General features: G+C 53.2%; 1 protein-coding gene, 1 long non-coding RNA gene and 1 pseudogene across 7 annotated transcripts; 2 read left to right on the top strand and 1 right to left on the bottom strand.

The window, feature by feature from the left end:
• Positions 1-22,880: 22,880 nt before the first annotated feature.
• LOC101441525 (zinc finger protein 135) lies at positions 22,881-35,127 on the bottom strand. Of its 6 annotated transcripts, none has more exons than XM_012522040.3 (4): positions 35,053-35,127; positions 33,724-33,808; positions 30,305-30,431; positions 22,881-26,188 (listed from the first exon to the last, which is right to left on the bottom strand). In XM_012522040.3, exons 2-4 carry the CDS (start codon positions 33,754-33,756, stop codon positions 24,504-24,506), a joined length of 1,845 nt encoding a protein of 614 aa, XP_012377494.3. In that variant the 5' UTR covers positions 33,757-33,808; positions 35,053-35,127; the 3' UTR covers positions 22,881-24,503. The 6 variants fall into 6 exon arrangements, with proteins under 6 accessions (XP_012377494.3, XP_058135443.1, XP_071065758.1 ...); XM_058279460.2 differs by having other exon boundaries at positions 34,847-35,100; XM_071209657.1 differs by lacking the exon at positions 33,724-33,808 and adding an exon at positions 34,153-34,259 and having other exon boundaries at positions 34,847-35,082.
• Positions 34,988-43,847, top strand: LOC131274233 (uncharacterized). Its single transcript, XR_009181442.1, has 2 exons — positions 34,988-35,759; positions 37,525-43,847. It is a non-coding gene; the product is annotated as an uncharacterized lncRNA (long non-coding RNA).
• Positions 43,848-53,400: 9,553 nt separating this feature from the next.
• On the top strand, positions 53,401-55,713 carry LOC105745356 (centriole and centriolar satellite protein OFD1-like; annotated as a pseudogene).
• The last annotated feature ends 12,656 nt before the right edge of the window (positions 55,714-68,369 follow it).

The following is a 68,369-nucleotide window of genomic DNA, read 5'->3' as shown; positions in this document are numbered from 1 at the left end:
AGAAAATTATGCAAATCACATCCGATGAAGGACAGCATCCTGAATATATAAGAACCACTGAAAACTCAAAAATGAGAAAAACAGAGAACCCAGTATTAAGTATGAGTAAAATATTTCAACAGACACTTCACCAAATAAGATTTGTACATGGCATATAGGCACATGATTTTTAAAATCTCAACATTATTAGCCAATAGGGAATGTAAATTAAAGCCATGATAAGATAGCACTACACACCTCTTGGAAAGGTTAAAATGAAAAGTACTGATAATACCAAGTGCTGACATGAATGTAGAGCACCTGGAATTTTCATACACTGCTGGTGGGGATGTAAAATGGCACAGCCACTTTAGAGATATTTGGTATTTTATAATAAAGTTGAACATACACTTACCATATGAGCCAGTAATCCCACTCCTGAGTGTTTATTCCAAGATAAATGAAAACTAATGTTCACATGAATGAAACCTGTACATTAATGTTTATAGTGGAAATGAAAACTAAAGTTCACATGAATGTTCACCTATACATTAATGTTTATAGCAGGTATTCAGAAACCCAAATAATGGGATTAACCCAAGTGCCCTTCAACAGGTGAAGGAGAAGCAAACTGTTGCATACATATTACAGAACAGAATTCATCAATAAAAAGTAACAAACTATAGATACACGCAACACTTGAATGGACCACTAGGTAATCATGCTAAGTGGAAAAACACCAATCACAATAGGCTACATACTATGCAAGTGCCTTTATATGATATTCTGGGAAAAGCAAAACAGCCACAGAACAGATTAGTGGTTACCAGGAGCCAGGGTGGGGGGAGGGTGTAACTATAAAGGGGCAGCATAAGGGTTTGTTTTTTGTGGCAATGGAAGTATTCTGTGTCCTGACTGGGTGAGTGGTTATCAAGAGTTCCTATAGGTGTAAAAATTCAAAGAAGTGTACACCAAAAATGAGTGAGTGTTGCTCTATACAAATACAAGAAAAATATTTTTAAAATAAGCTGTTTAAATAAAAATAGGGAGGCAGATTTGGCTCAACTGATAGAGCATCCACCTACCATATGGGAGGTCCAGGGTTCAAACCCAGGGCCTCCTCACCCATATGGAGCTGGCCCATGCACAGTGCTGATGCACGCAAGGAGTGCTGTGCCATGCAGGGGTGTCCCCTGTGTAGGGGAGCCCCACATGCAAAGAGTGTGCCCCATAAAGAGAGCCGCCTGCTCCGAACCCGCAGGGGCGAGTTCTAGGACCTGTGGGAAGGAGCAGGGGTAGGGGACGAGAAGAATGGAGGCAAGACAGGATTCTGATCAAGCCTCGTTTATTGGGGGTAGGGCAATACAATTTATACTGAGGGAAGGGAACGTGTCCACAGGTGATAGGTTGGTCTTGCGTGTGGCAGACGTCCAGGAAGGGAATTGGCTGAAAGTTCACGCCGGGTCTGCAGAGTTTCGCGCCTTGCGCATGCGTATCGCTATGGTCACCAGAGTTTGTGGCAGGAAAGGGAGAACAAAGAAACAGAGGAAGAAGAAGAAGGAAATGGTGGGGCAGGGTTGTGAAATCCGCCATGTTGTTGGAGGCAATAAATAGGTTTTACAGCGGGTGGCTCCCCACCGCCGCCCAGTGCAAAAAAAGTGCAGCCTGCCCAGGAGGGGCACCACACACACGGAGAGCTGATGCATCAAGATGACGCAACAAAAAAGAGATGCAGGCAGCAGACTTGGCCCAGTGTTTAGGGCATCTGTCTACCACATGGGAGGTCTGCAGTTCAAACCCCAGGTCTCCTTGACCCGTGTGGAGCTGGCCCACGCGCAGTGCTGCTGCGGGAAAGGAGTGCCGTGCCATGCAGGGGTGTCCCCCACATAGGGGAGCCCCACGCGCAAGGAGTGCGCCCCGTAAGGAGAGCCGCCCAGCATGAAAGAAAGTGCAGCCTGCCCAGGAATGGCGCCGCACATGCAAGAGCTGACACAACAAGATGACACAACAAAAAAAAAAAAAAACAGATTTCCGTGCCGCTGACAACAACAGAAAGAGACAAAGAAGATGTAGCAAATAGACACAGAGAACAGACAACCGGGGTTGGGGGGAAGGGGAGAGAAATAAATAAATCTTTAAAAAAAAAAAAAAAGATGCTGTTTCCCAGTGTCGCTGACAAAAATACAAGAGGACACAGAAGAACACAAAGCAAATGGATACAGAGAGCAGACAACTGGGGGGAGGGGGAAAAGGGGAGAGAAATAAATATAATCTTTTTAAAAATTAATAAAAATAAACTTTAAAAATTCATTTCACACCAAAGCACCAAAATGATAACCTAATAAGGTCTGCTCTCTAGAAGATTCTGAAATGGGAAGCAGTGCCATGGTTTTGTCCTGTTGAAGCAGCCATAACCTGGATTCTCTGCACACCCCTCAACCCAGCTGCCTCTTTCTTATATTTTTCTTCCATTTTAGCAGCCCCTGAAATCCCCAGGCATGGCTAGTCTTGGAATTCCATGATTTCCTGGATCTGCGGAATCGAGCTACTTCACACACCCTCACCAACTTGTTTTCCTTTGCAGCCAATTGGAGTCTCTGGGTCTCCCCCATATCTGTCTCTCTCCGGGTTTCTCATCCTTGTCTTCCCATCTCAGGTCTCCCCGTCTCGGCTCTGCGTCCCCATCGCTGGGTCTGCCTCCGTCGTTCGTGGCGTTCGTCATCGAGTCGTTGCTCCGTACCTCTCCCTCAGCTCCTCCGTGTCTCTGTCTCGGGCACGTGCCCAGCTCAGTGCTGCTGGGCCGGCGTCTGCGCGTCTCTAGGCCCCACGTCTGGGCCGTGTCTCCCCTCGGTTCAGGTTTCTGGTTCCCTCGTCTGAGGCTTTCTGCCCTGGTCTCCCCGTCTCCCCGTTTCTGTCTGACCCTCCTCTCCCCAACTCCGCATCTCCGCCACCTCCCCTCTGCTCACTTTCTCCCTGGTTCCCGGCTCTGCGCCGGGTCTCGCCTCAGCTGGCACCTGTTGCCATGGCACCGAGAGGCGCGCCTGCGCGGAGGGCGAGTTCCGCCCGCGGCATTCTGGGAGCGGTGCCGGTGGGCCCAGTGCGCACGCGCAGCCCGGCCTGCCGGCGCCGTGGGCCGGGGCGCTGCCCTAGGGTTTGGGGCTCTGGGGAAGGAAAGAAGGGGTTCACGCTTGCCATCGTGGGACTGCGGTCCGGGGCAGCCCCCGAGCCGCCGTCTGCAGAACCGGAGGCCCGTCCTGCGGGCGTGCGCGAGGCCGCGGCCCCAGGCGAACGCGAGCTGGAAACGCGGTGGAAGCAGCCCGGGAGCAGGAGGCCGCGCCGGGCTGCCAGCGCCGTGGAGAGGGTTGAGGACACACAGCCCCGCCGGCCTGCGCGGGCTCCAGTGCTCTGGCTGCCTTCCTGCCCCGAGGCAGAGCTGTTGGCCCGACAAAGGTCCGAAAGAAGTGAGCTACCCGGCCCTCCAGGGAGGCTTCCCAGTCCTGCCCTAGAGCAATAGCTGCCACGAGACAGGAAAACCCTTTCTAAGCAGCTTCTAAACTGGGAATACCAAAGGGGAAAAAAGGTGAACTTGACAACAATACCAGAACCTCATGTGCAGCAAAAAGACAGCATGAAGTGAAGAGGTGAATCAAGATGGGCAGGGTCAGTGGGAAGACGAGTCAGGCGGAGAGCATATTACCTCACAGAGCGCAGGAGAAGCGCCGCGGAAAAGCCAGGCAGTTCACAGAGAAAGAAACCCTGAGAAAGTGCCGAGGAGCGGGATGGGCTGGGGCTGTGCCCAAGGGGCCCAGTGCTGCTGGGGAGGCGGCGCTGCCCCAGGTGGGGTTGAGGTTGCCCCTCTGACCGACCCAGCAAGCGCCCCGTGGCCCCAGAATCCCACTTCTCCGTTTAGTTTGCGAACACGACACATCATCAGGGTCTATAAGGAGGGCCTGTTTGACAAAAAATTATGCACAGCTGGGGTGCCCCTCAAAAAGAACCCGGTTAAATGGGTTAGGGGGACAGGGTCCACAAATACAGAGGCAGGCACTGCCAGACCCCAGGCCCCACCTGTGTGAAGCCACTGCCCTGAGTTATCCAGTCAGGAGCCAGGTAAAGAGAGGTGTGAGAAGGTATGGAGGGGGGGAGGGAGACAGGGAGCATAGAGGGAGGACCTGAGGAGTGAGAAAAGAGCAATTCTGGGAGATTGGAGGGGCAGAGCCAGAAGAGTAGGAGAGTGGGAGAGCTGAGGAAGAGGCTGGACCCTCCAGGACCAGGAGAGGAGGGGGGTGAGGAAGATGGGGAGTGCAGCTGGTGGAGGAGGGAGTGAGGGAGATGGGGAAGTGCAGCTGGGGGAGAAGGGGGTGAGGGAGATGGGGTTGGGGGAGCAGTTTAGTCCTCCTAGGACAGGACAGGTAGGGACAGTTGGAGAGATGGCGGCTGATGATGGCACAAGTCTTTTTCCTTTGATAGTGGGACCCTGCCTTTTATCTCTTGGGAGCACTTAGCCTTCTTCAGTTATTTATTTTTAAGATTTATTTTATTTCTCTGCATCCTCTCTTTTTTTGCACTTGCTGTGTCTGTTCATCATCTTTGTTTCTTTAGGAGGCACTGGGAACTGAGCCCAGGCTCCAATGTGGGAGGGTGGCACCTAATTACTTGAGCCACTTCCACTCTCTGCTTTGTTGTTCACTCATTATGTTTTTCCTCCCCGTGTCTCTTGTTGCATCATCTTGTTGCACCAGTTCACTGTTTTCTTTAGGAGGCACCAGGAACCTTCTGTTCTCTGCTCTTTTGTGTCTCTCATTATGTTCTTCTTCTTGTGTCTCTTGTTGCGTCAGCTTGCTGCACCTGCCCATTGCTCCAGCTCACTGTCTTCTTTAGGAGGCACTGGGCACCAAACGAGGGACCTCCCGTGTGGTAGGCAGGAGCCCAGTTGCCTGAGCCACATCCACTTCCTTTTCAGTTATCTTTAAACCCTGCTTTACTAGCCAAGGAAGAAGAGAGAAGTAGTAGCCCCCTGAGCCTCTACCACATTTCTTTCTTTTTAAAACAGCTTTATTGAGATTAATTTATGTGCCATAAACCTCACCTGTATGAAAGTGTAAAATTCAGTGCTTTTTAGTGTGTTCACTGAGTTGTGCAACCATCACACAGTGAACTTTAGAATATGTTCATCACCCCAAAAAGAAACTGTACCCATTGGCAGTCACTCCCATCCCCTCCTCCAGCCCCTGGGCCCACTGACCTACCTTCTGTCTTGGATTCACCTGTTCTGGGTGTTTCAAATCAACGGATCAAGGAAATAAATGGTGTCTCATGGTCCTGACACCCCCAGCCCCAGCCATGAGGCTGGAGAAGTGTCAGAGCCAACCCGGTTTTACTGAGGCCAGCAGTGCCTGGCTATTTCCCAGAAAGCATTCCAGTCACAGCTGTGGCCACACACACGTGACTGGTCTAAAACGTGGCTGCTCACTGTGCTTGGCCAAGTGCGGTGGCTGCCTGGGCTGGGGCTCAGCTTCTTGTCGGCCCCTGCTCTCGCAGTGTCATTCTGGGGTGGCTCCCTGCCCGCTGGGGATTGGCCGGTTCTGTGGAGAGAGGTGTAGACAGCAGGACCCGAACCATCAGGCCCGCATCCCTCTGTGTTAACAGACAGTAAGGACGCTGTAGCCCCAAGGCCAGCTGTCATGTTTGGCTTGCTCAGTGCTTGCCAGCAATTATAGTCAAGAGATTTCAGACCCACGTCATTCGTTTTTTCCGTTTCATCAGCAATCGGCTAGAAGGGCTGGGGCCTGAGCACTGACATTTGCCACAGTCTCTGCCACTCCCCACTGTCTCCCACTGCTGGCCAACTGTGAACCTCCTGCCTGGTGCAGTAGATGGCTCTGTGTGCAACCTAGTTCTGTGCCATTTCCAGAATCAGGGAGGGGGGGTGCCTCATTCTCCAGTGTGGGCTGCCTTCTCCCCACTTTTATGTCACATTTTATTTACACAAGTACAGACATGGAGCATTGCTGATATCTGATGTACAGGTCAGGGACAACTGTGCATGTACCCGGGGTGTGGTGAGTGAGTGCATGGTTGATAAGCAGAGACCCCCACTTGGTTTCAGCTGGTGTGGGTGCCCCATGGCCTGTTCTCACCATGTGGGTCTGTCTGTCTCATCGCTGTCCTCTGCGGGCTCTAGAGTCCTGGCACTGAGGTCGCTGGGGCTTCCCACTGTCCCTGGCATGTCTCCTCCAGGCCAAAGTCACAGGAACATGCCCTGCAGGGGTGCGAGCCAGTGCCCTCTTACTGGTGAGACAGAGCTGCCTTTTCAGGTGCAGGTTTGGAAAGATGCTTCCTTCGGTAAAAGGTGTCCCCAAGCCCCCGGGACTGCCCACACCAGGCCTGGCAGCTGGGTACCTGGAGGGACCCAAGACCGCCCCTGGGAGGGCCCCTGTCGACCTGGAGTTCTCCCCCCTCTGCTTCTGGGGTTTTGTCTGCCAGGAAGTGGCTGCACCCCAGCAGACCCTGGCTGGCTGCCCAAGCTGCGCCTCCAGCGGCCAAGGCCAGAGTCTGCACCAAGGAGCAGGTGCTGGAGCTGTGGTGCTGCAGCCGTTCCTGGGCGTCCTGCCTGGGAAGCCCTGGCCCTGGGTGGTAGCACAGTATCCTGGTAGAGGCGCTCACTTAGATCCCGGAGGAGCCAGGTGATTCTGTGGCCCCAGAAGAGAGCACGCTCTAAGATAAACAGAGGAGGGGTAGGGGAGGACTTATGAAAGGACTGGGATCAACAACATAGTGCCCAAACCCCGACGAGTGGCTTACCTGAGAGTTTATTTCCCTCATGGGTGAGAAGCACAGAGCAATTCGGTCAGCAGGGACCCAGGCCCTCACCACCCTGCCCTTGGCACCCCCAGGTCACCTCATGGGCTAGCATAGCTGCTTGGGCCTCCTGCCCTCACACCTGCTGTTCAGGCAGGAAACAGGAACAGGCCAGCCCCATAAAAACCCCTTAATGTTGTGGGCACATTTCCACCTCCACATCCTGGGAAGCAGGAGAGCACTGGGGCTGACAGGTACTGACCAGAAGTCACCACCACATTCCAGGGCATGGGAAAGGGACTCACAGTGTCGGCATTGGAGAGCCCTGGGCTGAGGGCCAGAGCTTGGGTCCGTGTCTGCCCTTGCAGTTTACCATGTAGCTGTTAGCAGGTGCCCTGCCTCTCAGAGCCCCGTCTCCTCTGCTGGGAACGCGCATGCCTTCCCCTGTAGGGGCTCCCACAGCCTGGAATGAGGAGGTTCATGGGAAGCACCCTGAACTGGGCCCTGCCTGCTACCCCTGGGCAGCCTGGTGAGTGCCAGCAAAGCCCAGAGCCCAGCAAGACCTGGGCACCCCCCGAGACCCCCGAGTGGCCGGCCAGCCTGCAGCCTCTCTGGCCAGGCCACTGGCAGCTGAGGCAGTGTGCACCTGTGAGAGGGAGAGAGCGGGAGGGTGGCGCCATGGAGGGACGCCCAGTCACAGAGGCCTTGAAGTCCATCTGCAAATTGAGATTTCTTCCTGTAAGTTCTGGGAAGCGTGCAAGCATTGCTTTTTGTTTTAATCAAAATTCCTCTTCCAATATTGTACAGATCACATGTGTCTACCACAAGCAGTGAAAAACAGTTCTACACGAAGGAAAAAGTATTAATAATAAGATCCCTACCCCTTGCTCCCACTAAAATAAGCCCAATTGGCATGGCCTGGTGTGTGCCTTTGTCTTTCTGCACATGCTCTCTCTCTCTTTCACACTCACACCTGTGCAGAGGGCTTATGGTTGGTTTCCAAGGGAGCACAATGTACTTGTGCTGCTCATACCCAGCAGCCCTCAAGGACCCTTCCAGGCTGGTGGCTGGAGATCCAGTGCTGTCTCTTCCATAGCTGTGTGCCATTCCATGGTCCTGGAGCTGGAATTTACTCTCCTTCAAATGAAGCTCAGTAGAACACTCTTACGTAGGTGTCTGCATGTGGGAGCTTATTCTGTGTAGATTGAGTTGGACAAAAGGCAAGTGAATGTTACAGTCTATGTGCAATAGAAATTTCCATGATTTTCCAAAAGTTTTGTAACAATTTACAGTGCCAATCTACAGAGGTGCCTGTTTCTCCCCATCTGTGTCAGCACTGTGTGGTGTTGCTTTTTAAAATCTTCACCGATTTGATGGGTAAGCACCGTCCTGACCTTCACACTGTACTTAACCTTTCTGGCGCCACCAGTGAGCTTGAGTTTCCTTTTTCTTCTTGGTCGCTCAGCTCCATAAATTGAGAACAGCTCTCATGTGACCTGGACCCCAATTCCCAGGCCCTTCCTACCTCTGGGACTCTCATTTTCTCCCTGGAACCTGTGCAGGACAGACGGCTGGGGCCCCCTGGCTGGGAAAGCGGCTGGTCTCAGCTGTGCTTTCCCTTCTCCCCAGCCTGGCACGCCCCGACCCTGCCTCTTCAACAGAGGACAGCCCGGGAGAAGACGGAGGCAGCCCAGGCTGCAAGCGTCGAGCCCCAGGTCGGTGGGCCCTCCCTGGCTCCGCGTCCCGGGTCCCGTGCGCGGGGGCCACTGCTGGCCCAGGCCGGGCTGACCGCAGCTGTCCTGGAGGATGGCGTGGCCCACCCCAGGTTTATCCTCTCCCTCACCCCGTCCTTGAGGGCCGCGGGAGGAAGCCGGGGGGGTCGGCCAGGGAGGCCAGAGGGGAGGGCGCCCGAGCAGCCCGTGTCCAGCGCAGCGTGTCCACAGGCCGGTCCAGGGCCTGCAAACCCCGAGGGCGTCAGTGGGCCCGGGGCTGGAGCGGGGCGGGCTCTCCCAGGCGCCGGGAACGAAGGGGCCGCGCCCAGGCCCCTCGCTCTCCGGGACCACCCGAGGTTCTGGGAGTCCGGGAGGGGACGCGGGCCTCCGCTCCCCTGTCCCCTCCTGCCGCTGGTCGGGGGCCCTGCTGCGAGCGCCCGCCTGCCCGCTTGAAAGAGGCGCCACGCCGCGTGCCCCTCGGCCCTGCCAGGCCCGGCCTCCGCACGCGCCAGGCGCCGCCGGAACCTCGGTCGGCCTCTGCCCGGCCCGCCCAGGCCGCCAGCTCCTCGCCCAACCCCTGGCCCCGCCCCCGGCCCGCCCCCGGCCCACCCCCGGCCCAGACCCTGGTCCCGCCCCCGGCCCGCCCCTGGCCCACCCCCGGCCCAGACCCTGGCCCCGCCCCGGCCCCGCCCAGCGCCTCACCTTTCCGCGTCCCCGCGTCGCCCCTCAGGGCCGGCTCCGCCCACTGGCAGGGCCCCGCACGCCCCCGGCCTCGCAGGTGCTGCTCCCTCCGCCGGGAGCGCGCCCCGCGCCCCGCGCCCCGCGCCCCGCGCCGCCCCATGCCCCGCCCGGCTTACTCGGGCTTCCCCCGGAGCCCAACCCGGAGCCCCGCGCGGCGTGGGACGCGTGAAGGGGGCTTTCGGGTCCTCAGCCAGAGGCGGTTTAGGCAGCATCTGGCCGCTGTTTTGGGTGTCAATTCCGGGTGGCTGTACTGGCCCCTGCTGGCCCCGCAGTGAGCCGGACGGACCCGAACCCAGAGACGCGCCGCCCGCCCCGGCCGGTGCCCCGCGGGCGGCCGGGGACCCCCAGGGCGGGCGAGGCAGCGCCCCCGGGCTCCCTGGCCAGCGCTGCCCTTTCAGGAGCGGAGGCCGTTTCCGCGCGGGCCTCGGCACTGGGGAGCGTGGGGTCCCCGACCGCGGGGAGACCCGGAGAGCTGCGGGAGCTGCTCCGGGGGCGCGCGCCTCTGCAGCGGCCCTCCGCCTCCCCCACAGCCGGCCTGGGGAGCGCGGGCCCGGGCGCGGCCGCACGCTGCCCAGGGTCCTGGGCTGGCGCAGCAGCGATCCAGGGCTCTGAGGAGCAGGGGCCCGGGGAGCGCTGCTTCCCACGCGCGAGGCCCCCGGCCGTTCTGGGGCCTCCTAGACAGCAAAACAAAAACCAGAAACCGGCAGGAGCGAGGAAGGAGCCAGCTCCGCTCTTGGTGAGCGCCGGCTTCCCACCGCCGGGTCCCAGGTCAGTCCCTGGCCCCGGAACCTCGAAACAGAAAGGCGGAGTCCTGCCCGCCCCCCAGGGGCTGCCGCATACCTAGTTCAGGAAGGGCCGGGACGGGGGTACCGCCGACCCCCCGCCAGGCACTGTCCTGCCCGCAGCCCCGCGGGGCGGGGCGCCCCCCGGGCGCAGCTTGGCTTCCCAGCCCGCCCGGTGGCCCTTCTGGCCTTTCCCAGGTGGAGCCCCTCGGCCCTGTCTGTCCCTGTTGTCAGGACCCCGGGGTCTGGGAGGGCTGCGAGGGTGGCAGCCTTGGCCGTGGTGGGGAGACCTCCGGGCTAGAAGCCCGGCCTGGCCGGCAGTGGACCCGAGGCCCGAGGCTCCTGGCTGTCGTGGTGTCAGCGCCTCTTTTGTGGTTTTTCTTCTTAAATTATCAGCCTCCCGCTGGAGACGAGGGGGCCAAAGCAGAGGTCAGCGGGCAGGAGGCCTTCCTCCAGGGCTGCCCGGGCCCCTCAGTACCCGGCCCCCCCGCCCCCACCGCCTGGGAACGACCTCGCCCTACTCAACCTCTGCCACCTGTCCCCCAAAGGAGGCAGAGCACCTCGCTCTTCTGTGGAACAAACCGCTCCTGCAGGGGGCTGCTCTGCTCTGGGGTGCTGGGAGCTCAGCCTGGCCGCCCCCTCCACGCAGCCTCTCCAAGTGGCCAGCTGGGCTTCCTTGGAGAGAGGGCTGCGGAGTCCCAAGGGAGCGTGCCTGCGGTAAGGGTCACCCTCATTGTGTGTGGAAAGGTCCTGCTGGCCCCCGCAGGCCGCACAGGCAAGCCAGGTGGGGGCAGGTTCCTGGGTGGCCCCCAGGCAGCCAGGTGTACTCCACACAAGGGCTGCGCTGGGGACTCCAAGTCACCCCTAATGCATGCTCTTGGCACCTGCCATGGCTTACACACCTGCCTACATGCCACTGGCCAGGACGCAGTCCTGCAGCCACCTCCCCAGCAAGGCACCTTCCTTCAGCAGCCTTGAGTCCAGCCAACCTTCAGGGACCACTTTCAAGAAAAAATGGGTAAGGGGAACTGGGCAGTCTTCTGAGACTGCTTGAGGCCTTGCCCCTGGGGTGCTGGAAGAGGGTCTGAGATCTCCCACCCACCCTGTGTTGCAGCCGCCCCCCCATCTCCCCGCCCCAGGGCCACGTTTTTCCCGCTGTCACCCGGCTCACTCCTCCACTCACGAGGGGCCCCTCTGTGCCCTGGGAGCCCCGGCTGCGCGCTCTGTTTCCAGCAGCAAGAAAGTGGGAAGGTGCGCAGGGGCCTACTGAGGCGCTGATGGGCTGGCCCACGAGGACACTCTTGTGGACCCCGTGCCAGATCCCCAGGAGGGTGAGCCAGGCCAGGTCCTCAGCCCACAGGGAGTCGTCATCAGTATTCAGTCATCCGGACAGGGGCTCAGCAGGGGAGAGCCTCACGGTGCCCGCAGAGCCAGCCACTCCTCACCAGTGCCTTGGCAGAAGAGGGCCCCAAGCGTGGCTTCAGCGGGAGCAACAGCCAGCAAGAGATGCATGGTGGGAGCTGCTGCAGGCGCCTGGTGAGCCCACGGGAAGCCTGCACTGTGTAAGTGAGGGGGGCCTCTGCGTGGCTCTCCCATTTCCACCAGCTTCACAGGAGCCACACCGGCAGGCAGCTTCTTGACTTCAGCCTGGCCCTGGCTGGGCGCTGGAAGACCTACAAGGAAAAGGACTAAGCTTGGGGACTGGCCCTGGGTCCCCACCTCGCCTCCCGCGGATCCCACGTGGGAGGATAGGGCGCTCCCAGAGTGCATGGAAGGTGATCCAAGGTGATCCACGGCATGGAGAGCACTGCAAGACGAGCCACTTTGCTTTGAGCATCCCAGAAGGACACCTTCACCTGGCTGGGATCACCAGTAAGTTCCCAGGCTCATCTGAACCCCTTAGTTGGTTTCCAGCCATGTCTGTGTGGAGATAAAGCAGCTACTGCCCTGGGAAGCCCTCACCTCCTGCCGAGACACCAGCAGCAGATGCTCACATTAAGAAGACTGCTTTCTTCTGCAGCCATTTTAGCACCACCGGAATATTAAGGTGCCTTAAGGTGCCTCAAACTGCGCGATTCACCAGCAATTTCTTGAATCAGCCTTTCCTTGATTCCTCCTGCTGAACTCCCAGGGCCCTTGTTCTAGCAGAAATCTTGGCAGATGTTTTGGTCTTTTCAGAAATAGATGGTGTTAAGTTCACTTCTGATTCCTCAAAAGCAAAGCTGTTTCCTGGTTTAACTGGTGTCTTTGTAAGGAATGTCTTAGAAAGATCACATGCTGGAAGCCTAATGATGCAGGGTTTTTGAATTGCGGTTCTCAGCCCATTAGTGAATTGTGAAATCAAATTAGCAGGTGGCCACTGGCATTACAAAGCAATTAAATAGAATGAAATGGGTTGGAATGCATCAGGGAGGCACAGTAAAGATTGTTTGTTAAACTTTTCAGCCCCGTGTCTAAATGTGGGAACCGGATTGCAACATGAAACGTATTATTTCTTGCTGGGGCTTGTGATCAAAACAGTTTGAAAACACTAATAAAGGTTGGTGAGAAGGAGATCTGCATGAGTACAGGAGACCCTAACTCTGTGGACTACAAAAGGTGATCTTGGGATTTTTATATTTGATCTCACATTATAGCATTTTTTCCATTGCCCAAACTTAAAGTTAATTGCTCCCTGTAGATTCAGAAGCTGGTAACTCTTTCTGTCGCTGTGCTTGAGTGGGCAGTCCGCTGTAACAGCCCCCAAGTCAAGCGGCTCATCACAATAAAGAGTTTTTATGTCCTCCCTCACCCTATAGCCTAATGTCTTGCAATCACGGTTTATTTGTTGGTGGGAGGGACACTCTGCTTCACGTGGTGATTAAGGGATACAGACTGTCCTCGTTGTGGCTTCACAACGGTAAGGTGGGGAGGGCCCCACCCCACTCTTTGCTGCTCAGCTGGGAGACATAGGCGTCACTTCCAATCACATTTCCTTGGAGAGAAATGACCCCCCTCCACCCTGATCACTTGTAGGGGCTAAGAATTGTCTACCTGGGTGCCTGTCTCTGCCACAGTCACCGAGCTGTTTCTCTCTTAGCCTGCCCACACCCTGCACTCTCAGCCCTTGTTGCAAGCCTGTCTCATGAGCTTCCCTTCTCCCACTGCCCCTGGAGTTTCTCCCCCCTTGTGTCCTGCTCTCAGCTTTCCTGGTCCTTGCAGAGTCCTTCACTGTCATAAAGCGAACCACAGCATTGCAGCATTCTCCCATCTGATGCCTCACCCAGACCCACTATGATTAACATTTTACCATCATCTGCACATCCCCCTTACTCTATAAATACATAAATTCATCCATGCATGCATAATCATACATATACATCTGTGCATACTTACACACACATATATAATTGAAAGGAAGTTGCATAAATCATGACCGTTCATCCATATACACCTCCATGTATGGACCCACTAACAGTGGTTCTGAACAGGGGTTTTTTGTGCCTCCCCCAAGAGACACCTGGCAATGTCTGGAGGCATTTTTTGATCATCAACTAGTGGGAAGGGGCCAGGATGCTGTGCAGCATCCTCCCAAGCACAGGACAGACCTCACAGCTACAAGGTAGCCAGCCCCACATGTTGATAGTGCTAAGGTCGAGAAGCACTGTCCTAAGATGGGATATGCTCTTCCATAACCTCAAGACAGTGATCAAAGTTAACATTTGATTCAATACTGTAATCTTCCTATGGATTCCAGTTTTGCCAATCAACCCAATAATGCACTTTATAATTCCCCCTCCAATACAGGATGCAGTCCAGGATCATGTATTTCATTTAGTTTTTCTTTTGCTTTAGTCTTCTTGATTTAATCTGGAACTCGTAATTTATGATGTAGACATTTTTTAAAGAATCTTGATATTTCTACCCCCTTCCCTTTTTAAAAGCGTCATTATTGGCTTTGCCTGTTTCCTTAGGACTAGATTTCAGCCTGTATCTTTCTGGCAGGAATTCTGCATAGGTGAAGTTGTGTCCCTCATACCCCGAGGTGCACCATATCCACATGCCCCCTGTTGGTGATGCTACTTTTTGCTCACCTGGTCAGGTGTTGCTCAATTTTCCACTATATGGTTACAGTTTTCCCCCTTTTAACTAATACTTGAAGACAACACAAATATCTCATTTCTCATCAAAGTTCCTTGGATAGCCTCTGTGGATGATTCTTGCCTTATTCAGTCTTTACCATGGTCACAAAATTATGATTCTTCAAGTCTGGCCCTCACTCTGTGGTCACCAGCTAGCCTTTGACATTCCCTGGTAAGCAAGCACCCTGACTTCTTCCCATTTTTTTCATTTATCTTTATTACCAGGATGGACTTGTGGATTCTTAGTTTTTTAATGGTTTATAATTTATTGCTGTTCTTAGTCATTTGGGTGCTAGAATTGTCCAAGATGTGGCCAGTGAGAGTCCCTTCAGGGTGACTCCTCCATTCCTGTGACTTGTTTCCATCAGTTTTTGAACATTTCTCTACTTTCTGGCCCAATAAGATGTCCCAGGCTCATCTTGTCCTTACCCTTTCCAAGCCTTAAAACCAGCCATTTCTCTGAAAAGCCCTGCTCCTTTTAGTGGAGGTGGGTATTACAGACCACATGCTAGGCAGAACGCTGCTGCACCCTGAAGGAGCCCTTGCAAGGAGGGATCCTGGAGCTCCAGTTCCATTAACTTCGTGGCCAATCAACCCCGACCTGGAACGTCAGAACACGACGCGGCCCACGCTTCTCTCACGCCCAGTCTGTAGAAAGGACAGTCCTGGAAGCCTGGGCAACATGACTAGCTGTTCACCTCCAGCCTGTGGCCGAGCAAAGGTAGCTCTAGAGAGCTGGGCGCCTGAGACGGACCACATACAACCAAGATGGCTGCCAGAACACCCCTCCTGAAGGAAGGACACACTTCCCGGAAGTGTAAAGGGGTGGGGCTTCCGGGGCACTGGAGCCCGGTTTCCGGTCCTATGGGCGCTGCTCTTGGAGAAAGACTCGTATCTCCCCAGTTCCTCTCCAAGGCCCAGGACCTTGGAGGACTCTCTCTACCTGTCCCTGCTTCAGAGTGTTCTTGCCGTTTCCTCCGCCTTTTCAGAAAGGCTGCCACTGGGGCTCTAGCTTTTAGGTAAGTTCAGCCACACTCCCTACCCCCCAATAATGCGGATGTTATTATTACCCCTGCACAACCCACTGGCAAGCAGCACCTACGAGGGCCTTTTCTGTGGTTTGCACCTGTTTACTGGAGCTGGACTCTCAATACCTGCTTGTCAAAGGAAGAATAAATATATGAATTCTCTTGACAGCACAGACCAGGGCCTTCAAATAAAGCCTTCAAGCTCTGAAAACAAGAATGGCATGGAAGTAAGTGGGCGAAAGAAACGTGTGGACCAGCCTTGGAAGGCAGGAAGTCTTCCCAACAGAAATCTATTTCACTGGGTGCCGTTGTGAGTCAGAAAAAGGATGTGTGGTTTGATGAGCTCACCATTGGTTAGTCTTAAAAACAACTTAAAGCTGTAAGCTTTTTCCCTATGAATATGTAAGATATGTAAAATGCAAATATATACTTCTGTGTACTGATATAAAAATGTGTGTGTATTAGAACCCACGGCTTGCTTCAGAAGAGTCTCTTTTGCTTAAGCTGAGGATATTGTGGAGGGCTGGGATGGGGTGGTTTTTCCACATGTGGAATATCCAGGCCCCTCCTAGGTGATGTGATCTGAAATCCAGAGTCTCTTGTTTTGGCCAATTTCTTGGGTAGGGGTTAATTTTGTGAACAGACTATCAACCAACAGAAGAGGAGAGGAGGTTGAAGGTTCCCTTCAGGGTTAAATTGAAAAACATTCGTCTGAATTCATTTTATTTAGTCATTGCATTTTTTCTTCTTTAAATTTTTTATTTACTTCTCTCCCCTTCCCCCCACCCCAGTTGTCTGCTCTCTGTGTCCATTCACTGTATGTCTTCTGTGACCGCTTCTATCCTTATCAGCAGCACCGGGAATCTGTGTTTCTTTTTGTTGTGTCATCTTGTTGTGTCAGCTCTCTGTGTGCATGGCACCATTCTTGGGCTGGCTGTACTTTCTTTCGCACTGGGCAGCTCTCCTTATGGGGCGCACTCCTTGCACATGGGGCTCCCCTACGTGGGGGACACCCCTGCATGGCATGGCACTCCTTGAGCACATCAGCACTGCACATAGGCCAGCTCCACATGGGTCAGGGAGACCCAGGGTTTGAACCACGGACCTCCCATGTGGTAGGCAGATGCCCTATCCATTAGGCCTAGTTTGCTTCCCTAGTCATTGCATTTTACAGAATATAAAATGTTATGGAAGAATGCGTAAATTCAATCATTAAAAAATTAACCCTTAGCTGTTTAAAATTGTGGTTATTAAGGTCTCATTAACATGCAATAAAATGCAGCTATTTTATGTGTTCATAACTAAGAGTTCTGACAGCTGTACACTCTGTAACTACCACCACAATGAAGACATGAAGCATTTCCATCACCCTAGAAAGTTCCTTTGCTCTCCTTGCCATTCAAACTCCTCACCCTACTCCAGGGAACCACTGGTCTGCTTTTGTCACTGTAAATTAGTTTCACCTTTTCTAAAATCTCATAAAAATGGGATAGATGGTATGTACTCATTTCTGCCTAACTTCTCTCAGCATAATGTCTTTGAGATTCATGTTTTGTATCAATAGTTTATCCTCTATCAAATAAATAGGTGAACTTCTAAATAGGATTTTTTTTCTTCTTTAGAAAGTAAGTCCAGCCATAATTATAATTTCCAATCCTGTATGCCTTAGCAAATCTACCTCTTGGGCACGATCACATGTAGATGTATAGATATAGCTTTGCAAATTTCATCCCAGCTCTATCCAACAAGCATGAGCATTCATATTTCAGGGACTGTTTAATATGGGATTTTTACAGTAAACACCACAAAGCAGTCAGAAATGAGACAAGTGATACGCAACAACAGCCACACTATATTGAGTGCAAGAAAGCAAGTTATGAAGCAGCATGTGCTGTGTGATCCCATTCCCATTCCAGTGAAAAAGAATGCATACCAATAGAGGAAAATGGGTAAATTAGTACACTCCAATGCCTCAATTCAGATACTCTGAAGTAGTTCCCTGGCCCATCCTCGGTTACTCACATCTGAACCTGGGCCAGGCAGCTACTCTAAGGCCTTTTCAAGTGCCCTTGCTTTCTCCTTCCTTCTTTTCCTATACTTCTGTTTTCAGAATTTCTTCAGTAAATTTATGTTTTATCAGTTGTAACAAATGTACCACACCAATAGAAGCTGTTCATAATGCAATGGTATGTGAGAATCCTGTATTTTATGCATGATAGTTCTGTAAACCCACAACTTCTCTAATTATCAAAGATTTTGGAGATCAGCACCTGGAAGAAAATTTATATTGTTGTAGTATTACATGTTTCTTGAAGAAAATTTGGAAAATACAAAAAGTATTCAGGGGTTACCTACCACACTCTTAAAATGGTTGTCATGCATCTGGTTGATCTTTTTGCAGTTCACTGTGCTATATGTGTATATACATTTACACACATATTCACACATATGTGGATATATGTGTATCTATCTGTGGAGAAAGGTTTATACCATATGTAGAATTTCTGCATTCTGCATTTTAGCACTTCCCTATGTCATTAATAATCTCAGATCATAAACCCTGTGCATCCTGGAACAGCACCCAGTGGTGTTACTCACTGGCTGTGATTATCTTATTTATTTATTGCTTAGTTTATAGTTTATCTTGCCATGCTAGAATCAAAGTTCTGTAAATGGCTTGTCTTTCATGTCCACCACTATATCCCCAGTAAATGGACTAGAAACTGGCATGTGCTAGGTGCTCAAGAAATATTTAGAAATTAGTGGATGATTGTGGCTTTGCTAGTTGTATGACCTTGCGCTGGTTTCTTAACCACTCCAAATCATAGAAAAGGAAGTTATAAAATGACAAGAAAAACAGCCTCTATTCAACAGGGTAACCATTGTGCAGGCTCTGCATCATGCCAGACACATCAGTGCTTGCTCAATAATTATGTATGATGAGGAGGCTGACCATGATGGGACAAATCATAAGAAGCCAACTACACAGAGGTCTGGGTATCAGCTCCAGAAAGAACCTATCTTAACTCCTCACCTAAATATCTATGGAGAATCAGTACCCTGAAAATCAAGACTAAGCAACAACCTACTCCTAGATTCTGGGAAGAATTTTTGCTTTGCAGGCCTGGGAATTGAGCTACAGAGAAATGACACAACTTAGAATCACAGAAGTGCTGAGATTGACAGGTGATTTCCATGGGAAACTGAGGTACAGAGAGAAGTTGCCTGAGTAAACCAGAGGCTGAACTATTTCAAGACCTGGCCCTACTGCCCTTTCCCTTAATGTCCTTGTCAGCTTCCTCTGTTGGACTAATTTATTTTCCTTTAAAATTTAAAAGTGCCGTGTCCTCAGAGGACTCCATAGATCTTTCCAGACTTGCTTATTTGCCTTCATGCCGGTCTTCAGATACAGATACTTCTATGTACTGGATGCAGTACATTTGTGCCACTGTTTGTTAAGAGTTCAGTATCACATCTTCCCTTCTAGTCTACCTTCTATATACAGCTGATAGCTATCAAACTACATTTCCCAGACTCATTTGCCAGCTGGGATCTGATTAGGATCTTCCAATAGGAAGAACTCATGCAAAATGAGAAGCAGGAAGAATGGAGAAACTTATTTTTTCGCTTGCATTTAGCTTGCATTTAGCATTAATGCTCTGAGGTTTTTTGAGAGACAATGGGAGTGTGGACTTTTGGTCCTCCTGCACTGTGTTGTAGTGACCTCCTGCTTTTTCTCTCTCTCAGTAACACAACTTTAGCTTTTCCAACCATTCCAATTCCCTGTATTAAATCCCCATGATTTGACATGCCTGATACCACCAGAGAATGTCTTGTTTTCCATTGGTGCAGCCAAAGCAGCGCCAAAGAGGACAAGGTCCTCTTTGAGATTTTACTGCATGGAAAAGTAAGGAGGGCTTGACTTTGGTGGCATTTTATGGGGATGGAAATTTCATGAGTGATGCAAATAAGTGGGTGTTTTGTGCATGATGTTTTGAGATTCCATTAGTTCATTTAATCATCATTACACCCTGAGGAACAGGTAATTTATCAGTTGTGTTTCTTTAATTGTGGTTGTATTTTCTGTTACTTGCAATGGGGCTAACCCAAAAGGGGATTTGTTGGCTCATGTAGCTTAAAAGTTGAGGGGACAGGCAGGTTGTTAAAAGGATTTGATACAGGCCTCATGTGGCCCCAACCAGAACCAAGGCTCTCTCTAGGGCACTCCTCCACACATGCTCCATTCGCAGATGGGCTATCCCGTTGGGCTTCCAAATGGCATCAACTCCAGACCTTACATACAGAGTCTGGTTCCCAGAAGTCCTGGGAAATATTGTGTTGTGTCTCATTGGCTCATCTTGAGGCATCTCCTTTCTCTGAACCAGTCACTGGCTGGGGGGATGCATTACAGGGATTGGCTCAGCCTGGATCATGTGCTCCATCCCTGCTATCTCCAGAGGAGCTCACATGGATCACAGGTGAGCATGGAGAAGGGGTAGCTTTCCAGATGTAAAACAAGGTCTGGTGATTAAAGGAATAGGGAACCATTACCAGGCAGGAAAATTATCCATGACAGGTGTTATCATGTCTTCCTGGCACCCTCATGGTTAATCTTCCCAGCACAGTCCATCACTGCTTAGCACCATCGCTCACCTGGACCACTGCAACACACTGCTTACTGGCCTCACTGCCTCCACCCTGTGGTCCCACAATCTTTTCTCTGTACAGAGGCCAGAGGGATCCTGTTAAAGATAATCAGATCACATCCCTCCTTTACTTCTCACCTCATTCCCAGTAAAAGGAAATGCCCTGGCAATGACCTTCAAAGCCATGCATAGTGTGGCCCTCCATCATCTCTTTTGATGTCTTCTCCTACCTTCTCACCATTGCTAACTAGCTCCCCCCCTCCCCATTCAAGGGACCTTTGCATTGGCTGTTCCTTTTTCCACCTTTCCATCAGATGGCCACATGGCTTAGTCCTAAATCCCCTTCAAGTTATTGCTTTATCACCTCACTGAAGTTTTCCCTCACCACGCTGCTTGAAATTTCAGTAACTCATCTCTTCAACACTTGGTATTTTTCTTCTTTGCTTTATTTTTCTCCATGGCATTTGTTGTCTAATGTGTCAAATAACTTACTTATCTTTATTTTCCATCTCCCCAACCAAAATATAAGCTCTGGAGGTCAGGGAGTTCTGACAGTTTTGCTCTTTGGTGTATCCCAGGGCCTGGAATTGCATCTGGCCAATAGTTGGTGCTCGATATATAGTTGACTGAAAAGAATCCGCCTGTACACCCGTGGAAACTGAATCTTGGGAGAGACATGACTGATATATGCTGTCAGTCCTAACCACAGTTTCCATATAATGCCCAAAGACTCCAGCTTTCCCAATTTTATGAGGAACACAATGGGAAGCTAACGGTCAGTTAACTCTTCTTTCTCTTCCTACATCTTCTTGCCAAAAGTGCATGTATTTGGCTGCCAGCCACCAAAAATCCAACTCAAAATGGCATGCGCCTTGAGGATACTTTTTATTTCCCTTGTCAGGAAGACCAGAGGGCAGTAAGCTCCAGGGCAGGAGTAATGGGGCTCTGCTTGAATTCCCTGGGCTTCGCTAGCTTTGTCCTTAGGATGGCTCCCCTCATATTGCAGGATGGCAGACATTGTGCTTCCTCATTTATAGCCACAGAGACAGAACATTTCCTTGACAAAGAATGAACCACTTCTTTTCGTCTGTTTGAACAAACTTAAGTCACAGGTTCATGCACTGGATACCACAGTCACCAAGGGAATGCCTTTTTCTGACTGGATATAGCCTGGGCCTCTTAACCAATCACTCACCAGAGGGCTGCTTTGCCATGACCAAGTTGACCAATAAGGAGGGAGCTCTTTAAGCGGGTAGTTGTTTTCACAGTCACACAGACTGCATGGAAGGTCAGAGAGGGTGCCTCCCACTTTCAGAGTCTTCTGAGAGAGATGACCATAAACCAATAAGAAAATAATGACTGTCATCCATGCAAGAGAGGAGCAGTGGTTCCCTGAGGAAGGGCTCATGGGTCTGAGATGGGAGGATGCATAAATGTTAACCAGCTGAAGGTGGAAGGAGTGGTACAGAAAGCAGAAAGGACCTCCCCACAGGCCAAGAAGGCAGGCACGTCTGCATATAGAGCAGGGATCCTCATACTACGGTGGATGCAAGTTGACCTCATCACCCCACATCCTCAAAGATTCAGACTCATTTGTCCTTGTGCAGGACCCATGAATCTGTGTTTATAACCAACACCCTGGTGCTTCTAATGACAAAAGTCATGGATCTTACTGTGAGACCCTGGGTCGGAACAACAAACGAGGTTCATGTGGCTGGAACACAGAGGGCTGGGGCAGATGGAGACCAGAAGGTGGGCAGATGCCCAGGCTTGCAGGACCTTATCTACCTGGGTAAGGATTTTCTTTTCACCCACAGTAAGAAGCCACTGGAGGGTGAGTTAGGAGTGACCCCAGTGTATTTTTATTTTAAAAAGATTCTCTCCTTTAAAGAGTGTTCTAGGTACTATTTCTTTGTAACAAACCGCCCTAAAGTTTAGTGGCATGAACACCACCATTTTCCCATGCTGATGGTTTCTGTGGGTCAGGAATTTGGAAAGGGCACAACAGGGATGGCTCGTCTCTGCTTCACGATGTTGGAGGTCTCAGCTGGGAATACCTGAAGGCTGAAGTGCCTCGAGGGCTGGGGGTAGGGTGGAGGGTGGGATGGAATCACCTGAAGACTTGTTGAGGTTGGGAGGACTCAAGAGACCTTCTGTGGCTTGGGCATCCTCACTGCATGGCAGGTTCTGGGTAGTCGGACTTCTTTCATGGCATCTCACAGCTTCAGGACCAAGTATTTGGGACAACAGGTGGAAGCTGCATGTTTCTGACTTAGCCTCAGGAATGGTCTCCATTTGTCATTTTAACTTGAGGCGCAGAAATGTGTTCCCCACTTTCAGTTTTCCTTGCTGATCTTTTACTTTTGTGCCAATAATCAAGAAATCAGCACATATACCATGTAAACCACTCCTCTGAAGTCAGGAGTTCATCTGACCCTGCAGTTTTTCTGATACCCTAGAGGTAACTTCCTCAACTCCCCTCCACTGACTGGGCACCAGCGGGGGAGGCTCATCCCCTCCCCCCCTCCCCCCCCCCACTCCCCCCCCCGTTTAGGAGAGAAAGGTGTTTTCCCAACTCCATGCTGGGATTCCCATGGGTAGCACTGGGAGGGTCTGTGTGAGGAAGGGCTGAGCGGGAAGGTCCGTTTCTTGGATACGACCCTGATCTAGTATTTTTCTAAAAGACTGTGGAAGAGCACAAATCCACTGGCTCAGTAAGGTTCTATTTTGACTGAGTTGAACTGGAATAGAGGAGGCTTTCCAGATGGAATGTTGTATGGTAAGAATAATATCCCCAGAGAGCCTGAAATATGCACAACCAGTTCCTTTGGGGTAGGAGCCTGTCCTACCATTGACTTAAAGAAGCCGTTATCCCAGACATCCGGTTCCTTAAAGGCAAGAAGCAACACAAAGGCAAAGGCACAGAGAAAGGGAGAAGGTTGGATGTACTAAAGGGAGGGAGGACCAAAGAGCAGACCAAAGGACCAAGGCTTCTAAGCTGTACCCCCTAGAAATGTGCTCTAAGTGTAAAATACACACTAGATTTCAAAGACTCAATGCACAAAAAATGGAAAGTATCTTGTTAATTTTTTTATACTGATTACATGTAGAGATGATAATGTTTTGGATATATAGGGATGAACATCATTAATTTCACCTTTTTCTTTAGATTGCTACTAGAAAATTTAAAGTTACTTATGTGCTTGCTATACTTATGTGCACTGCTATACACGATTTACCCTGATTTTGTTAAGTGGCGTTTAAATGGACTCTGAAACTAAGGAAGCATTCCACAAGCATACTAAGGAACAGTATTCAAAGACTATTTGCAAAATGGTACTCTCAAGAGAAATTTCAAGTTCATTGTGAATTTAAATCCTGACATTTTGATTAGGAAAACCAAATTAAGATAATCACAACTCATGGTTGATGATCAAAAGGAGCCAATGCAATTTAACTATGGGTTCTAATGAAGGTGTGAGTCACTGTTTATAGGTCCTGGTTGGCAGGAATGGGGGGACAGGTCAGGAAGCCTATGGAGATGGATTAGTAATGGGGGTCCCAGTGAGTACTTAACGTGTATATGCACACATCTGTCCACATGTGTTTCTGTATATGGATTCAGGGTTCAGTTAAATACTATGGGCTGTCAAGTTAAATTGTGTGAAATCAAAAGCTTACTAAAACACCAGGATGAAGAATTGATGGAAAAAATAGTTCAGTAGAAGATTAACTTGTACATTTCCTAGAACAGATAAATGTGAAATAAGGTTCCAACATGGAGATGCTATTGCATCTGGATGAGATGGTGGGTTAACAAAGGAAACATCTACCCCTTTTTGTAAAACAGCAACATCTGCATTGCTAATGCCCATACATCCTGTGGAGAAATTTATAAAACAGGGCAGCAAAAGTCATCCCAGAATCTGTGAGACTCCATGGAAATATCTCTACATTTCCTCAAGTCTTCCCATACAGATCTTTTCAATTGCATTGTATATAAAGATTTATTGCAAAAATAATGCAGATGACAAACTTGAAATCTCTTTACTGTACTTATCATATGGGATTCAAATCTCTGAGTATGGTTGCCATGTGCCCTGACCAAACAATTTACACACAAATCAGAAAACTTTGTACTGAGACAGCTGAATTTTGGTGGCGATTCCCTATGCACTCTTGGTGCTAGAACATACCCTGCCATATTGATTTCTGGGAAAATTAGAATCAGCTTGCACTATTTTTAAGCACTGCCCCCACCCCCACCCCTGAATGTAATATGCAGTAATGATAATTCTGACTTCTTTTGGATCTTTGTATGAAAGGCATTTTTGGGGTTCCTCACCAATCTGAAAGGTCTGGTTTGGAATATGGTGGACCCTTGGACAGAAGCCATTCCCATTGGTTCTGGTTCTCTCTTTTATAGGTTCTATTAGTTGGAACTCATGGCTGAAGGATCTCAACATTGATTATCTCCACATTTCCCCACTGTCTGGACAATCTGTAATCACTGGCAATCCCACAACTGTTCCCATCAATGTGAACTCTGAGGGTGACTGAAGGGTGTACAGTATGTGAAGGTTTGTATATAAATGTGTTTGTGTTGTTTCTCACCATTATGACTAGGTCAAGTTCAGTCATGGAGGAGCTTTGGCTTAAGGCTTTCCCATGTCCCCAGCACTCGTGGGTGGGTCTACCCAGTGTGAGTCCTCTGGTGCTTGGTAAGGGAGGAGCTGTGTGTGAAGGCTTTCCCACAGTCCCTGCACGCATATGGCTTCTCTCCTGTGTGGATCCTCCGGTGCTGAGTGAGGTGGGTGCTCTGCCTGAAGGACTTTCCACAGTCCTGACATTCGTAGGGCTTTTCCCCAGTGTGGGTCCTCTCGTGTTGGCTGAGTGATGAGCTGTGGCTGAAGGACTTTCCACACTCGTTGCATCCATAGGGCTTCTCCTTGGTGTGGATCCTCTGGTGCTCTATGAGAAGGGAGCTCTGGCTGAAGGCTCTGCCACACTCATGGCACTCGTAGGGCTTCTCTCCGGTGTGGATGCGCTGGTGCTGAATGAGGGGGGCAAGCTGGCTGAAAGCTCGGCCACACTCGTGACACTCGTAGGGCTTCTCTCCGGTGTGGATGCGCTGATGCTTGGTTAGAGAGGAGCTGTGGCTGAAGGCCTTTCCACAGTCAGGACACTCGTAGGGCTTCTCTCCGGTGTGGATCCTCTGGTGCTGGGTGAGGTGCGTGCTCTGCCGGAAGGCCTTCCCACACTGGCTGCACTCGTAGGGCTTCTCGCCTGTGTGTGTCCGCTCGTGCTGGCTGAGCGACGAGCTGTGACTAAAGGTTTTCCCACACTCATTGCAGCCATAGGGCTTCTCGCCAGTGTGGATCCTGCGGTGCTCAGTCAGCAGAGTGCTCTGGCTGAAGGCCTTCCCACATTCGCTGCACTCGTAGGGCTTCTCGCCCGTGTGGGTCCGCTGGTGCTGGATGAGCGGTGTGATCTGGGTGAAGGCCTTGCCGCAGGCGTGGCACTCATAGGGCTTCTCCCCAGTGTGGATTCGCTGGTGTTTGGTCAAGGACGAGCTGTGGCTGAAGGCCTTGCCACACTCTCCACACTGATAGGGCTTCTCCCCAGTGTGGACACGGAGGTGCTGGGTGAGGTGGATGCTCTGCCGGAAGGCCTTCCCACACTGGCTGCACTCGTAGGGCTTCTCGCCCGTGTGCGTCCGCTCGTGCTGGCTGAAGGAGGACCGAAAGCTGAAGGCCTTGCCGCACTCGCTGCACTCATAGGGCTTCTCCCCCGTGTGCGTTCTCTGGTGCTGGATCAGCGGGGCGATCTGGCTGAAAGTCCTCCCACACCGACTGCACTCATAGGGCTTCTCCCCGGTGTGGATTCTCTGGTGTTTGGTAAGTGCTGAGCTGTTTCGGAAGCCTTTTCCACATTCCTGACATTCATATGGTCTCTCTCCAGTGTGTGTTCGTTGGTGTTCACCGAGCGTGGAGCTGTGACTAAAGGCCTTTCCACATTCCTGACATTCATAGGGCTTCTTTTTTGCATAGGTTTTTTGGTGTGCATTTACGTTTGAGTCTAATCTCTGTCTTTTTCTATGTGTCTCCCACACGCGGGGGCCTCGACTTTCAGGAGTCATTGGGTGCGTTGGGAGATCGGGGCTCAGACTCCAGTTTTCCCCAAACCCATTCTCCTGCTGCTGCTCCCGAGTGAAGGCCGCCTGCATCACAGGGCTGTCTGGGCTCTCATGACTCCACTCCTGGCAGCCCCTGGTGTCTTCACCCCTGGAGAACCACAGGCCGTCCCACAGGAGGCATTCTATCAGGACACTGCCTCGCCTTGGGGCTGACAATTTGCTTTCAGGTCTAATTTCCAAGCCTTAAAAAAATAAAAAGTGAAATGTCCCTTAGTCCCTCTTCTGGGGGAAGAAAGGGTTTGCAGTGGGGAAGTGGGAACAGGAGATTAAAATGGATGCTTTAAAAATGTTCAAGACATAAATGGCTTTAACCATTTTGAAACATGGATTTAAAAACTGGGAAGGAACGGAAGGGGGAATGAAATGAAGGGAGGGGGTGGAAGAGGCAAAGATGGAATTTGCAAGGGGAGGGCAGGGAAGGCTGGGAGAGGCTGCCCAGGAGTGAGCATTCCAGGAAAGAGCAGCAGATGCCCCAGGCTTGGAAGGGGAGAGCGTGGATTGGCCCTGGCTAGACCAGCCTTCATGGAGGAACAGCCGCCACGTGGGGAGGGCCACCCAGCCCAGCGCTCCATGGTGGAGACCCAGTTTCTTGGAGGCATCTCACTGTTCTACCATCACACCCCAGTTGTAAAGAAATCCATCAGCTCCCCCAAACTGGAAATAGCCAAAGTGTCCATCAGCAGAGAATGTTTATTAGAGTATTTTTAACTGGTTTGCTGTGTCTGTCTCACTAACTGGGAGCCCCCTCCACCCCATGTCACCACTGTATATCCACAGCAGAACCTCAATAATGGGTAGGAACAAACAAATGAATGCATGAACCCATTCTCTCATCCTCCTCCTTCCTGGCAGGATGGCCGCTTTGCCTTCTCTGCAGATTGGCCTGAAGGTGTGATGTAGGCAATTTCCCAGGATATGTCATTCTCCAATGAAATGTTTAAAAAAAAAAAAAGTAAAGTTGGGTGTGGTAAACAGAACAGTGGCCCCCCAAAGATGTCTATATCTTAACCCCCAGAACTTCTGACCTCATAGAGCCAGGAGGAATTAAGGTAGTAGATGAGATGGGGAAGTTCCTAATCAGCTGATGTTAAGAGAGGGAGCGTGTCCTGGATTATCCAGGTGGACCCAATGCAGTAAGAGGGTTCTTAAATGAGGAGGAGGAAGGCAGGAGCCAGAGGCAGAGAGATGGCAGTGAGAAAGACTCTCCTGGCCATGACCGGCTTTGAGGATGGGAGAAGGGGCCATGAGCCAAGAAAAACAGTGGCCTCCACAAGCTGAGAAAGGCAAGATGGACCCTCCCCTAGAGCCTCCAGCAGGAACAGCCCTGCTGACACTTGACCTTATCCAGTGAGACCCTTTCAGACTTCTGACCCTCAGAGCCAGAAGGTGATAAGCTGGTGTCGTTTTCAACCACTAACTTGGTAGTTCTTCGTTACAGCAGACGTAGGAAGCTAATACCAGGTATGGGATGGTTGCTGTGTGAGGCTGGTGGACCCTGTTATGATCCCTGAGTGGCTGCAAGGACCGTCCTTGTGGTAACAGCCCTGATGTTCTTCAGGGACCCCTTGCCCTGCTCTGAGGTGGACATGTGGCCCAGCCTCCCCTCCCCCCCCCCACAGCAGCTGTCCCTCTTGGGCCCGGTGATGGTGGCGTGGGCCACTGCTTGCACAGGGTCAGGGCCTGATGCCAGCAGGAGATTGCCCAGCAGCACGCACTTCCCACAGAGCCCTGTCCACCTGGGTGTCCCCATCACCAGGGCCCTTTCTGCCCCACGTGGAGGAGCTCGAGCACCGTGCTCCCCTGGCCCTTGGAGAGCTCCAGCCATACTGGGCAGGGCCCTTCTGCTCCCTCTAGCCTCTGGAACCCCCCCCCCATGCCATTCACCCTACTGGCCCTTGCTGCCCCCTGCTGGTCTCCTCCTCCTTGACGACAGATCCCCTGTCATCACTCCCTTTCCCAGCACCAACGCTGACGGGCCCACCTCACATCTGGCAGTGTCCAGGCTCTGGGCTTGTATGCAGCTGCCCCTGGCGCCCACTACCTGCTGTCCCCAAGAGGGTCCGGGCTTGCCCCTCCTCCCCATGTCACTGAGAGGGGGGTGTCGGTGCAGAGAACAACAGCATTTTACATGCTGGCAGAAGGTGGGGTCACAGTGATGAGCTGGGCCTTTGGCCACACCTTTTACGAGTGCATTTCAATCCTCACAGCAACCTGAGGCAGCTGTGAGCATTTCCACCATTCCCGATGTGCAGAATAGGCCCAGGGATGCGCATCAGGGCTGCACCCATGGCCAGGCCATGTGGTCCCACACCACTAGGTCCACAGGCACAGGAAGGGCCAGCAGCGAGGCTCATGCCCTGTCCTTCAGTTCCCCACTCCTGCATTCAGCATCCAGGGAACGCCTGTTGGGCACAGAGCACCATGGTGTCTCCATCCTCTCCCTCCTAAGGAAATCCCTTCAAAGCTGCCCCGACCCAGGCAGCACCCATCCAGCCCTCCGCCCTCCGCCTGCCTGTGCTGGCTACGGCCTCCTGCTGGGCCCTCTGCCTCCGCCTTTAGCACCCACTGCCTTCTCCAGGGGGCCAGAGGGGCTGGTAAAGGCCCACGCTGCATCCTAGCTCCACTCTGCACAGAACTCATGGCCCCAGAGACTTACAGCAAAATCTGAATTCCCCACCATGGCCCACAAGGCCCAGTACAACCTGCCCTTGCCCCTCACTTGCTCTGCTCCACCCCACAAGTGGAACAAACGGCCCCCACTCACCACCTGCCATGCCCGCCCCCGTCCTGGGCTGAGTGGACACCCTGCTCCTGGACACTGGGCTCAGCCACGTGACCTGCTTTGGTCAGCAGCTCATGGGTGGAGATGACAGGAGATAGCTCCACTGCCCTGCACCTCTGCCGTGGCCTGAAAAGGAGGTGCACAGGCTTGCCGGCTGGTGCCAGGGCAGGTGACATGAAGAACAGGACCACCAAGCTAGTGTGCAGGCACAAGGCAGAGCCACCCTGCGTCCACAACCCCAGACGACCCACGGGCTCATGAGCCATATATGATCTTTGGTTTAAACCACTGAGGTTAGAACACTTGTTACGCAGCACTAGATGACCAATACACCACCTCAGGGACTTTTGGTACCTGCTGCTCCTTCTTCTTGAAACACTGCTCCCTAGAGTGGCCTGCATTCTTCTCAGTCACCTCCCTGCTAATGCTATGCCCCTCCCGCCCCAGCCCCTACCTCATCGCCTGCTCTCCTTTCTCAACATTCATCACTACCTGTAATCATCCTGTTCACTGCTATGTTCCATCTGTTTATTGTAACCTCCCAACCCCCAGGGTAAGGACAGGGATGTGATCTCGCTCACAGCAAAGCAGGTGCCCAATGAGTGTCACTAGATGGCTGCATAATCAGTCTGCTGTGTGGAATCAGCAGGAGTGAGTGTAAGAACCCCGGAAGAGAGCATGGACGGGCTCTTCTCAGCCCTGCCGAGCTCCCCTCTCACCTGGGCACAGGACTGGAGGCGTCTGCCCCACTGCCCAGGGCTCTGCCCCTGCTGGCAGGGAGGTGAAGACCAGCTGGGGAGACCCAAGGAGCGGGGGTGTGCGTCCTAGCACCCTCCTTGGCCCAACCCCACACTCCACCCTGGCTCTTCCAGGGCAGCCAAGGCAGCTGCCTCTGTTGTTCCTCAGGGACCCCTGGCCTGTTCTCAGGCCCGGACCCCCAGCTCCAGGGTGGATATGTGGCCAGGCCTGGCCAGTCGAGCCCTGCCACCTGCCAACAAATGGCTGCTATGCGGGGGACTCGACAGCCAAACTGAGACCATCTAGGGACCTTTAATGGGGCCTAGGACACAGACTCTGTCTTCTCTGCTGGTCTCAGACCCCGGAGGGGCATCCTGTCACCCCCTGGAGGCCTGATGGGAACGGAGCCAGAGAGAAGGCCCAGAGCGAGGGGGCCGGGAAGGAGGCTCCTGGCAGGGCCGCAGGAAGACCTGGCTCTACCCTGATTTCTGCGGTTAAGGGACCGGTGTGTCGCATCGACCCATGTTCTTCTGCTTCCAGCACTTTCGAGTGGGGTGCATCGTCTGCGCCCAAACATCCTAACGGTTGTGTTGTACTCTAATAAAATGGTCAAAATTTTCCACTGGAGCCAAAATAAAACCTTCTCAGTGATGCTCCAGAGCAACAGAGAACTAGGGCTCCTGAAGCCCAAGACAGGGCCCAGGGCTGTCCCCAGACTTGACCCCAAAAGGAGGAGTCCATGTGGGGGCGGCGGCCAGGGGCACGGGCATGGCCTTACCCAGGGAGACCAGAAGCCCGAAGGTCTCCAGCATCACATCGCGGTACAGGGTCCTCTGGGCAGGCTCCAGCTGCCCCCACTCCTCCCGGGAGAAGTCCACAGCCACATCCGCAAAGGTCAGCTGCTCCTGGAATGTCACACACAAGCATCCTTGGTCAGGCCACGCCTGGCGCCGGTTGCAGCTGGTGGCAGCTGGTGAAGGGGCATCAGCCAAGAGGGCAGGACAGGGCTCTCTGGGCCCTGCTTTCCTGTGGGCCTGGGGCTGCCTGTGGGGGGAAACACCTGAGGAGCCGGCCTGTGTCCAGCAACTCAGCTGGAGAAGCAGTGCCGAGGAGGCAGCACCGAAGGGGCAAGCAGGCCCTGCCTGTTGGGACACCTGGAGTGGGGCTTTTGTGGAGGTGCCTTCAGAGCAGGCGTCTCTACCCAGGCAGGGGGAGCAGCTGGACAAAGGTCAAGCTGGACACCTGGCCCAAAATACCCGGACAGGTCTGAGATATAAACATAATGAACAAAACAAAGTCCCCAAAAGAAAATGAGATTCAAAGAAAAAGCTTGCAGTGGGCTGAGCTTACTAGTTCTGACACCAGCCCCCAGTCCGTCCGCTGGCACGAGCCTCCTACAGCTGATGACAAACCAGCATAAAGCACCCACTCATGACCTCATAGCTCTGGGGCCACAGCTCCAGCACAGCACGGCTGTGCCCTGGCTGGGTTCTCATCTGGAAGCTCTGGGGAGAACACCTGGCTGCTGGCAGACTTCATCTGCTTGAGGTTGAAGGGCTGAGATGCCCGTGTTCTTGCTAGCTGTCGGCAGAGGCCGTCTCAGCTCCGAGGACTGATCGCTCACAACTGGGTACCTACTCTCCTGCAGGCCAGGTGCCTCTCCTGCCACCAACTGGAGAAATCTCTCTGCTTTTAAAGGGCTCATATGATTACATCAGTTCCACCCAGATAACGTCTCTGTATTCTAAGGCCAATTATGCATATACAACTAATCATGGGAGCGGTGCCTCAGCATATTCAGGGGCTCTGGGATTACTCAGGATGCGTACATGGTAGGGGGGTAGGGGGAAATCTTAGGGCCCATCTTATAATTCTACCCCTCAAAACCCCCCAGAAAAAGGACTGATAATTAAATAAAAATGAATGCACTGCAAAAATCACCATAAACAAAACTGAAGAACAGACGGCCAATTGGGAAATATATATACAATGTGATGTACTCAAAGTACTAATTTCTCTCAATATATAAAAAGCTCCTACAAATCAGCAGGACAGAAGCCAACCTAACAACCAGATGATGAATGACGGCATGCACTGGGAGGCGCCCCTTTTCTTGGGGAAGGGAAGACACCACCTGCGCAGTCTCTGCTGACCCGAGTTGGTTGCGATTGAGCAGGGAGGCCTGTGCCTGGCCAGTGAGGAGCGACAAGCAGAACGGCTGACATGTACGGAGCACTTGCATTGAGCTGCACACTGGATTCAGTGGTTAATGGTACGCCTGGCCCCAGCCTGGCAGCGCTTCCAGCCTGGTGCTAAATGGTACCTCTCCAGGCAGAGCCCTGTGTGTAGAGTCACCAAGGCAGGCACAAGGCCATGGTGGTCAGTGTCAGTGACAATACAGGCAACAAGAATCCTGACTTCCCTGCGCTGGCACTGTCCCCGACTCACAGGAAGGGGGGTCCCTTGCTGGCCCACCCAGTCTGGGTTGAGCCTCTAGCCAGCACCCTCCTGGGCTCATTTTGGGATAAATCAATGTAAATGGACACTACAGGGAGTGTTGAGCCTGATGTTTTCCACTGTCCTGGGAAGATGATGACAGCAAACCAGGAATCCACATGAATGCCACAGAAAACACCTACAGCTGCGAGATAATGTGTGCAGACCGGCTGCTGAAGCGTCCAGCAGGGGAATCTGGGACTGACTTGTGGACCAGGTCCAGACATAGAAGCGACAACAATTCAGTATTCAATGGGCCACGATGAAGGGAAGCCAGAAAGAAATGAAATTTTAAAGAGATGACAATTGGTTCAAAAATATCCTATGTGAGGGCAAGTGGATGTGGCACAACCAACTAGGCTCTTGTCTACCATATAGGAGGTCCAGCGTTCGATGCCCAGGGCTTCCTGGTGAAGGTGAGCTGGACCGTTGGCAAGCTGGCCCATGTGGAGTACTGGCCCATGCAGAGTGCTGGCCCATTCAGGAATGCTGGCCTGCATGGAGTGCCGCTCTGTGCAGGAGTGCCGCCCCGCGCAGGAGTGCCGCACCACGCAGGAGTGCCGCACCACGCAGGAGTGCTGCCCCATGCAGGAGTGCCGCCCCACGCAGAGAGCTGGCAAAGCAAGATGATGCAACAGAAAGAGACACAGAGAAGAGATGATAAGAGATGCAGCAGACCAGAGAGCTGAGGTGGTGCAAGAGAATGACTGCCTCTTTCCCAATCCAGAAGGTCCCAGGATCAGTTCCTGGAGCCACCTAATGAGAATACAAGCAGACACAGAACACAAAGCGAATGGACACAGAGAGCAGACAACGAGGGGAATGGGGGGGGGGGCGGGGAATAAATAATCTAAATATATATATATATATAAATGGCAAGAAAAGGAAATAGTGGTCACCGCAGGTAAAAATCTCCAACAGATCAATAGAATATAGAAGGCAAACAACAGGACAGAATACTTGGCCCTTCAGAGAAGAGGATGAGTTAACACAACTTGTGCAAAACCACTTCCCATCCCCAGTGACCAAGGAATGACTTTGAGGCTCCATTCTGTGTCAGAAAGTCCCACTGAAGGGAAGTGGACTTGGCCCAGTGGATAGGGCGTCCATCTACCACACGGGAGGTCCGCAGTTCCAACCCCAGGCCTCCTTGACCCATGTGGAGCTGGCCCATGCGCAGTGCTGATGCGCACAAGGAGTGCTGTGCCACCAGGGGTGTCCCCGCATAGGTGAACCCCATGCACAAGGAGTGCACCCCATAAAGAGAGCCGCCCAGCATGAAAGAAAGTGCAGCCTGCCCAGGAATGGCGCCCTACACACGGAGAGCTGACACAACAAGATGACGCAAAAAAAAAAACACACAGATTCCTGAGCCGCTGACAACAGAAGCGGACAAAAAGAAGAATACGCAGTAAATGGACACAGAGAACAGACAACTGGGGTGAGGGAGGGGGAAAAGAGGAGATAAATAAATAAAATAAATCTTAAAAAAAAAAAAAGTCCCACTGTCAGTGGGACCAACAGGGCCTTTTAGAGGAGGTGAGTCTGATCTAGAGGACAAGCAGCTGGCCAACACTTTCTCCTAGCAGGGGACATGGCAAGGGCAAAGGCCCTGGGGCCAAAACAAGCCTGGCAGGGACCGCAGGACAGGGCCTGCAGAGGGCCCTGGGAGACCAAGCGAGAAGGTGGTGGTGTACTCACCCGGGCCCCAGTGGCGAGGAGCCCAGCAGTCATTCCCTCCTCCTCTGGCCTCTCATGGGAATGGCCAGCTCCTCTGTGGGCAGCTCTGGGGGGAGAGGGGATGTGAGGGGATGTGAGGCACTGGGCCAGTCCCTGTCCCGAGCGTGGCCTCAGGAGCCCAGGCCGTAACTAACAGTGGTGAGACCTCAGCTGGCCTTCTCTGAACACCTGCTGTGGGCCCAGTGCTCTTCTGGGTGTGTTCAGACGATCTTGCATTCTCCTACCCCTGCCACAGATGGGGAAACTAAGGCCCAGGGTAACTGAGGGGGTGCAGCCGACTTCCAGGTGATGACAACCTGTGTAGTTATGAGAGCCACGCTCCCCTGGGACACCCTTCTGTAAACCCAGTTGGTAACAGCTGTGTGGCCCACAGGGTTGCCTGGGGCTTACCTGGATGAAGACTTGAGAAGGGCTAACAAGAGCCCAGAAACAGCAGCTAGATGGGGGTGACTGTTGTCAGGAGAAGCATCTACTTGGCTCCTACTCCATGCAAGGCTCTGTTGCCAGAGGTTTTCAGGCTTACCTCCCTGGCTGAGTTCCCAAGTGAAACTCTCAGGCTAAAAGAGTTCCCCTTGTGTTCCCTCCGTGCCCTCCTGTGATGACACTGCCTTTGTGCCCCCCTCCCTCCCCATCCCCTCCTGTTTTCCTGGCATTTTCCAGGCTCAGGCGTCATCTTCTTCAGTTACGCGTTTGTGGGTTTCCTGTGCTCCTCCTGCACTCGCCTGCAGCTCCAGGGGGCAGAGGCCGTTTCGGAGGCCTCCCCGGAGGGCCTCGGGCCAAGGATGGGGCCTGCACCCAAACCACGCTGGAGGCACGTTTGCGGCGGTGCCCCGACGCCGGCCGCCCAGGTCAGAAGGCGCTCCCGGGGCCCCGGCCCCTCCTCGCCGACCCTGAGACACCCCCAAAGCCGTGCCCCGCCCACTCGGCCCGCCTCTCCCACGCCCCCCCTCCCTCCGAGAGCAAAGGGGGCTCGGGCCCGACCCGCGAGGTTGCGAACACGCCCTGGCAGGGGTTCCGGGGCACACCCCGGCTCCGCGCCTGACTCGGCCTCCCCGTCCGGGTCGGGCGGGTCGACCCCACTTACCCGCCGCGGCGGGTAGGACAAAGGCCGCGGCTGCCTGCGACCCAGTCTGCGCCTACACGGGGGGGGGCGTCGAACTACAACTCCCAGAGGGCCGCGCGCGCGCTTCGGGGCTCTTCCACGCTCTCTAGGACTCTCCCAGGACTCCGGGGCCGAGGTAGCGGGGGTCGAGGTGCTCCCGGTTCCTACCCTCTCCCTACCGCGCTCACCCGCGGGATGGCAGGGCGAAGGCCGAGGCCGCCAGCGACCTGGTCTGCGCCTGCGCGGGGGCACACCGTACTACAACTCCCAGAGGGCCGCGCGCAGCCCCGCGCGCCTGCCCCGCCCGCCGTCAGGTGGCGCTGCGGCGCGGGTTCAGGTTTCCCAGCGCGCGGGCTTGCTCTGGCCAGGGCCGTCGAGGACTCGGGACGCGGGCAGGCCCCGACCAGCCCGCAGCGGCGAGGGCCTCGGAGTGTTGCAGGGGGCGCGGCCGCGAGGAGGCCGCGCGAGGGCCTCGTGTGTTCCGGAACAGCTCCCTGTGTTCACAGCGGGGGCTGCGCCGCCAACTAAAACGGAAAGAAAAACGCAGAATTGGAAGCGAACGTTCAGGAACCAGACGTGGCTCAAGCGACCGGCTTCCGTCCACCCGGGCTGGATCCCGGCCCCCTGGGAAAGGCTGCCAGGCCTGCGCCGCGAGCCACGAGCAAGATGACGCAACGCCAGGAGAGCTGCTGCAGCACCAGGAGCTGAGGTGGCGCCGCCACAGGGAACCTCTCCACACCCAGGGCCCCAGGATCAATCCCGGTGAAGCCCAGAGGAGGACACGAGAGAGAAGACGAAGAAGAAAGGGACGAGAGCAGGAAGGGACACCCCAGGAGCCCAGACACAAGAGCCCGTGGCAGTCACCACATCCTCTGTGCCCTGAATGGCTCCCGGGGTAGGTTTGTTACGTGGTTATAAGCAGCACCACTTACCAGGCACCTCCAGCTCCTTGGGGCTGCTTTCCATCTTGCTGCGCAGTTGTCGGAGTTGTGCATTTGAACAGCAGCTTTGCTGGATGAGGGGGTGGCCCGGCAAACACGGCGCACCCCGCGGCCCCAGGCCCTCAGCCCGGTCCAGCCAGCGGGGCCTCCAGGGCCACAGGGTGCTTGAGAAGCAGCAGGCAGGGCCGCTGTAGGGGACGGCTTCTCCAAGGACGGGGGGCCCTGGGGCCTGCGGCCGCGCCCAGCTGGGCCCAGGGTGGGGGGCTCAGGCGGAAGGGCCCCTCCCGAGCGGGGGCAACCCGGAGGACCAGGCGCCCCCTCTGCCTGCTGGTCTGAGGGCCGAGTGGGGCCGGGGGCCAGCCCAGGGTCGGCCCCACTCTTCCACAGCGAGGTGTGTTCCAGGCCTGAGACTCGGCTGGGGAGGGGCCCCCCATGTGCGTCTCCCTGGGGGGCCCGGAGGGCCCCTCCCCCAAGCAGCGGAGCCCTCCTCGCCGCTGTCCTGTTGTTCTTGAAGATGAGGCAGTCTTGGAGGTCTTAGGTGACCTGCTGGCTCCCGCTGACCCTCCACTGCCCCACTGTCCCAGGGCTGCCCCCACTCCTGCTTGCGTGCACGGGCGCTGGGCGCTTGCACTCCTGGACCCTGGCCGCGCGGCAGCGGGGAGGACGGCCACACCCGTCCCTCCAGAGCTCGCTGCGGGGCCCCAGTCGGCAACGTCCCGCGGGTTGGCCTGGCCCAGGCTGCTGAGCTGGGGGGGGGGGGGTCTGGGGAAAGCTCTGGGAGGGTGGGAGGGCATCAGCAGCAGCAGAGGGGGAGGTGTCGACCGGGTGGGGCGCAGGATAGGAGGTGTGAGGTGTGCGGGGGCTGGGGTGCCGCCAGCTGGGGGGCGCAGGAGCCATCTCTGTCTGGGCTGAGAGGAGTCGAGCTTCCCAACAGGGGCCTCTGTAGCCTCACCTGTAGCCCCACCTGTAGGCTCACCTGTGCCAGCCTCCAGGGCCCCCTTGCTCCTGCAGCCTCCTTCTGTCCACCCTGGGCCTGGCCTGCCCATTCACATTGGGGGATTGAGACCCTGGTCCTGGGGATGGAACTGGGGGTGGCTGCTGGGGTGGGGTGCCCAGGGCCCCAAGTTCTCCATCCCCACTGTTGGTTGGGGGGCTTCTGGGTGAGGCGTGGGGTTCACCCCTGCATCTCCTTCGCAAAGCCTGCGGCTGGGCCCCTTCCCTCGCTGTGCCCCCCGCCCTCAACTTCAGCCCTCAGCCTGGCTGCACACCTCAGTCGCCCACCCACCGAGCCTGGAAGGGGCGCCTCGGCCTCTGCCCTGGGGTAGCGGGGCCAGCTCGGCGGTCGCCCCGCCAACGTCCCCAGAAGATTCGGCTGCCAAATGCACATCCCCAGGGTGCTGTCAGCAGGCTGGCACTTAACTTAGCAGGCCCTTGTTTCAAGGTGGCAACAGCGGGGCATTAAAGTTCCTTCCATTGTTTTTGGCCTTTTGGCCGAGGTCAGGTACAAGCAGCTATTTCCCACTGAGAGCCTAGAACAGGACAATCGAGAGCCACTCGTTTGTCTTCACGTGTGTGAGACAGAGAGGTCTGCACAGGCGAGCCGGGCGCGACGGGCCCGGGTATGGGTCTCTGCCAGGTGCGCGGAGGTCCTTTGGTGGACAGGCTCTTTTGCAGGGGGGCGGCGGAGCTGTTACTCCTCTGCCGCTTGTTTTTGGTTAGATGTCTGTTTCCTGTGGTTGGCAAGAAACTGAACAGTGAAAACTGTCTTCAGCCAGGAGCATGATGCATACTGGAGGACCTGAGAAACCAGCAGGCAGCCGTGGGGGCAAAGAAGCCACCCTCGGCTTCAGGGGACAGGAGGGATGGGCTTTGTTTTGTGGGACATATTCTCTTTTTCAAGTGCCTCCTTTCCTTCCTTTAACTTAATTTTTCCATTATCACATAGTAAAATCGATGTACGTGTATGTATGTGCATGTACAAGACTGAATTTTCACACGTGTGATCCATGAAACCCCCACCGCCCTAAAATGACCCCCTCGTGCTGCCCTTTATAGTCACACCCTTCCCCTCCCATAACCCTGCCTGGCAAACACGGTCTCTTTTCTGTCACTCTAATTTTGCCTTTTCCAGAACACCATATACAAATCACAGTACAGAAACTTTTGTGTTTTTCTTGAGGTACCAGGCCCAGGGACTGAACCCAGGACCTCGTATGTGGGGAGCTGGCGCTCTACCCAGAACCTCTTAAAACTGCCCTTTTTCACTCTGTAATGCCCTAGAGACCCAGCCAGTTTGTTGCATGGATCAATAATAGTTCATGCCTTTCTACTGCTGGGTGGCATTTCAGTGGAAGCAGGTACCACTAATTGCTTATCCATCCACCACTGAAGAAATCTCTGGGTTGTTTCCAGGTTGAAACTATGACCAGTAAAGCTACCACAAACACTTATGTATGCGCATTCATCATATTTGGGTAAATTCTCCTGAGTGGGATTGCTGGGCCACATGTTATGTGTAGATTTAACCTTCTAAGAAATGGCCAAACCGTTTTCCAGAGTGACTGGACCATTTTACATTCCCACAGCAAGGTGTGCGGGACCCACTGCTCTGCATTCTTGCCAGCACTTGGCATTTCAACTCTTTTTAATCTTAGTCATTCTAGTAAGTGAGTAGTGGTATATCAATGGCTTTTTTAAAAAAGATTTATTTACTCTAGTTTTCTTCTTTAGCCCCTCCTCCCCCATGGTTCTCTCATCTGTCTGCTCATTGTTAGCTCACCTTCTCCCGGAGGCATAGGGATGGAACCTGGGACCTCCCATGTGGTAGGCAGGCGCCCAACTGGTTGAGCCACGTCTGCTTCCCTCATGATGGTTTTAGTTTGCCTTTCCTAAGTGGCTGGTGATGTTCATCGTCTTTTCATACGCTTATGGGGATTGTGTCCTTTTAAAAAGGAAAGCGTTCGGCTCCTGTCCCTTTCTCCTCAGCTGTGAACACAGAAAGCAGGTGGGAGGCAGCTGTGCTGGAGGCCATGGCAGGCAAGGGGAGGGCCAGGGAGGCACGGGTGGCCCCGGGACAGCTGCAGGCTGCTGGCAAGGGGATGCCCAGACTTAGGGGAGAAGGAAGGAGCCCGTGGGCTGAGGAGGGGTGGGGAGAGGCCGGTCACGGAGTCTGCTCCACGCGGAGGGGAGGAAAGGAGCTGTTGTCTTCTTCCCTGATTCGCCGTGGATGCTGGCTCTTCCACAGACTCCCTGGTTTTCAATGCCAGCCCCTGCTGGGCCTCTCCCGCCACTCTGAGCTCCAGTCCATGAGGATCCCCTCCGTTCTTGGCACACGCCACGGCCCTGTCTCATCTGCAGGCCTTCCATGCGGAGTTCCCACTGCCAGGGACGCCCCACACCCCCTCCCAGCCCCTTCAGGACGCCCAGGATTCGCCTGCAGGGGTGTTTGAGGGCTGGCGAGGCCCAGAGGGGCCTTGGCCCACAGAAATCCTCAGCGCTCCGGCCCTGGCCGTGCTAGCACGAGGCCAGGGGCACGCACGTGCCTGCTGTCCCCAGGCCCACGGCCGTTTGGGGTGGAACAGCTGGCGCCACGTTGCCGGCCCCTCCCCAGCCCATGACCCTCAGCCTGGCACTGGGTGAGGCTGTCAGTGCTTCCCAGGACACACCTGTCCCCCCACTCCTCAGTCAGCGCTGGGTGAGCCCACGAGCCCCTCCCAGGACACGCCTGTCCCCCCACTCCTCAGCCTGGCGCTGGGTGAGCCCACAAGTCCCTCCCAGGACACGCCTGTCCCCCCACTCCTCAGTCAGCGTTGGGTGAGCCCACGAGCCCCTCCCAGGACACGCCTGTCCCCCCACTCCTCAGCCTGGCGCTGGGTGAGCCCACGAGCCCCTCCCAGGACACGCCTGTCCCCCCACTCCTCAGCCTGGCGCTGGGTGAGCCCATGAGCCCCTCCCAGGACACAGCCTCCCCTGGCCAGCACCTAGCACCAGCAGGTTTGTGCGGTTTGTGGCTGAGTGAGAGGTGGTGGAGCCAGACTTGCTGGGTGCGCTGGGGACGGCCCCACACAGTCCCTTACAGGGAGGGTGGCATTTCCTGGGCACAGCCTGAAGGCCCCCAGGGAGACCAATACGAAAGAACAGGAGCGCCCACTGGCCCCATGCCCAGCTCAGAACCCTACTCTGGGACTCTCCCCACTGCTGCCAGGGGTAAGAAGGGGATGCCTGCTAATGGGTGTGGGGTTTCTTTTGGGGGTGATGAACATGTTCTGGAATTATACTGTGGTGAATGTACTAAGAACCACTGATTTTATGCATTAATGGGGAAATCGTATTGCAATTAAGCTATTTGAGAAGCAAACACAATAATCTGGAGTAATGTCACTGAAAATGGCAGAGGAGGGAATTCCAAGGATCCTTATCTCCACTAAAGCACCAATGAAGCTGGCAAAACCACTAGAATCTTCTTCGGGACTTTGGAATGTAATTTTAAAAACTTATAACTACAGGGGAACACTTTAGGAAGAAGTAAACTGTGGAGGTGATTTTACTTACCTGCTTACCATCCCCTATTCCTTGGGTTGCAAGCAGCTCTGGGGAGGTGACCTCTGTTCCTGGTGTGGCTTGCTGGTGCCAGACAGAATTGTGGCTGTTCATTCTGACCTTCCTGGCAGCTACCTGAGTGATAGGCTCCAGGGCTTGCCTTCATTTTACCCTCCTTGGAACTCCTTCAAGGCTGTGGCTTCCTGGGAGCATTTGTTGAAAACATTCAATCTCAGGTTCAGGGATTGAACCTGGGGCCTCAACCACTGAGCTGCACCCACTCCCCTGTTGGAAGCCTTAAAGGCATATACGGATGCAGCTTCCTGGTTCAAGGATAATAAGGCAAGTAGCAGATAGACCGAAGAGCCTATGAAGAAAGAGGTTGAGGAAGGAGATAAATGGGGGAATAAGCACTCTCGTGTATAAAAGGGAATATAAAAGGCCATGCACATACCCAGAGCTAGACATATGTTTAGAAAAGACCCATGATTAACATCAGCTTCCACCTCTGTCTGATATTTAGACTCTAAGAAGGAAGTGAAGGCTAAGGCAGAGTTATAAATGGCCTAGCTAAATGATGTGGGAGTGTGCCAGGTTAGAATCTATGTGCAAAGACTGCATATTGTTGTTTGTTTTTTCTTTTTTGGCTTCAAGCATTTAAGGAAATCTCTGCCAAATCACTAACTGACCATTAAGCTAACAGAACAGAGATTTTAGTGAGCACACATGAAAAAGAATACAGTCTTGGGAATTGGACTTGGCCCAGTGGATAGGGCATCCATCTACCACATGGGAGGTCTGTGGTTCAAACCCCGGGCCTCCTTGACCTGTGTGGAGCTCGCCCACACACAGTGCTGATGCACACAAGGAGTACCATGCCACACAGGGGTGCCCCCACATAGGGGAGCCCCATGTGCAAGGAGTACACCCTGTAAGGAGTGCTGCCCAGTGTGAAAGAAAGTGCAGCCTGCCCAAGAATGGTGCTGCACACATGGAGAGAGCTGACCCAAGATGACGCAACAAAAAGAAACACAGATTCCCATGCCACTGGCAACAAGTGGACAAAACCAAGAACATGCAGCAAATGGACACAGAGAACAGACAACGGGGGGGGGGGGGTAGGGGAGAGAAATAAATAAAAAATAAATCTTTAAAAAAAAAGAATACAGTCTTTATAAAAATAGTTGAGAAAAATCACTAAATAAACAAACTACAGCTACAACAAACAGCTACAACAAACCCTTGGGATAGGGAGAATAGAATCTCCACTATGACTACATTATAATGTTAACATTTTCCAATTTTCAACAACAACAAAAATGAGGCATGCAAATATGGCCCATTCACAGGAAAAAAGAGAAATAAAGAAAAATAAACAATGTATGTGCATGGAAGCACATACATATTGGACTTACTGGCAAAGGTTTTAAGTCAACTTAAATATGCACAAAGAACTAAAGGGAATTATGGATATAGAAACTAAGGAAAACCAGAAGAATGATATCTCACCAAATAGAAAATATCAATAAATAATTACAATCTGTAAAAGGAACGAAATAGAAATTTTGGAACTGTAAAGTACAATAACCAAAATGAAGAATTTGCCAAAGAGGTTCAATAGCAGATTTGAACGAGCAGAACAAAGAATCAGCAAACTCAAAGACAAGTCAGTTGAAATATTCCAGTCTGAGTAGCATAAAGAAAAAATAAAGAAAAATGAACAGAACCTAAGAGATGAGGGACAGAATCAAGCCTACCAACATATGCATATGGTATTTCCAGAAGAGAGAAAGAGGCAGAAAGAATACTTGAAGAAATAGTGGCCCAAACTTCCTGATTTCATGAAAGACATGAATCTATGCACACAAGAAGCTATGAACTCCAGAAAGGAAAACTCAAAAGAGAGATACACCAAGACACATAATAATCAAACTATTGAAAGACAAAGACAACTTTGAAAGCAGCTGGAGAGAAGTGACCAGCTTATTTCTCATCAGAAACCATGGAGGCTGTTTTAGTTTTCCAACTGTTAAAACAAATACTGTACAATGGATTAGCTAGAAGTCCAAAACCAGTGTCAGCAAGGTGGTGCTTTCTACCAGAAGATTGTGGTGTTCTGGGGCTGGCTGCTGACAAACCTTGGTCTTTACATTTTCTGTCACATGGGTGGCAGTTTGATATTGCTTATGAATTCCAAAAATATATACTGGGTTGTTTGTAAACTGGTCTGTCCCACTGGGCATATTAGATTATATTGGATCCAGAGTTGAATGATTAAGTCTTTAATTGGGCCACATTGGTAGGACATTGCATCCCCACCCCCTTGGTGGGCAGGGACTCACAGAGAAAATGACATGGCAGAAGAGTCAGTTGGAGTTTTGAGCTGGAGCCCAGGAAGTAAACACTCAGGAGGAGAACACAGAGGAATAGAGACAGCCCCACAGGTAGAGGCCCTGGGAAGAGAGATGAGCCATTCATCTGATAGTCTACAGCTGACCTCATGGAGAAAAGCAAGCCTGAGCCCAGAGAAAATTGAGCCCCTGGGACAGAGACAAAGCCTAGAGCCTGATGGCCTACAGCTGATATTGGAAGAAGCTGGGACCACAGAGCCTTAAAAGGAAGAGGAAGGCTGAATGTCAGCGGCCATCTTGCTGTGGCAACAGATTTTGGTGAGGAAAGTAACTTAAGTTTTATGGCCTGGTAACTGTAAGCTTCTACCCGAAATAAATACCCTTTATAAAAGCCAACAGATTTCTGGTATTTTGCATCAGCACCCCTTTGGCTGACTAATACATGTGGCAATGTCTTCTCTTTTCTCTTCTGGATCCCAAATGGGTTCCCACCCATAGGACCAGGGGTTGGGACCTGGACATGCCTTTTGTGCAGGACATGATTCAATCCCCAACTGAAGCCAAAAAGCAGTAGGATGATATATATAAAGTGCAGAAAGAGAAAACTGTCAACCAAGAATGCTATATCCAGCAAAACTATCCTTCAAAAATGAAGGAGAAATCAAGACAATTGAGATAAAGAGTTTGTTGCTAGCAGACCTGCCCTACTAGAAATAATAATAAGCAGAGTCCTTCAGGCTGAAATGAAAAGATATTGGACAATAACTCAAAGTCATATGAAAAATAAAGAACACAGATAAAGTTAACTCCTAGGTAAATATAAAAGTCAATATTATTGTATATTTGGTATACAACTTCTCTTTTTTCTTATATGATTTAAAAGAAAAATGGGTGAAACAATAATTACAAATCTATGTTGATGGAAAAATAATGTATAAAATGTAATTTGTGACCATAAAACATAAAGGGAGAGGAATGGAGCTCTATGGGAGAGTTGTATTCTACTGAAACAAAATTAGTATTTATTCAAACTAGTTTTATATAAATTTAGGATGTCAGTTGGAATCCCCAGGGTAACCACTAGGAAAATAACATAAAAGCATACAGAAAAAGAACTAACAAGGAAGTAAAAATGCTATACAATAAAAAAAATCAATTAAATGGAAAAGAAGAAAGTAACGGAGAACTTGAGAAACAAAAAAGATATAATATATAGACAAAATAAATACAGTAGTAAAATGACGGAAGTAAGTCCTTCCCAATCAGTGACTACTTTAAATGTAAATGAATTTAACTCTTCAATCAAAAGGCAGAACTTGGCAGAATGGATTTCAAAACAAAACAAAACATGATCCAAGTATATGCTGTCTATAACAGATTTGCTTTTGATCCAAGACACAAATAGGTTGAAAATGAAAAGATGAACAGATATATTCTATGGAAATAATAAACCAAAGAGAGCTGAGATGTCTATACTAAGATCAAATTAGACTTTAAGTTAAAAATTGTTAAAAGGGATAAATAAGGATATTATATATTGATAAAAGGGTCAATCCGTCAAGAAGATACAACAATTACAAACACACATACATCTCACAACAGGGCCCCAAAATATATGAAGGAGAAATGGACAGAATTGAAGGGGGAAATAGTGCTACAACAGTAAGTGGAGACTTCAATATCCTATTTTCAATAATGGATAGAACAACTAGAAAGAATATCAATAAGGAAATAGAGGACTTGAACAGCACTATCAATCAACTACACCTAACAGACAAACAGAACAAATCATCATACAATAGCAGAATATACATTATCCTCATGTATAATGAGTGAACATGAATAGATAGAATAACCTGGGGAACTAGGATAATTCACATATGAGCTACAAAACATATCCGCAGATTTAAACACTTTGAAATCATACACAGTATCTTCTTGATCATGATAGAATGAAACTAGAAATCAAAACAGAAGGAAAACCAGAAATTTTACAAATAAATGGAAATTAAACAGCATACTCTTAACCACTGGGTTGAAGAAGAAATCACAAGAGAAGTAAAAAAATACCTTAAGATTAGAGAAAGCAAAAACAACATACAAAAACTTTTGGGATGCAGTGAATGTAATACTCAAAGAGAAATTTATAGCTGTCAAGCCCATACTAAAATAGATCTCAAATCAATAACTTAATACACCTTAAGTAACTAGGAAAAAAAAAGTAAACTAAATCCAAAACTAGCAGACAGAAGGAAATTATAGAGCTCAGAGTGGAGATAAATGGAGACTAGAAAAACAATAGAGAGACTCAATGAAACCAAAAGTTGGTTCCTTGAGAAGGTAAAAAAGAAACAAACACTGAAATAATTAAAATCAGGAATAAAAGTTAGGACGTTATTATGACCTTATAGAAATAGAAAAGGATTATAAGAGAATACCATAAACAATTGTATGCCAACAAGTTAGATCACCTAGATGTATTAGTCCACCAAAGGGGTGCTGATGCAACATACCAGAAATCTGTTGTCCATTATAAAGGATATTTATTTGGGGTAGGAGCTTACAGACATCAGGCCATAAAGCATAAGTTATTTCCCTCACCAAAATCTATTTTCACATATTGGAGCAAGACGGCTGCTGATGTCCATGAGGCTTTAGGCTTCCTGGGTTCCTCTCTTCCCTGGTCTCCAGCTTCAGCACCAAACTCCGGCATCAAAACTCCAACATTAAGAACCCTCAGATTTGTCCTTTGTCATGCCTTTTATCTGTGAGTCCCCACTCACCAAAGGGTGGTGGGTGGGGACTCAACATCCTACTGGCCAAGAGGTTTACACTATTTGCTTAATCAAGTAAACCTATAAATCCAATCTAATCTAATATGCCCAGAGGAGAAGATCAGTTTACAAATATAATCCAATATTTCTTTTTGGAATTCATCAATAATATCAAACTGCTACACTAGATAAAATGGGAAAATTCCTAGAAACACACAAAGTACCCAAACTGACTCAGGAAGAAATAGAAAATCAAGCAGACCTATAAGAAGTAAAGAAACTGAATCTGTAAATAAAAAACATTCCAAAAAAGAAAAGTCCAGGACCACCTATCTTCACCAGCAAATTCTACCAATCATTTAAAGAAGAATTAACACAAATCCTTCTCAAACTTTTCCAAAAAGTAGAAGAGGGAGTACTTAACAATTCATTCTATGAGGCCAGCATCACCCTAATACCAAAGCCTGAAAAGACATCTCAAGAAAACCTCAGGGAAACGGACTTGGCCCAGTGGTTAGGGCGTCCGTCTACCACATGGGAGGTCCGCGGTTCAAACCCTGGGCCTCCTTGACCCATGTGGAGCTGGCCCATGCGCAGTGCTGATGCTCGCAAGGAGTGCACTGCCACGCAGGGGTGTCCCCCACGTAGGGGAGCCCCACGCGCAAGGAGTGCGCCCGTAAGGAGAGCCGCCCAGCACAAAAGAAAGTGCAGCCTGCCCAGGAATGGCGCCGCCCACACTTCCCGTGCGGCTGACGACAACAGAAGCAGACAAAGAAACAAGACGCAGCAAATAGACACAGAGAACAGACAACCAGGGGAGGAGAGGAAATTAAATAAATAAATCTTTGAAAAAAAAATTAAATTAAAAAAAAAAAAGAAAACCTCAAACCAGTATCCCTTATCAATATAGAAACAAAAATCCTCAACAGACTGACAGACCAAAATCAGCAGCATATTAAAAAGGACCATACACCATGACCAATTGAGATTTATTCTAGGAAAGCAAGGATGGTTACCATATGAAAATCAATCAAAATAATATGCCACATGAACAGAATGAAGGAAAAAAAAACCCCACAAAAACCACATAATCAGGGAAACAAATGGATGTGGCTCAAGCAGTTGGGCTCCCATCTACCATATAGGAGGTCCAGGGTTTGATGCCCAGGGCCTCCTTGTGAAGGCAAGTTGGCCCATGCAGAGTGCTGGCCCATGCAGAGTGCTGGGCAATGGAAACTGCTGGCACAGCTAGATGATGCAACAAGAGACAGAGGAGAGAAAATAAGGAACATAGTAGAAAAAGGAGCTGAGGTGGTGCAAGAGAATGATCGCCTCTCTCCCACTCTGGAAGGTCCCAGGATCTGTTCTTGGAACTGCCTAGTAAGAATACAAGCAGACACAGAAGAACACACAGCAAATGGGCACAGAGAGCAGACAACTTGGGGGGGGGGGGGGGAGAAATAAATAAATCTTTATAAAAAAACAACACATAATCATCTCAATTGATGCAGAAAAAGCATTTGACAACTGCCTTTCAAGGTAAAAACCTCCAACTAACTAGGAATAGAAGGTAACTCTGGACATGATAAAGGGCATTTATGAAAAACTCACACTAACATCATACTCAATTGTGTAAGACTGAAATCTTTTCCCCTAAAATCGCCTGCTTTTGCCATTTCTATCCGACATTGTTTGGATGTTCTAGCCAGAGCAATTAGGCCAAAAAAGAAGTAAAAAACATCTAAATTAGAAGGGAAGAAGTAAAACAATCTCAGAAATGACATGATCCTATATGTAGGAAAACCTAAAGAATTCTCACATGCAAAAAACAAAAGCAAAACAAAAAAACCACTAGAGCAATTAAATTCTGCAAAGTGTCAGGGTACAAGATTAACATACAAATATTAGTTGTATTTCTATGCATAAGCAATGAATCTCTCTGCCTGCTTGAGGGACCTTCCCATTCCCTGGGCCTGCAGCTGCTGCCATGCCAGGACCCTGGCTGAGGACCCTGCCCTAGGTCTGTTTCCTTCCTAGAGCAAGAACTTGGGAAGACTGTAACCATCACACCTTTCATCTCTCCCGTCCATCTCCTCTCCAGTGGAAGCCCAGTATGTGACTTGAGGCAGACGATGAGCCCAAGCTTTGGCCTGGGGTCATTTCACGCCCTCTGTGGAAGAGGATCCAGGGGCCCTACTTTTCCTGTCCCCACCTGGTATGGGGGCCACAGCGTGAGGGGACACTCAGATACAGGCAGGAGTGGCAGATGGTGCGGAGGAGATTTTGATAATCAGACTCGACTATGTAAGTCTACTTCAGAGCTGCCTTTGTGAGGTGCTGGATGGCTGTGAGACACAGAAAGAAGCACTCCCAAGTGTTAGAAAGAAAGCTGCACCTGTAAAAAAACAAGAGCTCACCCTATTGTGGAGGGGAAAAGAATTTTTTTAATGATCTTGCAAGAACCGGTGGGACCTGGATAAAATGGCTGGTGTTCCAAACTGACATTTATACCCTAAACCTAACACGCAGGTCCCTTCAGTGTTCCCCATTATTGGGTACTTCAAGGGTTACAGCCTATCCCAGATGTCTACGTTCCACAGTTTCACCTCTCAGTCCCGCTCAGGTGCTCTCTACACCCAGGGGGCTGGGCGGGCAGATCCACTTTCACCGCTGGGACTCTTTTCAAACTTGGACCCGCCCCCACGGCTCACCACTGGCCTTCCTGCTTTGGTCCCACCCTCACTTCTCACTATTGGCCCTTCTTGCTTTGGCCCCGCCCCCACGGCTCACCATTGGCCCTTCTCGCTTTGGTCCCACCCTCACTTCTCACTATTGGCCCTTCTTGCTTTGGCCCCGCCCCCACGGCTCACCATTGGCCCTTATTGCTTTGGTCCCACCCTCACTTTCCACCATTGGCCCTTCTCGCTTTGGTCCCACCCTCACTTCTCGCCTTGGCCCCGCCCCCACTGCCCACCATTGGCCCTTCTCGCCTTGGCCCCGCCCCCACTGCCCACCATTGGCCCTTCTCGCCCTGGCCCCGCCCCCACTGCCCACCATTGGCCCTTCTCGCCCTGGCCCTGCCAAAGCCGCTGAACCCCGTTCCCTCCCTCCTCCAAGCGCAGAGCTGGCTCCTGCCTCCCCTTTGTGGAAATCACAGTTAGCCTTTCCCGCACCAGGTAACCGCCTGCGGAGCCGCTGGGGGCCGCGCTTCAGCGCCCCGGTTCCCAGGAGCAGAGGCGGCAGGCGCCGCCCGACTCGGCCTCCCCAGCCTCCCTCCCTGCCCCTTTCAAGTTCCGAGGCTTTTTTAAAGATTTATTTTATTTATCTCCTCCCACCCCCTCTTTGCACTTGCTGTGTCAATTCTTTGCCCTGCAGGAGGCATCCAACCACCCAACCACCGGCCTCCCGTGTGGTAGGCGGGAGCCAAATCCCTGGAGCCCACCCGTCCCCAGCGGGTATCTGGCCGGGGCGCAGCGCACCCCAGAGGGCCCTCGGCTGAGAGGGCCTCAGGGTCTGAGGGGCCAGTGGCCAGGGGCGCAGGGAGCGGAGGGGGGAGGCCGGGCCTCCGAGGGGGCGTGGGGTTGGGAGCGCAGCGGGTCCAGGTGAGCAGGGGCGCGGGGGCGCCGTCGACTAAGGCGGGAAGGCCGATCCGCGCCCCATTCCCCTGGACCCGGCCGCCAGGCGCTTCCAGTGGAACCTCGGGCTCCGCAAAGGGCCGCGCACCCCCTCTACGTCCCCCACCCGGTGCCCCAGCCAGGCCCCGAGCCGGGAAGGACGGGTCCCTGCGCGGCCCGCGAGCGCCATCCGCCTCCCGGCTCCACACCTGCGGCCCCGGCCTCACCCACAGGCGCCTGCTCCGGGTGGCGCAGCACCAAGCCCAGGTGCTCTGCCGACGGTCTTGGGGCCTCAGGGGGCACCAGGTTGCCCGGTCTCTCCAGCTCGCTGAAGAGCGTGACCTCTGGTCCAGTGTCCAGCTCAGGTAAACGGCCAGATTTCTAGCCCCGAGGACCTCGAGGCACCCAGATCACATGGCCAGCCCAGCCCTGGGAATGGAGGGCAAGGCCACCACTCGGGCCAGCTGTTTCCAGCAGGACAGGGGCCCGGGGGCTGCCCCCCCCTTCCCACACCTGCCTGTGGCCCCCCTGTAGCCCCCTCTCCTGGGACAGGGCGCACTGGGCACCCCCTTGCCTCTGCAGTCGGCCTGGCCTCCCCTCCTCTCGGTGCCTGCTGAGGCTCAGCCTCGGGTCTGCCTGGGTCTTCACCTCCGATTCTGGCCCCAGGTGTCCAATTCCTGCCCAACTGTTGGCACCACCAGGAAGCGAGAGGTGTCCCCTACTCTGGGTACTGGGAGGAAAAGAGCCTGAGCTGCCTCGGCCACCGCTGGGTCCCAGGGACAGGGGGCGCCGGGACAAAGGCCGCGCGGGAGGGGAGCACAGAGGCCGAGGGGCAGAGCTCCCTGGACTCTCCAGCTGTCTGAGCCAGGAAGTCCCCTTTTCCTGGGAGGGCGGACAGAGCCGCGGCGCAGGTGGGCACACGCAGCATGGGGGGATCTTAGTCCATGAGCCTAGAAAGAGAAGAGAAGCAGGAGGAGGTGTGCAGTGCGATGGCATTTATGTAAAGAAATAACATCATGGGTGCATGGCCCGTCAATGCGCGTTGCAGAGGGCTCCGTCCAAGAAGGTTCGCGTTGCACGGCCTCGAGGCTGCTGGTCACCGGGAGCGGGCGGAACAGGCAGCAGCGGCGTGGGCTGACACCCAAAGCCCAGCTCCTGCGCCCCACACGCCGCGGGGTGTGGCCCCCCGGTGGCCGCGCAGCCTCCCGCCTCGCACCTTCCTGCTGGTACCAGGCTGGCGGCCTCTCCGCAGGTGCCGGCCTGCAACTGCACCCAGGTCCTCATCTTCCAGGTAGGGCACCCAGGAACTGCTCCAGCACCAGCAGCTCCAGGGTCTGCTCCTTGGAGACGGCAGGCACAGGCAGGCACAGCTCCAGAGCTGGCCCAGCGCACAGTGTGGCCCGGCCGCCGCGCGGTACCGAAGCTGCTGGGAGCGCAGGCCCCAGGCCCCGGCGTCCGCGGGGCTGCCCAGCCGCAGGACTCTGTCCTGCTCTCTTGGGGCCGGGCCGGGGACTCCTGGAGCAGGTGAGGGCGAGGGCTTTGGCCAGCGGGGGTATCTCTGGTCCCAAGGCCCCTCCGAGGGGGCCCACAGGCTAGACCCTGGGACAGACCCAAGGGGCAGCAGCCGGAGGGGAGTCGGCAGCCTGGGGCCTGCAGATGCTGGACCCCCTGCTCAGGAGCCTCCGCGGCTCCCCACCTCCTTCTCGGCCTGCTGGGTGCCTCCCTCCCACACTCCCGTCTAACTTCCCTTCACGTGCACCTCAGGGACTCCGTCGGGCTGTGGACAAGCCAGGGGCCACTCAGGCCCTTCGCACCTACTGTTCATCCCAGCTCAGATGTCGCCACCGTAGGAGGGCTTCCTGCGCACGCTCAGCGTGTCGGGCTTGCCTGGTCAACCGTGCCCCTGTCTTTAAACCCCCCCGCCCTTCCTGAGCACACCTGCCCTTTCTAGTTTGGCATCCCTCTCCTCTTTTCATTCAGTCATTCAATGAACAACTACTGAGGCGGTGGAAGTATAAAAATTCCTGCCCTGCTCGGGCAGCCAGCCCCATCCAGCGGGACTTCCTCTGTGGATGGAAATGCTTTTCATCAGCGTTGTCTACTACGGTAGCCACCAGCCACGTGCGGCTACCAGAGGAAATGGACGTAAAATTTTATTTGATTTTAATTTAAGAGGAAATGGCCATGTGGGGAAATGGACGAGGATGGTGGAGGGGAGCATCCCAGCTGCTGGACGGTGGGGGGCCGCGGGCGGGCGCTGGGCCGCGTGGGGTCTGGAGAGGCCCTCTGCCTGCAGCCAACGCAGGCACGGCCAGCTGGGGCGGGGGGCGTGGCGGGAGGGGACGCCCAGGCCCCTCCTCCACGCTCAGCCCCCACCCCCAGCCCAGGGCCTCAAGACCGCGGCGCGGCCTCCAGGGACTCCCGCCAGGGGCGCCCCCTTCCCCGGCGTTCGGCTCCCCTCGCTCCCGGGCCGCCCGAGGATCTCGAGACACGCCCTCCCCCACCCCCGGGGCTCCCCCGCCCGGGCCGCGGCCCCCAGCGGGCCGTCCCTCTCTCCACCCGCGCCCCTGCCTGCGCGGGTCCCGCTCGCCCCGCCGACGTGGCGCGCGGAGGCGCTGACTGCCGGCCCCGCCCCTCTGTCATGGCGGCCACGCTGTCCGCGGCCGCCGGCACTACAACACCCAGAGCCCCTCGCGCGGCCAGCGGCCGCCATTGGCCCGTGGGGCTCGCGGTCCCGCCCCCTCAAGGTCATGTGCCGCGAGACTCTCTAGCGAGGGCGGGGCCGTGACGCACAAGGAGATGCCGACCAATAGAAGGCTGCCTGGACTGGTTCGCTCCGCCCCTGGGGTGCCCGGCGGTTACCGGGGACCCCGGATTCGGTCGCCTTGGCGACCGTCACACGGTTCCGGGAGCGCAGTGTGATGGCGCCGCGGATGGGCAGCGTCTGCGGGGCCGCAGGGTCCACAGGGGTAGATGCTCCCTCTGTGCCAGACAAAACACAGGACGCCCCTTAAATTTGAGTTCCAGATAAGGAATTCCAAAGAAAGAATTTTTAGTATCAGTGTGTCCCATATTAATGTTTTTAAATTATGTATTTTTTTTTTTTTTTTAAAGATTTATTTATTTATTTAATTCCCCCCCCCCCCCTCCCTTGGTTGTCTGTTCTTGGTGTCTATTTGCTGCGTCTTGTTTCTTTTGTCCGCTTCTGTTGTCGTCAGCGGCACGGGAAGTGTGGGCGGCGCCATTCCTGGGCAGGCTGCTCTTTCTTTTCACGCTGGGCGGCTCTCCTCACGGGCGCACTCCTTGCGCGTGGGGCTCCCCCACGCGGGGGACACCCTTGCGTGGCACAGCACTCCTTGCGCGCATCAGCGCTGCGCATGGCCAGCTCCACACGGGTCAAGGAGGCCCGGGGTTTGAACCGCGGACCTCCCATATGGTAGACGGACGCCCTAACCACTGGGCCAAAGTCCGTTTCCCAATTATGTATTTTGTATAAGTAATTTTTAGTGTAAAAAGTATGGGTATGTTCCAGAATCGGGTCGTCGGATTTACCAAATAGAATTATAGACGCCAGTACAAGCTGAATATCAGATAATCAATGAATTTGTTTTCACTATGCGTATCCCATGTTGAGTATATTTTAATACTTCTTATGTAAGCATATTTAATATAAATAAATTTTAGTACTAAATATTGCCCATACTATATTGCCCATAGTTTGTCCCAGAGTAAGACTGCCAGATTAACAAAAATTAAAAATACAGCCATCCAGTTAAACATAAATTTCAGAGAACAATGGGCAATTCTTTAGTATAAGCATATCCCGACAGTATATGTTGGGGCAGCAAAAAGCCCATTTGTGAGTTCACAGTTCTGTGATTCACCACCCTAGGGAATGGTCCCTGAAGAAACTTCACTTTGTCTCTAGGGCCATCATGAAGGACTTTGTAGAGGCCTGGTGCCAGGCAGAACTTTCCAAATGTTTTGAAAGCAGCAGAAACCTTTATCCCAAGTTAAATCTTATTAAAAACCCCAATTTTAAGAGTAAATCTGCTAAAAGCAGAGCTTTCCTGGTTGCCGGGGAGTAGGTGAGGGAAATGAGGCATGATTGCTTAATGAACACAGAGCTTCTTTTGGGGGTGATACAAATATTCAGAATTAGATAGTAGTGATGATTGCACAACAAAAGAATTGAAACAAAAGGGTATTATTGTATGTGATTATATATTGATAAAGCTACTAATTAAAAAGAAAAAAAAACTATTCAGGTTGAGGAACCTGGCTTGAAGACCTTTTGTGACTCAAAAATCAACTCCAATGGCTCAGGTAGCTGCAGAGGCCAAAAAGAAGCCTGTGTGGGTGTCCTGGAGGCCAAGGGTCTTTTTAGAAATTCATGTCCCCTCCTTCCGATAGGTAACCTGTAACGCCTTCCAGCCCAACACGACCCCCAAGTCTGACATTCTGAGTCAAGATGAACTGCGCAAAAGCTTGTACCAGACGTTTAAGGATCTGGTGTACTGGACAGGCTCAAGACCCAGCTCAGAAACCAGCTGATTCATCAACTGATGCACCCCGTTTTGAGTAGATAATGGAAATCTCAGTCCATTCCAGTGGAAGGGAGTGGCCTCTTAATAGGCGCCTCCAACTGGCTAGTGGCAGATCACTTACAAAGATGTGGCTATGAGTATACACTTTCTGTTTTCTTCCCAGAAAGTTGTTTGGAAAAAGAAGAGGTGTTTACTGTGCAGGATCTATTACTATTCATTGAAGTTGACCCCAAATCCAATCTGTACAAATCACTGGTTTTATGATTTGATAAAGAAAATAAAAAAGGGGGAAGTGGTTGTGACTCAAGCAATTGGGCTCCCGTCTACCATATAGGAGGGTCCAGGGTTTGATACCCAAGGCCTCCTGGTGAAGGCAAGCTGGCCCATGTGGCGAGATGGCCCACACAGAGTGCTGGCCCATGCAGGATTGCTGGCCTGTGCAGGAGAGCTGCCCTGTGCAGGAGTGCTGGACCATGCGGAGAGCTGGCACAGCAAGATAATGCAACAGAAAGAGACACAGAGGAGAGACAATAAGAGACACAACAGACCAGGGAGCTGAGGTGGCACAAAAGAAGGATCCTCTCTCCCACTCTGGAAGTTCCCAGGATCAGTTCCCAGAGCCACCCACTAAGAATACAACAGACACAGAAGACCACACAGTGAATGGACACAGAGAACAGACAACAATGGAGGAGGGAGAGAAGTAAATAAATAAATCTTTAAAAAAAAAAAAAAGGTTTTCTCACTCAGTTTTTAAGAGTTGGCAGCATATCATCAGGCTAAAGAGAGTTTTGATATGGAAACTCAGACAAGTTGGCCATTTCTGAGCAGAGACTCTTGCTGAGAAGCCTCAGCTTCTTGATCAGTTTGCAGATACTTATCCTCAGCATGTTAAGTTAGAATCGTTAGAAAGAAAGTTAAATAAGATGGAATTAGGACAGCAACTTTGGTCAGAAATGGCTCAGAAGCTGAAATATTTTAAAGATACTGGGATAGCAAAAATTAGGATGGAAGACAAAAGGAAGTCTGAGAAGAAATTAGCTGAGTTCCAGAATCAGTTTGAGAGAGCTTGCCAAGCAAAACTGGAGCCTTCCTTGTCAGGAAAAGAATACCCTCGAGAGTCTTCCAAAGCACTAGGAGAAAATTTAAAAAATTAAATTAAAGAAAGCACCAGGAAAATAAAACAAAAGAAATTTATGCCCAAATGCTGATGCTCCAAAAAGATAAAGACTTGTGAAGCAGAGAAGCAGATCTGAAGCAAAGAATTGAAGCTTTTGAATTGGCTAGAGGCTAAAAGAAGGTGGGAGACTTTTGATCAAAAGCTCAAGAATGAGCTTCTAAAAGTATCAATGTGAACTGAAGGAAGAATACTTCACTAGAACTAATAGACTAATGGAAGAGAAAAGAAATTTTAAAAAGCTATGCATTTGCAAGAGGAGTTCTCAGTTGCTAATTCAGAAAAGGAAAAACTCAGTTGACATGTAAATTGTGTGAAAGACTTGAGCTTGAGTTAAAGACTGTCAGAGTCCAGTCTTTGGCAATAACAAAACAAAGCCACTTGCTAAATGAAAAACTTGAAGAGATGCATGATCATTCATCACTAAAAGGAGAGAAACTGGAGCTCCAGGCACAAAATAAATTACTTAAGCAATAATCGGAAGAGAGTAGAAGTGAAAACTTATGTCTCCTGAACCGCAGAACCCAGCCATCTCGTGAGCTTGTGGTTTTTCAGAAAGAATTAAAGAAAGCGGAAAGTGCTATAAGGAATTTGAAATCCACAAACAAGCTCAGGAAAAGCAGCTGCATGTGAAATCCAGCGTTCTGCAGGGCTGAAGGCCCAGTTATTTGATTATGAAGCTTGTGTGAAGAGGTTAAATGCACAGATTGTGAATTTGAAGCTGCGGCTGAAGCAGACGCAGCCAGCTGGGAGAACGCGGTGAAGCAGGCTAGACGGGGAATCAAGGGACAGATCTCGGACCTGGCAGAAAAAACACTGCGTGGCCTTCGGTACCCCAAGCAGGCTGCTGGAAGACCCTCACGAGAAATCCCATTTGGAAGGAGATTTCCTCTGGAAGCCAGGAGAACCCCGATGTTCCCGGGATGTTCCCCGAGGACCCTGTCATTGGGCCCCCGGGGGATCGAGGGGTGGGGTAATCAGTCAAAACAGCCAACAGCTGGGACTCCTCCCCCGACCCGAGCAGAGGGGTGGAATGATTAAGGGTTGAAAACGCAGCGCAACAGCGAACCGCCGTGTCCCTGCGCCTGTTCCTGCCCTCTGCCCCCTGCTCTCGCCGTCCCCCGTCGATGGCCACGCAAGTAAAACCTGGGCGCTTGCAATCTGTACCGGGATTGTAGTCTGTAACTCTTCCCTCTCTGTTACTCTTCAGCTCCTTCCTCTCTGCCTGGGACCCATAGGTTGTTGTTTCCTCCCATTCCTCTTCTCACCGTTCCTTAGTAAACCAGGGGCCTAGCTAACCCGGCGTTCTTGGAATTCATCGCTGTAGCCTCGCCAAGGACTGGACGACAGCGGAGCACCGGTGCGCGTCGCCCTCCGAGCAGTCTCTGCTTGCGGCGCCACAGCAACAAGCGAGGTGGCCAGATGGGGCCTCGCGTGACCCAGGTGGGGACGTCCTGGAGCAGCTTTTCCAACAGGAACAGCTGATGGCGGGCGCAGTTACACCAGGGACAGGAGTCGTCCCCATCCCGAGGCGGAGGCTGGGTCCCCGATTCCGACCTTGAGTTTGTAGCGAATTCTCAGGCACTGGCGCGCGAGCTAGAGGCCGAGCGCCTGGAAAATGCTTTCAGAAACGACCACCCAAGCGTTATCAGAGCACAGCGGGAGCCCCCCAGCAGTCCCAGGCCCGCCACCCGCACGTGCGGGGAGCTCCCAAGGATAGCACCTCTGGTCTCCCAGAAAGAGGTGTTTGGGGCCGAAGACAGAATCGTCTTGGTGGCCTCGGGTGGGCATCCTCAAGGACAGGACGAGGCCGCCGCCCGGGAGCGGCTCTGCCCCCGGTGCTCGCCCCACCCTGCCGAGTCCAAGCACGGCCTCTCCTTCGCTTCCAGCCCGGAGAAGCCGGCAGGTCTTCACCAAAAGCAACTGAACTCAAGCCAAAAGTGAATTTTCAAATCTGGACAAGCAAGATTTTGAGGATAATGAGGAACTCGAGTCATCTTTTGACTGTGCAGGGGGCGTGTGGAGGTGGCATCCTGCTGGCCAAGGGCCCCTGTGGACGCCGTGCCCCCGGACGTGTCCCATGTCACCCTGAGCATAGATCGGAGACCAGTTGGAGGGGAGAGCAGAGGGAAGAAGACAAGCTGTGGGAGCAGCACCCCAAAGCCCGAAGGCAGAAAGAAAGGCCACTTTGGAAAGGGAGAGAAGCGAGCCGGGAAAAGCAGGTCAGGAAAGGGGGATGAGTGAAAACTGAAATGGAGAAAACCAGAAAGGAGTGTTCAAGAAACGAAAGGCAAATCCTCTTGTGGCGAAAGTGCTTTAGAAAAACACGTGCCACCCCCTCAGAGGGGAGAGCTCAGGGCTTCGACCAGAGCTTCCCATGAAAGGCGCCAGAGTCAGGCCGGGTGAACGTTCCGGACCTCGCGGGAGTGTAAGGGTAAGGCCACATTGGGAAAATAAGAATAGAACTACAATGGGAGGTGGGAATTGCAAGTGCCTTCAAATAGATTAATGACTTAAGACGGTCTGTAAAGAGAGTGCCAATAAATAACTTAGGACAGTCTGTAAGGAGAATGCCAATAAATAACAGGACGGCCTGTAAGGAGCGTGCCAATAATTAATATGGGACTGCTTACAAGAAGAAGCCTTTCAAAAAGAAAAAAACATAGATACGTTATCTTCAGCTAACCGCAGTGTTCCACTTCTGTGCCTGCTTGCTTGCTCGCTTATTAGTAGACGCCCCCCTTCCTAAAAGCTATAAAACCACCCCTTCCCTGAGACTCGGGGCTGTTGTCTCCTCTGCAGAGGAATAAGACAGTCGCCGCACGGCTAATAAAGCTCTCAACTGGAACAATATTCAAAGTCTGAGTCTGTTCAATATCGCTGGTCTATAACAGGAGAACCAGGGGAGCTTGGGTGATAAGGTTTGCCGTCCAGCTTCTCGCTCTCGTAGAACAAGGGGAAGGCACATAATGGGTTAGGTCTTTGCTTTCTTTGTCACAACACAAAATTCCTAATAAAGATTTCATATGTAAAAAAATCAACTGTGGATGAATACAGGGCTTGAGTCAAAAGCAAAATATTAAAACACTTAGGAGGAAATATGGGAGACAAACTTTCTAATTCTGGGGTAGGGATGGGTTTCTTAAATAAGACACACAAAACTCTCACCACCCCCGCCCCAAGCCGGACAGGGATGCTCCTGTAGGTGTGTGACTGGCAAGCGCTGAAGGGGCGCCAGCGACGCAAGATCGGGACCCACAAATAGGGCTGCGGGAGACTGCGCCTCCCCACGGGCCGGGTGAGCGCTGAGAGGCCTACGCCTCCAGGACCGGGGGCGTGGCTCCCAGGCTCCTCTCGCTGGGGGTGCGAAGAGGGCTGGACTAGCCTGGTGGCATGTCTGTGCTGCACCATGTGCCCCAGCCCCTGCCTACCAGGATCGACCTGGAGAAACCCGGCTCATGAGCACCGGAGACCAGCCCTGTGCCAGGCACTGCAGGGCACGGAGCCAAGCCACCGAGGAGGCTGTGTCCACATGTGGGTGTCACACAGCCAAGCCACCCAGAAGGCCGTGTCCACACATGAGGCCCACACAGCCAAGCCACCAAGGAGACTATGTCCACACGTGAGGGCCACACAGCCAAGCCACCCAGAAGGCCATGTCCACACATGAGGGCCACACAGCCAAGCCACCAACGAGACTGTGTCCACACGTGAGGGCCACACAGCCAAGCCACCAACGAGACCGTATCCATACATGAGGGCCACACAGTCAAGCCACTGAGGAGGCCATGTACCACATGTGAGGGCCACACAGCCAAGCCACCCAGAAGGCCGTGTCTACACATGTGGGCCACACAGCCAAGCCACCAACGAGACCATGTCCACACATGAGGGCCACACAGCCAAGCCACCCAGAAGGCTGTATCCACACATGAGGGCCACACAGCCAAGCCACTGAGGAGGCCATGTACCACATGTGAGGGCCACACAGCCAAGCCACTGAGGAGGTCATGTACCACATGTGAGGGCCACACAGCCAAGCCACTGAGGAGGTCATGTACCACATGTGAGGGTCACACAGCCAAGCCACTGAGGAGGCCATGTACCACATGTGGGTTCCACACAGCCAAGCCACCAAGGAGGCTGTGTCCACACATGGGTGCCACACAGCCAAGCCACCCAGAAGGCCGTGTCCACACATGAGGGCCACACAGCCAAGCCACTGAGGAGGCCATGTACCACATGTGAGGGCCACACAGCCAAGCCACCCAGAAGGCCGTGTCTACACATGTGGGCCACACAGCCAAGCCACCAACGAGACCATGTCCACACGTGAGGGCCACACAGCCAAGCCACCCAGAAGGCTGTATCCACACATGAGGGCCACACAGCCAAGCCACTGAGGAGGTCATGTACCACATGTGAGGGCCACACAGCCAAGCCACTGAGGAGGCCATGTACCACATGTGGGTTCCACACAGCCAAGCCACCAAGGAGGCTGTGTCCACACGCGGGTGCCACACAGCCAAGCCACCGGGGAGGCCATGTTCACACATGAGGGCCACACAGCTAAGCCACCGAGGAGGCCGTGTCCACACGTGGGGACACACAGACTGAAAAAGCGCCAGTGGCCAGGGTTGCCGCCTCTTGCGGTAAGGGCCAGGGGGTGTTTGGCTCCGCAGGCCATCCGACCCTGCAGCAGCTGCTCCACTGTGCCCTTGGCATGGAGGGGGCCACCGTCAGTGCGCGAGCTGGTGGCCGTGGGGTGCAGACCCTGAACTGCAGGTGGATGCCTCTTGGTGCCTGCCCCCCTCCCAGAAGCCTCAGCTCGAGCAGCCCCTCCCCAGAGGCCTCCTGGACCGCCTCCTGGGGGCCCCTCGCTCGCCCCTGCCTTCTGTCCTTCCTGACACTGTCTCACCTTCTAAAGGGATTGCTGGGCTGACTCATTCGCTGGTGTCGCCCGCTGGACTTCCGCCGCAGTGCACAGAGCCCCCCTGGGCCCGAACCGCCCAGGAGCAGGTGGTGACGCCAGGCTGGAGCGCGGACCCATCCAGCCCAGGCCCCTCGCCACGCGCCCGGCCCCAGCGCCCCAGCACCTGGGGCTCCCCGCGAGGGCACGGCCTGGCCGCCTAGGACCGCGGCGGGAGCAGAGCCGGCCACGGGGGCAGAGCGGACGACCGGCCTGGCCGTTGGGCAGCCTCGGTCTCGGGACCTCGCTTCACGGGCCCGGCTGCCGCCAGGGCCCCTGGGCGCCGCGGGGCCTCACAGGCGGGAAACGCGCCCACGCGCCGGGCCGGGCCCCCGAAGGCAGGCGGGGGCCTAACCCCGCACCGCAGCTCGTGACCTGCCTGCGCCGTGGGGTCGCCGCCCACGGCATTGGTTCAGATGGGCCCCGGGGAGCAGTGGCTTCCGAGAGGGAGCAGGGCCGGCAGGGGCCGCAGCCGCCGGGCCAGGACCGAGGTCCCGCCTGCCCCGCCGGCCGCCCCCGGCGGCGCTCCCCTCGCCCTGGGCGCACCCGAGCTCTGGCCCCCTAAGTCGGACGCGCCGCCCCGAGCGCATCTGGTTTCCAGGAAAGAGCACATCCTGGGGGTCTCCCCAAGACCTGCATCCGGCCTGCGGCGCGCGCCCCCTCCCCAGGCCTTAGGCCGGGGACAAGCCCGAGGAAGCCGCCGCCGCGCCGTGTGGGCAGCCACGGCGGCCCCGGAGCTTCCCCCGGAAAACGCCCCAGGGCCGATCGCGGCCCCGCTCTGCGGGATCCCCAAGCGCCTGTCCGGGTGGAGCCCCGAGAGCCTCTTTCAGGGGCGTCCCGTGCGGGCTCAGGGGCACAGGGTGGCCACCTCCACAGGCGGGCGGCGGGTGGGGAGGGGTCCCTCCCGGGAGCCTCCAGGGGCTCCGGGATGCCCTGCTTCTGGCCTTGTGGCCCCAGAGCTGGGAGAACACATTTCTGTCGTTTTGAGGCACGAAGTTTGTGGTGGTTTGTTACCGCAGCCCGGGAAAGGAATCCGTCAAGTTACCGGGTCATCTGCCCCCAATCCCACCGCCGGACGTGGGGAGTCAGGATTTGCACCCAGGGTGCACCTCTTAATCTCCAGGTCATCGGCCTTTCACAACAGGCAGTGGAAGCAGCAGAGCGTTTTCAATCTTTTACAAGCAGCAGAAACCCGCTTTCTATATGAAACAGGACTTGCCGCCCTCAAATCTAAAGGAGATGAGAGCCTGGGGTGGGGGAGTGGATGTGGCACAGTGGTTGAGCGCCTGCTTCGCACGCTGAGGTCCAGGTTCAATCTCTGGTACCTCCTAAAAACAGACAAACACAAAAAACCCCAACTCTCGTTGCGGGGATGTGGCTCGGTGGTTGAGTACCTGCTTCCCATGCACAAGGTCCCGGGTTCGATCCCTGGTACCTCTGGGGAAAAAGGGGGGGTACAGCTTTCTGTCTCCACTTGCCCGCCCCCAGCCCCTGGGGTAGCTTCGCGGGGTGTCACGTGGACCCATGTGCCCCTCAAAGTCCAGTGGCCTGTGCGAGCTTGGGTAAGGAGCTAACCTCTGTGAAGGACAGGACTCGGCTCAAGTGCCACTGAGCCCAGAGTGCTGCACTGAGCCCCGTGGCTTCCCCAGCCACCTCACCCTTCTCGCTTTCCCTCCCGTGTTCATCCCCTCTGACCTTATCTCATTTGCTTTTTCTTTTCTTTTTTTTAGGAGTCATGAGGGATTGAACCCTGGACCTTGCATGTACAAGGTAGGTACTCAACCACTGAGCTGCTTGTTATTTGAAGTCATCTGGAGAATGCATGGCACTGGCAGGCACTGACCATTGAGTGAGTCGCTGGGTAATCGAGTGTCCAGTCAGAGCAGGACAGGGCGGGGAACTGGTGCCTGAAATGAGCAAAAGGGGCTGCTGGTTTAGACTTGCCGCATGCCCCAAGTTTCACCTGAACCCAGAGGGTTGCAGTGGACATCCTGCTCCTGCAGGCGTTTCTGGGAAGGAGACACCCACAGCCAGCAGTCCTGTTTCTCAGGCCTTTTGAAAATCAGTGGGCATGGGTGGCAGCATAACAGCCTCCCAAAGATGTCACATCTGAAACCTCAGGGCTAAAGAGGTTTGCAGGTGCAACTAAGGACCTTGAGTCATCCAGGTACGCACAACGCCATCACGAAGGTCCTCGTCCAGGGGCAAAAGTGTCAATGATGGAGAGGAGCTGTGCCTGTGAGGCAGAGGCTGGGGGTGGACAGAGGAGCTGGGCCTGTGGGGAGGAGGCTGGGGGGTAGACAGAGGAGCTGTGCCTGTGAGGAGGCAGGAGGGGTGGACAGAGGAGATGTGCCTGTGGGGAGGAGGCTGGGGGGTGGACACAGGAGCTGTGCCTGTGAGGAGGAGGCTGGGGGGTGGACAGAGGAGCTGTGCCTGTGAGGAGGAGGCTGGGGGGTGGACAGAGGAGCTATGCCTGTGAGGGAGAGGCTTGATGGGGAGGCTGGGGGTGGACAGAGGAGCTGTGCCTGTGAGGGGGAGGCTGGGGGGTGGACAGAGGAGCTGTGCCTGTGAGGAGGCTGGGGGTGGACACAGGAGCTGTGCCTGTGAGGAGGAGGCTGGGGGGTGGACAGAGGAGCTGTGCCTGTAAGGGGGAGGCTGGGGGGTGTGCCTGTGAGGAAGAGGCTGGAGGAGTGGACACAGGAGCTGTGCCTGTGGGGAGGAGACTGGGGGGTGGACAGAGGAGCTGGGTCTGTGATGGGGAGGCTGGGGGGTGGACAGAGGAGCTGTGCCTGTGAGGAGGAGGCTGGGGGGTGGACAGAGGAGCTGGCCCTGTGAGAGGGAGGCTGGGGGGTGGACAGAGGAGGTGGGCCTTTGAGGGAGAGGCTTGATGGGGAGGCTGGGGGTGGACAGAGGACCTGGGCCTGTGAGGAGGCAGGAGGGGTGGACAGAGGAGCTGTGCCTGTGAGGAAGAGGCTGGAGGAGTGGACACAGGAGCTGTGCCTGTGGGGAGGAGGCTGGGGGGTGGACAGAGGAGCTGGACCTATGAGGGGGAGGCTGGGGGGTGGACAGAGGAGCTGGGCCTGTGAGAGGGAGGCTGGGGGGTGGACAGAGGAGCTGGGCCTGTGAGGGAGAGGCTGGAGGAGTGGACACAGGAGCTGTGCCTGTGGGGAGGAGGCTGGGGGGTGGACAGAGGAGCTGGGCCTGTGAGGGAGAGGCTTGATGGGGAGGCTGGGGGTGGACAGAGGAGCTGGGCCTGTGAGGAGGCAGGAGGGGTGGACAGAGGAGCTGTGCCTGTGGGGAGGAGGCTGGGGGGTGGACAGAGGAGCTGTGCCTGTGAGGAAGAGGCTGGGGGGTGGACAGAGGAGCTGTGCCTGTGGGGAGGAGGCTGGGGGTGGACAGAGGAGCTGTGCCTGTGAGGAGGAGGCTGGGGGGTGGACAGGAGCTGTGCCTGTGAGGAGGAGGCTGGGGGGTGGACAGAGGAGCTGTGCCGTGAGGGAGAGGCTGGGGGGTGGACAGAGGAGCTGGTCCTGTGATGGGGAGGCTGGGGGGTGGACAGAGGAGCTGTGCCTGTGGGGAGGAGGCTGGGGGGTGGACAGAGGAGCTGTGCCTATGATGGGGAGGCTGGAGGGATGTGTTTTGCTTTTGGAGAAAGGGATATTAACTGAGGAATGTGGGCAGCCTCTGGAAGTTGGAAAAATCAAGGAAAGGGTTCTCTCTTGGGACCTTCAGAAGGAAGCAGCCCTGCTGGCACGTTGATTTTCAGATCTATAAGATCTTCAGAACTATAAAATAATATATTTGTATTGTTTTAAGCCATAAAGTCTGTGGTATTTCACTACAACAACAAGAAACTAAGCCACTGAGTCTTGGAAATGCAAAATGAAAGGATTTATCGGGCGATTGCTCGGGTGATTGCTCACTCGACTAAGGTAGATGCAAAGGGTCCTGAGAACAATGAATGGTTGGTTGCCGTTGGCTGCCTCTTACTCAAAATGATGACTCTGTTAGGAAATAATTGCATCAGATAACACAATAATAAGACTATATTCATAAGAAAAAAAGAGCCTTAAGAGTTCTTTATTGCAAATATCATATTAATGCAAGTTTGGAATTTGGTTTTCCTTTGGTTAAGATCTCAAATTGGTTTTGACACCTTAAATTTACTCCTGTCAAGAGGTCATGGAAGGAGATTCAGTGTAGTCTATGTATTCTTCCCAGATACTAGAGAGTCTGAATGTCAACGGAATAATGCTCTGGACTTTGGGTTGAATTGTCATGTCCCTTGTTTAAGAACCAGACAACGGGACAATTGAGCACCTGCTTCCCATACGGAAGGTCCCGGTTCAATCCCCAGTGCCTCCTAAAAACAAAGACAAACAACAAGCCAACAAACGAAAACCCCAACTCAGGGGAGCAGATGTGGCTCAGTGGCGGAGCGCTGGCTTCCCACATTCGAGGTCCCAGGTCCAATCCCTGGCCCAGATATCTAAAAACAAAAAAGTCCTCACTTCTGAAAGAGCTAATTTCAACTCTGGTGACTTCTGCTATGCTTATTTTTAAGTGTTGTATTGACCTGATCAGAAATGTGAACATTATATCTCCCACATAATGTTTGAGATTAAGAAAAATGTAAGGCTGTGGTTAACTACATTGAATTATCATTCTGACAAAACTCTTTCTGTATCTACAGTAAATGCAGTCCATGGGATGTCAACACAAGCATAATTTCTCAAATCCTAAATTGACCTGAAGAGCTTGCACTCATACTAATTTCTATTAATGGATAATGTCTGGTTACCAGGATAATTTCTAAGTAAGACAGAACACTGAAGCTCGGATCTTGGTATCTTTCCCTCAGCTTATTTTTACATTTTATAGAGAAGCAATACCTTTGGTTGTATTAATGAGTGAGTCCACTCTCCAAACTTTAAGCTGGTATGAAAAATCACACAGGTATGTTTGGCTGTGGCTAACAAGTGCATGCCCCTGAGCTTCGCTGTCTGTTGAAATTCTGTATACCATTTCGCTGTCTACAGAAATGCTGTAGGACATTCAACTCGTAAACACCTTCCTCCCAATTTTCTCTTTGACAGAGAAGAGAATTACTTGGGTTAAAAGCTTAATGGTCAAGGCCATTCTGGAAATGAAGGTGGATGAGAAGTACCAATAAGTGTGCAAAGTAAAAGGCATGTTTTTTTATAGCAAAAACCCCAATAGAAGTAGTTTTGACCTAGTGTGCATTATCTGGTTCTTCTAAAACTCAAAGCAGGATGGCATAAGGAACACTTGGATGGACTTAGAATGCTGCAGAAGGTTTGTGGGAAATGGACCTTATTTGCTCATTATTTGCATATTTACTGCAAACAATGAGCCTGAAAAGGTGCAATGTAATGAGTTAACGTATTGACAACGTTTGCTCAATTTGAGTGGGTTTATTTGTAACTTTACATTTCTTAACATTGTATGAAAGCCTTGGAAGTTTGGATTAACTGATCACCTCACATCTGTACAAATTCATGTCTTGAATAAAAATTTAAACATATACTTGGATATATGTATATGAAGAATATAAAACTAATGGAATAAGCACTTCGGTTATATTCTGCATGGACAAATTGAAGGACAAGACATAACTGTTTTTACCCCAGAGTATCAGACTGGGCTGATTTGTCCAATTATTCGTTTTGATTATGTCAAGTTGGATTCTTATACAGAATACTTCTGAGATGGCAGCTCTCCCTTTTCCTTTAAATTTGAGCTCATTTAAAGCATTAAAGCATTGCATTTCTTGAACAGAGTTCAAGAGACTTTTATTTTCCCTTATTTGTAGGGTTGTCAGATAATACATAGGATGTCTAGTTAACCTTGCATTATACAACAAATATTTTTTAGTGTAAGTACTTCTTATGCAATATTTGGACATACTTATACTAAAAATTATTGTTTTTTATTTGAAATTCAAATTTAACTGGGTGGTCTATATTTTTATTTGCTAAATCTGACGACCCTACCTATATATGATTTAGATTTACCCATCTCTTTAAATCAGCCCTGAGACAGTATAATCTATTTTATTTAGCACCCTCTAGTGGAAGGAGCCTGCTTTGCACTCAGACAAGGAGAGTTGAAGACTTCTGATCACAGAAGCGAGGGAGTGAGCAGCTTCATTCTGACCTCAGCCATAGGTCAAAAACAGAGACACAAAAACCCAGCGGCTTGGATCTTAAAGGACTCTCCGCGACCTCCCCGATCAGCGGGGACCTGTAGGCACAGGAGCCCCGGGGACGCCTTGGCAGAGACAGGCAGGCATCAGGCCAGCCGTCCCACCTGCCTGGGCTTGAGAGCGCTCCTGGGCGGGAGACCTCCAGGGCTGACTCCAGGAGGGGGCCAGCGGGCCGCCTAGCTCTGTCCTTGCTACTTGCCTCCTCTTTGCTTCAGTCTGACCACAGCCCTATCCTAAGCTCCGCTCCCTGTCATTCCTCGGGCTCACTCGTCCTTACTGCCTCACCAGCCTCGTGACAAGGTCCTTCCTGCAGACCCTGGTCAGAGGCCTCGCGGGCTCGTACTGCACTTCAAGTGGTCCTGGGTGGACGTCCCGGCCCAGCCGATGACCACAGACAGCAGGCAGCCGCCCGGTGGCCCGGGAGCAGGGCCAGGCCAGCGTCTAGCTGGGTTCACCTCCACAGGCCGGGGAGAGGCCCACCCACGACATGGGAGGAGGGTCCTCTCCGCCTTCCCAAGCGACCTGATGCCCCCCACTCCACCCACAGGAGTAGCTGGGCAGGTGTCAGGACACCCGCAGGGCGCTGGCCGCCCCCGCGCCCCTAGGCCCTGCAGGGCCCTTTGCCTTCTGCAGCCCGTCCCCCGGTCCCCAGACTTCCTGGCTAGCCTGCATCCTGCCCGGGCCTGGAAGGTGAGTCTGTAGAGAGGATCGGGAGGTGACCTTCGGATGCTCGCGGCCCCACGGGAGCCAAGCGCCCGGGGACGCCATGGCTGTGGAGGACCGCGATTCTGCCCAGGGACGGGGAGTCTGAGAGGCCAGGCGTCCCCTGTCCGGGAAGTGGGGAAGTGGACGTCCTAAGCAGTGGCCACGGCATCCCAGGCTCTGCCGGATCCCAGTACGGGGAGGGCACGGGGTAGGCGCAGACCCGGCGTCCAGCCCTGGAGGGGGAGGCGAGCTGTGTGGGCGGCCCTGGAAGGTGGGGAGTGGGGCGCTCTCTGCCCAGCCTCGGAGGTGGAACACGGACGGGCTCTTCAGCAACGTTGCCGATGTTTCGAACCTAGAGACGTTTTCGGAAGAGCACTGGAGGAGGAGTCCCAGTTAAATTTGAACTTCAGGGAAATAGCATTTTTTTAAGTGTCCCTAATTTGAATTTTAGATAAACAACAAATAAGATTTTAGCATAAGTGGATCCCAAATATTACATGGGCTATACTTCTACCGAAAAATTTGTCAGTTTACATGACATTCGAATTAAGTGGGTGGCCTGTATTTTACCTGGTAACCTCACTCTGGCTTTTCTCACGCTTATCTAACTTACGTGAGGAAGTCATGCCCAACCCAGGGGCCCAGTGGGCCGCCTCTGCCCAGGGTCCGGCGCGCGACCAGAGCCCGGGCCCCCTCGGCGCAGGCGGGTCTGGCCCTCTGCCTTGTAGACGAGCGCGCGGCCCGCGGCCGTCTCCCTCCGCAGCCCGCCCCGCCGCCCACCTCTGCCCGACGAGGCGCGGTCTGCCTGCACCTTCTGGTCCGTGTGAGCGTCTCCGTGTGCGCGCAGCCGTGGCTTGTGCGCCTGGCCTGGTCATATCCCCCTGTGAACCTGTCTGCAGGGGCGGCCCCTGCGCAGCCCCGTCGGGAACACCGCGGGGCACGGGGCGCGTCTGGTGGTGCAGGCGTGGGTGGGGCTGCAGCGGCTGGCGCCCTCGGTGCCAGGGCGGGCGGTGCCACACAGTGCCACCGTTCGGCAGCTGCAGCGGCTGGCGCCCTCGGTGCCAGGTGGGCAGTGCCACACAGTGCCACCGTTCGGCAGCTGCAGCGGCTGGCGCCCTCGGTGCCAGGTGGGCAGTGCCACACAGTGCCACCGTTCGGCAGCTGCAGCGGCTGGCGCCCTCGGTGCCAGGTGGGCAGTGCCACACAGTGCCACCGTTCGGCAGCTGCAGCGGCTGGCGCCCTCGGTGCCAGGGCGGGCGGTGCCACATATTGCCACCGTTCGGCAGCTGCAGCGGCTGGCGCCCTCAGGGCCAGGTGGGCAGTGCCACACAGTGCCACCGTTCGGCAGCTGCAGCGACTGGCGCCCTCGGTGCCAGGTGGGCAGTGCCACACAGTGCCACCGTTCCGCAGCTGCAGCGGCTGGCGCCCTCACGGCCAGGTGGGCAGTGCCACACAGTGCCACCGTTCGGCAGCTGCAGCAGCTGGCGCCCTCACGGCCAGGTGGGCAGTGCCACCATTCAGCAGCTTGAAACGACACTGTCTCAGTTTCCACGGTGGCAAGTCCGCAGTCGCGCAGGGTCCTCTGCTCGGAGCCCCAGGGAAGTCGAGGGTTGGCTGGCTGCCCTCTGACGGGGGCTCTGGGGAGAGCTGCTTGCAGCTCACCCA

The sequence above is a fragment of the Dasypus novemcinctus genome, chromosome 18 (genome assembly GCF_030445035.2).
Source record: "Dasypus novemcinctus isolate mDasNov1 chromosome 18, mDasNov1.1.hap2, whole genome shotgun sequence".
Classification (NCBI taxonomy): domain Eukaryota; kingdom Metazoa; phylum Chordata; class Mammalia; order Cingulata; family Dasypodidae; genus Dasypus; species Dasypus novemcinctus.
This window is presented reverse-complemented; position numbering and strand designations above follow the sequence as displayed.

Excerpts from the sequence above, each read along its gene's own strand:
- LOC101441525 (XM_012522040.3), bottom strand. The coding sequence starts at position 33,756 with ATGACTGCTGGGCTCCTCGCCACTGGGGCCCGG. Across the intron at positions 30,432-33,723 it reads TCCTCGCCACTGGGGCCCGG|GAGCAGCTGACCTTTGCGGA; the intron begins GTGAGTACACCA and ends GTGACATTCCAG. Across the intron at positions 26,189-30,304 it reads CGGGCTTCTGGTCTCCCTGG|GCTTGGAAATTAGACCTGAA; the intron begins GTAAGGCCATGC and ends TATTTTTTTAAG.